The sequence below is a fragment of the Panthera leo genome, chromosome E2 (genome assembly GCF_018350215.1).
Source record: "Panthera leo isolate Ple1 chromosome E2, P.leo_Ple1_pat1.1, whole genome shotgun sequence".
NCBI classification, from domain to species: Eukaryota; Metazoa; Chordata; class Mammalia; order Carnivora; family Felidae; genus Panthera; species Panthera leo.
Window position 1 is genome coordinate 23,278,145 of NC_056693.1, and position 72,089 is coordinate 23,350,233.

General features: G+C 40.0%; 1 protein-coding gene across 1 annotated transcript; it reads left to right on the plus strand.

Moving 5' to 3' along the window:
* The first annotated feature begins 21,623 nt into the window (after window positions 1–21,623).
* On the plus strand, window positions 21,624–27,031 carry LOC122208460 (cytochrome b-c1 complex subunit Rieske, mitochondrial). The gene is made up of 2 exons (XM_042919574.1): window positions 21,624–21,900; window positions 26,218–27,031. The coding sequence occupies exons 1-2, from the start codon at window positions 21,687–21,689 to the stop codon at window positions 26,826–26,828; spliced, it is 825 nt and encodes a 274-aa protein (XP_042775508.1). The 5' UTR covers window positions 21,624–21,686; the 3' UTR covers window positions 26,829–27,031.
* Window positions 27,032–72,089: the final 45,058 nt, after the last annotated feature.

Consider the following 72,089-nt stretch of genomic DNA (forward strand, 5'->3'; position numbering starts at 1 on the left):
CTAGGAAGAGGTCTACCAAGTGTTCCCATCTCTTCCAGGCCAAGCCAGGGGGACACCTCTCACTGCAGGAGCTGATGGGGGAACCAGTGACTCCTTCCACAGAGGCATCTGCCCAGTGCTTGGCTGCCACCCATGTTTGCTCCATCCTGATTAGCGACATTGTCCTCAGGCTTGCCTTCTCTCATGCACCCACCTGATCTTTCTTGCCTTCCTTTCCTTCCCTGCCCCACCTACCCCAAGCACCTCAGGGTTCCTTCCTCCCCCAAGTATCAGGCTCTGTCTCCAGTCAGGGTAATCACTGCCTGTACTTCTCTATCTCTGGAGCACAAGAGCCCACATAAGCATTTGCTAACTTTGCTTCAACCAGCACATATTTCTTGGGCTCCATCTGTGTGTATAACATGCCATTATAGGTTGAATAGAAGGAATTCAGTCATTCTGCTGCAGCTGTGGACAGAGCAATACTTCAGTGGGGGAAACTCTAGTACAAGACTCAATCCCCACCCTAAGGAGTTTATTTAGTGGAGACAGAATATAGGGTGGTGCCTTGGAACCTAATGAGAGTATCAACAATACATCCTACAGCAGTTCAGAAGAGGGAGATTGGTGAGAATCATAGTGCTAAAATACTAATCAGCATACAATCTGCACTGCTGACTGCCTAGTGAGCCCTTGTCCTCCCTTCCTGTGATATACACTCTCTTATAATCTCCATTTTACCATGAGAAAGCTGGGACAAGGAGATACGGAATGAGAAGTGGAGGCTGGGCATTGACCCAGGTCTGCCTAAGCCTTCCAAGGCTTCCCCAGACATAGAGCTTGCACTGGACCTAGACCCAGAGGGGATGTGTGAGAGGACACTGGTGCTGCACGTGAGCACCCACAAAGGCCAAGCCAGGGGATTGGAGTAACTCAGGCCTTTGTGCAGAGCCACCAGGTCCATGGTTCTAGCCTTTCATCTTTCATTTTCCCCATCCCTTCCAGCTCTACATTAACAGGACAAATCATCAGTTATTTGGATTCAAATTTGACAAATCAAATTGCAAAGAATTAAATAAGTTGTAGATCAATACCATCCAAATGGTCAATTAATCATTCCATGTAATTAAAACTACCAATTCTTAATACCTTTCAGTTACATTTTATTGCACAATTTCTAATTCAGAGCTTGTAGGCAATTGTATTGATTGTAGGTATACTTGGTAATCAAATAATTTATTAATCAGCACACCTAGTTATGGGAGATCCGGTTTAATTACCATCACCTAGACACAGAAGGTGGGTTTAATTCTACTTGGGCTTTTCTTAAGACGTTGGAGGTTTACCATTTCATTTTGCTGTGTGTGTCACACAAAATCCCTTATTTTGTGAAAAAGAGTTATAAGAAAAATAGGCAAGGGTACTTACAATACAGGTAAATGGACAAACTCAAGTCGTTCTTCAAAATTATGTTTTAACTTTAATCTTTTTCATGTAGGTTTTACAACTTAATTTATTCCTGGTATGCTTGGGAAACTGGTCTCAAGATTTAGGGATGAAAGGGCTTTTGGACGTACAAATGGGTACTGCCTTCATGATTACCTTGAAATAAAAATTAAATACCAAGCACTTCACACTTCCTATGTCCATCAATTCTGAAATAAGTGCAAGTAAAATTTCTTATTTAACATGTGAATTTATTATTCCAGTGGCAATTCTGGATAACTGGTGGTTTGATTTAACTTCCTCAATGTTTTCTGAGCATCATTGTAAAAGGGAAATAATGACCTTGTAATTGTGTCGTGCAGATCCTGCAGGAGCTCTGGGTGGGCCTGAGCCTCCTTCCTGCTTCACATTCAAGGTCTCAGGAATGTCTTGGAGTCTCAGGGCCCAAGATGAAGGGGCTTCTCCTGGGCCTTCTTCTGCAAACATAGGACCCAGGCAGTAGTCTGAATCTCAGCTTCTCCTGAGTAATGGGCAAAGTTTCCACAGAGGTTTTGAGTTGAGTCCAAGCTGAGTGGGTCCAGAACTTCATGCTTGGAAACAAGATGATAGAAGGTACAGAACCCTGATACCCTGGGGCAGAGGGAGGAGACACTATGGAGGAGGGAGACACTCTACATTAATACCTTCTTTGTCCTCTACAGGCTGCCCAAGGTTTTTCAGCTTATCTGTTCACTTATGCCCCACTACTCTTCCCTCCAGAAAATGTGTTAATTCTCCCTGAAAAGAGTTTATCCTAAAACCATCTCTCCCAAGGTTCTTCCCACTCTGCAGGGAGTGGGAAGAAAGCCTTAATGTGACACATGACACACGACACGTGGAAGACACAGTGGACAATGTGCCAAATGCTCCCATGTGAGAACACATTTTCACATGGGAGTTCATGTGAAAACTTTCATATTGAGTTCTTGTGGAGTCATTGTGGAGTCATTGTGGAGCTCAAGGCGAGCTGGTGAGAAATGAGACAGCATCATCCCATGCTGCTGCATGCTGTGTGCATGGCTCTTCATGATGGGATGCTGTAGTAGGCAGAACTCTAAGATGACCCCAAGATTCACACCCCCTATATGCTCTGTTTACCTTGATGGTGGGCGGGCCTGACCTAATCAGGTGAGCCCTTGTCAAAGAGGGTCTAGAGGTTGGGAATGGAAGAGGTCAGAGAGATCCAAAGACAGAGATTCTCCTGCTAGTCTTGAAGGACAGTCGCCATGTTGTGGAGAGGGCTATGAGGCAGGGAACTGTTGTGGCTTCTAGGTAGGTGCTGACAGCCTCAGTCCAACCACAAGGAACTAGGTTCTGACAGTACAAGTGAGCTTGGAAAAGGACTCTGAGCCTCAGGTGAGATCACACAGCCCTGGCTGACCCCTTGAATACAGCCAGGAGAGACTGAGAAGAGGACCCAAATGAGCCATGCTGGACTACTGACCCACAGAAACTGAGATAACAAATGGACATTATTTTGAATGGCTATGTTTGTGATATTTGCTACACAATAGAAAACAGATAAAGGACCCAGAGGTGGAGACCTCCAGGAGCCTCTTCTCTCCCACATAGCTTCTGCCCACTGGAAACTATTCCCCTCTACCGCTGCCTTCAGGCCTCTGGGGATGTGAGGTTCCCTCTGCCTGCTCCCCTTCTCCTGGAAGCTGACCCTGAGACAATTTGAAAGCATGATGTTTATCTGGGAGGTGGAGAGAACACCATTAAAGAAGGGAGGAAGTAAGACAAGGAAGGGAAGACAGCCAGTAGCATTATCAAGCCAGTTACCACCATGGGCAACTGGGGCCGAATCCTACATGGAACCCCTGGGGGACAGTGTAGAACACAGTCAGAGTTACCCATTCAAAGGAAGCCAGTGAAGAAGCTGCCAGCCAGTGTTGGAGGGCTCCTGGGGATGGGATGGGCTGGGCAAGGGAGAGTTTTCAGGCAGAGAGATTCAGAGGCTGGCATCTGGAGGTCCAGGGAAGGGATACAGACAGGACCTTGCAACACCTGCTATACTTGATTTTCTACCTACCTCCTCCTCCTGCATCTTCATGGCTCCAGTCACATCTCCCCTTCCCAGGCAGCATCCTTTGGGCCCTCCTGTTTCATCATGCTCTGCCGTGGAGGCTTTGTTCCTTGGCCTTACTCCCTACATCTGGTGGTGTTTTCTCATTGTGTGTGATGCAACTGGGCACACAGCATGGCTGTTTCCCCCTGAAACCATGAGCCTTTCCAGGTCAGTGCCTGAGTCCCCAGCTTTAGCTACAGTCTTAGTATCTAATAGCTTCTCAACATTCATTCAGTGGATGGATACGTTAATCATATTTTTTTCTGAGGTACATAGGTTGAACTAGGTGATTTCAGATCCCTTCAGCCATCTCCCATCATCTCAGTCCTCTCTTCCCCTCATCCTGCTCCTTCTTCTCCATAGAACACATCGCCATCTGGTATATACATTTGTTGTCTAATCTCCCCGCACCTAGAATGTAAGGTCCTAAAGGCCACTTTTATTTATTTTGTTCACTGCTGTATTGCTAGCAGTGGTCACACATCATTGCCTGGCACATAGAAGTCACTGGGTAAAAATCTTTTAAATGAATGATACTCCAAGAGCCCCTAATTACAATAATATTAACTTATTGAGCAATTCCCAAACTTTATTGTATCTTGACAACAAAACTCTGAGATAACTATCCTCATCCACTCTCAGATGAGGAAGTAGACTCAGACAGATTCAGCTACGTCCCCAAGTGACTCAGGCAGGAAGTGGAGTTGGGATCAAGCCTTGTCAGCCTCACTCAGGAGCCTGGGTTCTTAGCAAGCATTCTATATACATGAGTTTAATTAACTCAATAAATTTTTCAGGGGGTACATAATACAATGAAGGTATAAAAAAGAAGGGAGTAGTTTTTGGTATTACTGCAGCAGCTTGCTTGGCAAAAGATGGATGTGTGGCTGATAGGAAACTGATATGGTTTTCAACAAAGCCTGCAAATTAATCATACTTAATGAATGTGACTAATGTGTTAAAGGAACGAGCGATTAAAATATTAGCACGTCTGAACTTCTCCTCCCTGGCTAATTTCTTCTCCTCCCTAGGGTTACCATCTTTCAAAGAGGTAGGGACACAGGATTACGGAAACAGATTTTATGGAACAGAAATGTATTTTAAATGGCTTAAATTGGGGACAGTCTGTGCAGTTCTCAAGTGGCTGTCAGTCTTCACATCTCGCTGCTCAAGTGAGGGACGTGGGCTGAGGGGAGAGGCTGAAACTGTCACAGCAACTGCAACTGGAAATGGGAAGCCAGGCATCTCCCGGGGTAATGGCGTGGAAACAGGAGACAGACGTGGGGGCCCTTCAGCAGGAGGCTGATTGCCTTTCCATTTAGGCACAAGGTGAGATGAAAGTGGCTGAGGAGGCATGTCTCCTGAGGCAGGCCACAGGCGGCTCACTGGCTCTGCACATTATCCAGGATCATAGGCAGAATGGCTGGGTTATACCTGTGTTCTGAGGACGATCTTTGGAGCACCCAAGCACAGTCTTCTTAGAACACACTCCCCTCCCAGGCTCCACACATACACACCCATTTCCCAGATGGAAACATCCAGACTATAGGAACAAGACATCTCAAAAGACTAGGGATGGAGAGAGTCCCTTGTGTTTTGACATCCTACTACTCTTGGCAACAGATCAGGTTTGTTCATGGAATTATATAAACCTGAGTTAATATTATTGTAATTAGGGGCTCTTGGAGTATCATTCATATAAACACACTCAGAGACCTCAGCAGATAGGAGGATAGGAGGCGATATAATTCAGTGAAGCAGATAGGGTAAGGAAGAACCCTGATCAGCAAGCAAGTCCTTACCTCACTGTTTTTCTATGTGAGGATCTGGGACTAATGTGGTGGTTAGATCTTCAGTTTGTGTGTGTGCATGTGTGTGTGTTAGTTTCTTATTGCCACTGTAACAAATTACCAAAAGTTTAGTAGTTTAAAGCAACACAAATTTATTATTTTACAATTCTGGGGGTCAGAAGTTTAAAATGGGTCCACAGTGCTGTTACTTCTGGAGGCTCTAGGGAACAACCTGTGCTAGCTTCCAGAGGCTGCCCCAACTCCCTGGTGCCAGGCACCATTCCTCCATCTTCAGTCAGTAGCATAACATCTTCTCTGTCTGATAAGGACGCTGTGATTACACTGGGCCCACCCAAACAATCCAGGATAATCTCCCCATCTTGAGATCCTTAATCATATCTGCAACATCCTTTTGCCAGGCAAGGTAACATATTCCCAGATCCCAGGGATTAGGACACATGCATCTTTACTGGGGGGCACTATTCTATTACACTGGGTAGGTAGAAATACTCAGAACTTGTAAATGCTAGCAAATAATTTTGGGGTTTATATTACTGAGTATGCCATATTGTCACCAGCTGGACCCCAAGACCTGGCCTTTACTGCCCACCTGCTTGTATTCACTAACCTTCGTCTTACATTTTCCCCTAGGCTCTTCTTTTTGGCTTTCCTCTTGACTCAGACAAATGAAACCTAAAATGAAACTCAGGCAAATGAAACTTAAAACTCCCCAGATGAAGGCGATTGCCCTGATAGGACCTCCCTCAGGCTCAGACCACTCGGACCCTTTCAGTTAAACCTGTCTGTACAGATGGGTGAAGTGACCCCTGGAATGACCTACAATTACCTTTGCCTTATTATAATAGTAAAATCTCTGCCCATGAAGGAGGCTCAGCCTCATTTACATAGCATACATTGTATGTGTAGGCATGTTTCCTCCCTGCGCATGTGTGACCTTACTCCCATCTCTACATAGGATAACAAGGCTTCCCTATCTAAATATTTATCCTAACCCTAAAGAAAAGGAATCAATCTACTCTCTCTGAGGGAGTCATGACTTTGGAAGCTATTCCCCACAATCTCCTTATTTCCTGCAAATAAAAGTTTTCTTTGTGGGGCAACTCCACCTGGTGCAGTTTCTGACTCACAAAGAGGGAACTCATGTTGGTTCCTTCATCTGGGAAGGACTGAGGAGGGGAGGAGAGTGTGGGTCTCCAGTCTTTGACCTCTGACCTCTGCTTTGAACAAGCCATTCATTTGTTAAAAGGAGGGCTTTGGGTCTCCTCTCCTCCTTCCAGCTTCTTTCTTGTACTTTGCTCTTCAGAGTGCCTGGGGGCCAGAAGGTTACCAAACATTTACACTTCTAGGTCCCTGGCTATTTCCCCCCTACCCCAAATTCGCTCCCACACCCTGATTTATAAAAAATAACACTTACTAGGCTCTTGATGTGTACCAAAGACTAAGTACTTTATTTGCTTTATTTCTTTTATTCCTCACAGCAATTTCATTTTTATCCCCATTTTACAGATGAGCAATCTGAAGCTCAGCATTGCCCGAAGTCACACAACTACAAGGTTCAGAGCTGGTATGCAAACCAGGTTGTTTGCCTCTAGAGTCCTTCAAGATGTAGATTCAAGGAAAGAGAAGCTGAAGCATGAAAGCTAACAGCCCCTTCAGTTAAAAACAAAACAAAACAAAAAACTAGCAAGTGGATGAACTATATAAGTCCAACTTCCGATATACCCGCCATTCCTGGATTCTACCTTCCATCTTATGTGAGAGGATCAATATTCAGCCCCAGAGTTACCCCCTTCCCTGCTACAACTCTGGACTGGAACCCAGTGTTGGAGAAGTGAATAAAGTGCGCCAAAGATGGCCAACAGGGCTAAAACAGAGTCTGGTCTCTAGCTTAGAGACCCCTCTTCCGGGTTCTTCTTCCTTTGTTTGCTGTGCGTGGGAAAACCCCCACAGATATGGAAGCTGACAACTATAAATTATCCTCCCCACTTGCATTTGGCACTCAGACCTTTGGAGAAACAGTCTCCTCTGAGCCCACCAGTGTTAAATAAATCTCCAATGCACCAAGATCTCTGAGTGCCGCTTGGTTTTTCCACCAGCGTTCCAGCCTGGTTCCATAACATACTTGGTTCCCTAACAGGGAAACCCAACCGCGCTAGCCCATTGTTGCCATGGGTTTCAGAGAATGGCCAGGCGGTCATGGGGCGAGAGATCGCAAGGGAGAAGGCGTGTCCTGCCTGAATTTCGGCAGTCTCCTTCTCAGTTGTCGCGGGCGGGCCCCACTCTGTTGTACCCTGCTGGACTCAAAGAGACCTAGTAGGTGAGGACCTGGACCCCACATTGGAACCGGTGAGGCTGGGGCCCCAAAGAAGTCAGGCCCAGCCAGAAGGGTGGAAGGGGGACCTGATCAATCCTCAGAGGCCTTAATAGGTCTCCCAGGTAGAAAATTTTGCAGGAGGTAATGTAATAGATTCTGGTGCGTGCGTGCATGCGTGTGTGTGAATGTGTGGCTCAGCAAGGCTTGCCAGTCGAGTTCAAGTTTGTGGCTCCACGGACAGGCACTCTTAAGGTCCCCAAAAGTCTACAGAGTCTGAATGGGCTCTCCTGTGTCGTGGTGAGAGTATAAGGTCTAAGGTGGTATTGGATCAGATTCTGATCGCAAGTCACAAAGCTGAGTCCACTACAGCCAAACCTCACCTAAAGTTTCCCTCAGGAATGCGACCAGAGGAGTATCTGATTGGTCATCTCATCCGAGGGGATACCCTTCCTTTGTCTGTCTTTGCGACACCGAATAGGACAAAGAAAGTAATAATGGGATCAACACAGAGTAAGCCTACGATTTTAGAAGTCATGCTCAAAAATTTTAAAAAGGGATTTTCAGGTGATTACGGGGTGAAAATAATACCCAGGAAGTTAAGGACCTTTTGTGAACTAGGATGGCCCATATTTAATGTAGGATGGCCCCCAGAAGGGACATTAGATGCTCAAATAGTGCAGTGGGTTTGGCTAATGGTCACTGGGAACCCAGGCCACCCTGATCAATTTCCATACATTGACTCCTGGCTTGAAATTGCCCGAAATCTCCTACCTTAGGTGCAATTCATCGTTAGCAAACAGAGCCAGGCAAAGGTTTTAACCACTCTATCCAGAGGCTCACCCAGGGAGCCAAAGAAGCGACCCACCACTCCTCTAATACTTAAAGGAGACACGGAGGAAGATATTGTCTTTCCACCTCCTTATGACTCACCAAGCTCCCTCCCCACTCCCCCTGAGCTTGAAACTCCTCCCCCATCTGTGTCTCCATTGCACCCCGCCCCAGTTGTGCTGCCACAGTTGCCGCTGCCACTGCAGCCACAGTCGCGCGTTGGCAGTTGCCACTGCAGTAGGCGCCCATCTCCCCATCCCTCTTGGACCTGGAGAACCCTCCCCCACAGGGGCCAGCGGCCAGACTGAACCCCAGACCCAGACCTAATGCCTCCAAATGACTGTAAGGGAGATGAGAGAGCCTGAAAGACAGAATGAGGACAGAACAGTCCAGCCCACCCATTCCATGATGTATTATCAACTTTTCTTTACAACCAACCTCCTCAAGTAGAAACACAACACTCCATCATACTCTGAGAAGCCACAAGCAATGGTCCACTTGATGGAGTCCCTCTTCCAGACCCACCAACTGACTTGGGAAGATTGTCAACAGTTACTCCATACTCTGTTTAATACAAAAGAAAGAAGAAGAATGAGAGAAACACGACAGTACCTAGAAGATCACGGACCTCTGGGGATTAATGATCCTGCTGTCTGGGCTCAAGCTGCCACGCCTGAAGAACACCCAACATGGGATTTCACCACAGAAGAAGGACAGGCCCACATCTGACGATCCCAGGAAGCCCTCCTCCGGGGAGTCTGAGCTGGAGCCAAAAAGCCCATGAACATGACTAAAATATCATCAGTCACACAGCACCCTGGGGAGTCTCCCAGAGATTACTATGAAAGATTATGTGAAGCATACCGTGTATACACGCCATTTGACCCCCAGGCACCAGAAAGTCAACAGATGGTAACATCTTTCCTACCCGAAAGAGAAGTGGAGAGAAGACTAAAAAAGGCCACCCTTCTCACAGCAGCACTAAAAGAAACAGAAGCTGCAAAGATGGGAAGACCCCAATCACCAAAAGGGGGAAGCCCAGAGCCCCCTTAGCAAGGGACCAATGTGCATACTGCAAAGAGAAGAGACACTGGAAGAATGAATGTCTGAATCAGAAGGGGCCCTCAAAACCCAGACGATATTGGGAGGAACCTTGAGGCGAGAATCTCGTTGGTCTGGCCGGGGTAGAATCGGACTGAGGGGGACCGGGCTCTTTCTCTCTTGGCCCCATAAGCACATGGTCGAAATGAAGTAGGGGGCTGAACAATAACTTTCATGGTTGACACTGGGGCTGAAAACTCTGTTGTTACTTCCCTGGTGGTGCCCTTCAGCCAAAAGACGGCAACCATACTTGGGGCTACTGGGACACAGGCAATGCAGCAGCCCTTCTGTCAAGCTCAACAATGTGAACTTGGGGGTCACAAGGTCCGGCATGAGTTCCTCTACTTACCTGACTGCCCAATTCCTCTCCTGGGCCAGGTTCTGCTCTCCAAACTTGGGGCCCAGATAACTTTTGAACCCACTGGACACACTAGTCTCTAATTAAACCCAAGGCAGAAGGAAACCCTGGTCTTGGTGATTACCCTGCCAAGGGAAGAAGAATGGAGACTATTCTGTACCCAGGCCTTACCCTGAAGCCCCTCAGAATTCAGGTTACATTCCCCTCTGTATGGACTGAAGATAACCCACCTGGACTAGCTTGGAGTCAGGCCCCCATCATTGTTGACCTGATCCCTGGAGCCCAATCTGAGACAAAGACAGTACCCCCTTCCACTAGAGGCTAGAATGGGTATACAAGAGCACCTGACCAAGTTCAGAGAAGCAGGTATTCTAATTGAGTGCCAATCAGCTTGGAATACCCCACTCTTGTCAGTCAAGAAGCCAGGAGAAGGATACTGACCAGTACAGAATTTGAGGGCCATTAAAAAAGTGACTGTTCCCTGACACCCAGCGGTTCCAAACCCTTATACTTTCCTCAGCCAAATACTGGGGTCAGCCAGATGGTTTATATGCCTCAACCTAAAGGATGCTTCTTTCTGCCTCTGCCTGGCTCCTCTAAGTCAACCACTGTTTGCCTTTGAATGGGCTGAGCCCGTTACAGGGCGCCAGATGCAGCTGACCTGGACACGACTTCCCCAAGGTTTCAAGAACTCACCCACTCTTTTTGGGGAATAACTAGCTGCAGACCTCGCCGACTTTCTGAGGGAAACCACAGGATGTGTCCTCCTCCAATATGTAGACAACCTCCTCCTTGCCAGCAACACCCAAGAAGACTGTATGAAAGGTACAAAGGCCCTCCTGCAGCTCCTATCCTACTTGGGGTACTGGGCCTCTTGGAAAAAGGCACAGATTTGTCAGCAGAAGGTCTGATACTTAGGCTTCCTCCTCACAAAAGGAAAAAGAGAACTAGGACCAGAAAGGAAGAAAGTTATCACCACACTGCCACAGCCCCAAACAAAATGAGGCTTGTGTGAATTTTTAGGGACCGCAGGGTTCTGTTGCATTTGGATTCCCACATTCTCAGCCATAGCGAGGCCCCTCTATGACCTGTTGGGAGGACTAGATTGGGAGCCCCGTGCATAGACTGAGGAGGCAAGGGCCACTTTCACAAAAATAAAGTTGGCTCTGGGATGAGCCCCAGCCCTGGGTTTGCCTGACATAGAAAGGCCCTTTAACTTCTTCGTACATGAAAAGGACAAAATAGCCCTTGGAGTGCTCACTCAGAGCATGAGGCCTTGGCAATGGCCAGTGGCCTACCTGTCAAAAGAGCTTGATCCTGTGGCTGCAGGATGGCCACCGTGCCTCAGAGTGCTGACAGCCACAGTCCTCCTCATCAAGGAGGCAGACAAACTCACACTGGGACAAAGACTTAATGTTAAGTTCCCACACATGGTCATGTCCCTCATGAGCACCCAAGGATATCGTTTCCTCTCCAATTCTCGGCTGACACAATACCAAGGCCTTCTCTATGAAAACCCAAGGGTCACTCTTGAAACAGTAAGAACACTAAACCCAGCCACCTTCCTTCCCAGAGAGGAGGGAGAACCCAACCATGACTGTTTCAAAGTAGTGGATGAAGTCTACACCAGCCACCTGGACCTCCAAGACCAGGCTATAACAAGCCCAGAGATCACCCTGTTCAGCGATGGGAGCAGCTATTTACAAGAGGGCAGCCGAAGAGCAGGATATGCGGTAACCACAACCACCAAAGTTCTGGAAGCCAAGGCCTTGCCGGAAGGATGGCTGGCACAATGAGCTGAACTGTATGCCTTAACCTGAGCCCTCATCCTTAGCAAAGCTAAATGAGTTAACATCTACACTGATTCCTGGCATGCCTTCACTACTGTGCATGTACACGGGGCCATCCATAAAGAAAGAGGCCTCCTTACTGCTGCAGGGAAAACTATCAAAAACAAGGAAGAAATACTAAAGCTTCTTGAGGCCGTATGGCTGCCAGACAAGGTAGCTATCCTACACTGTAAGGAACATCAGAAAGGAGACAACCCCATAACTCAAGGAAATTACCTGGCCAACAAAACAGCCAGACCAGCCGCCTGTGGTGACCCAGGTGAAGCTCCTACCTACACTATGAGTCTTGAGCCCCAGAGGGAAGCCTCCCCGCCCCAGTACACAAAGAAAGAAATAAGTTGGGCCTCAACAGAAGGGGGCATACTAAGCAAAGAGGGATGGTGGGTCACGCTAAATGGACACATCTTTCTCCTGTCATCTATGGGAAAACACCTAGTAAAGGAGTATCACCAACTCACACACCTAGGGAAAACTGTACTAGAGGCCCTCCTCAAAAAGAACTATTATATCAGCCACCTGCTGGCATTATGCAGAGCTGTCAGTGAACAACGTGTAACATGTGCCAAAAACAATGCTTGGTCTGCTCCATGGCTCCCGCCTGGGGGTCACCACTTTCAAAGACTTAGAGGTGGACTTCACCAACATACAACGAAATAAAGGGTTCAGGTACCTTCTTGTAATAATCTGCACATATTTGGGATGGGTCAAAGCATTCCTGACCAGAATGGAACGAAGTCGCTAGGTGGTCAAAGCCCTTCTACGGGAGACTGTGCCTCGGTTTGGTCTACCCTTAACCAGACACAGTGATAACGGACCTGCATTTGTGGCAGACATTATATAAACCCTGACAAAGTCCCTCAACATTACCTGGAAACTGCACACTGTTTAGTGACCCCAGAGCTCAGGGAATGTAGAGTGGATGAATCACACCCTCAAGGAAACCCTGGCTAAGTTCCACCAAGAGACTAATCTCCCATGGGCAGATTTACTACTGCTGGCCCTCCTGCATGCCCGACGCACGCCTGGGGCACTGGCATTCTCCCCTTTTGAGTTATTATATGGGTGACTCCTCGCGCCCACCCCCCCATGTTTAGGAAAACTCCCAGGAGACCTAAAAACCAGATTGGAGACAAAGGAATAAGAGAACAGCTCCAGACCTTGGGAGCAGTCCTAAATAAGTTACAGAGATACACCATAGAGAGGGCCCCAATTTCCTTAGGGACCCGCATTCACCCCTTTCATCCAGGAGACTCTGTGTGGATCAAAGATTGGAAGAGGGAACCTCTTAGACCAGGTGGACTGTTATTATAACAATTCCTACAGCCCTTAAAGTTTCAGGTATCATCCCATGGGTCCATCACTCCAGAGTTAAGAAGGCCAACTCAGAAGAACCCACAACCTGGTGAAGTCATCCAGATCCAGTCAACCTGCTTAAACTGACCCTCAAAAGGGAAACTGGCCCCTGAGACCTCCAGCCCTGCTCCAGACACACCCCAGAAACTGGCTGGCCTGCACACAGCAGAAGCTCGAGGAATCAACGCATGAACCTAGCCCAGGGGTTTGGATGCAACTCTGCCAGCCCTTGCCCCTTACTGGTGTCATAGCCCTGATCTTATTTCTTACTGTTGGGCTGATAGAGACTGCACCAACAAGCTGGACATGAGACAAAAGATGCATGCTGGGTCTCACATACCTCCTCTGGATGGGAGGATTATTAAGTATTGCCTGTATATTATGATAACCTCTCTCACCCTCACAACTGCCGCTTACCCACCTTGCCCCCAGGATTGTTATATGACAATAAGGGGGTCAAGGGCATTCAGTGCCTTCACCTCCCTCCACAAAGATTGCTACAAAGGAAAAACACCCACTCTCTGTCAGTCACCCGGTGCCCCAAGGACTAAGTATTGGACTGCCGAGATAACCCAAAATGTCAGGAGCCCATGTCACAACAAGGGCCTCCAGAGAGGGAAGCAAGCTTGCTACACTTACCTTCCTCAATGGGGGATCTTGGACGGGGGAAGGGTGCAAGACAGGGCCCTTCAAAAAGTTATAAAGGATATCCAGGATAGGGTAATACAAGCCATAAAGGCGACCACTCCCCCAGCAGCCTACCAAGGTTTGAACCTTTCAGCCCTCAATCAGATGCTTACCAATTTCCCACTCCAGCATTGGGCCAATACTACTCTACAAGTCCTCCATAAAATAAATAATCACACCCAAACCTGCTGGATGTGCTTGCCCCTCAGCTGGAGTGCTTACTTAGCCACTCCCATCCCTTTGACCTGGAAAGCTCCTGAAAATCTCAAAACCAATACCTCTGTCTTAATTGGACCCACTGGGATCTGTCTCACAAATGCCAACAATCTAATCTGTACAGTCCCTGAAGGTATGAACAGTACCTCTCTATGCAGAAGAAATATAACCTTAGAGAGGAATACGACCCTATGTTCAACCCCTGGGGTGTTCTATCTGTGTTCTAATTCGGCCTACCGATGCTTAGAGGCCAAGTGGACTCAGATATGTTATTCCATCTTCCTAACCCCAGAGATATCCGTATACACTGAAGATCAGCTTCTAACAGCTTTTAGCCCCAAGTCCCGGACTAAACAGGCAATCCTGCTACCTGTTCTGATAGGAGCAGGAATTGTGACAGGAATAGGAACTGGAATAGGGGGCTTAAGTTCGTCTGTAGGACCATACTATAGACTATCTCAAGAGCTAAATGAAGGCATGGAACGAGTGACAGATTCTCTGGAAACCTTACAAAGTCAAATAAACTCTCTGGCGACAGTGACCCTCCAAAATAGGTGAGCCCTCGACCTCCTCACTTCAGAAAAAGGAGGGACTTGCATCTTTCTGGGGGAGGAATGTTGCTACTTCGTAAACCAGTCAGGAACAGTTACAACTAAGGTTAAGGAAGTCAAGGAAAGAATTCAACATAGATGACAGGAAAGAATCAATGGAAAGGATGGGATCTCACGGATTGGGCATCCTGGCTTCCTGCCCTGGCAGGGCCCCTCCTCTCCATAATTTTACTTGTATCCATTGGCCCCTGTATACTGAATGCCATGGTACATTTTATTGAAAACACTGTTGCTCACCAAACTACTGCACGTATCTTAGTCTTCTGAGAGTACCAACTCGTAAAACTGAAAGGTGATGCCTACTAAAAGTTTTTTTTTAAGGCATCAAAGGGGTAATGTTGGAGAAGTGAATAAAGTACCCCAAAAATGGCCAATGGGGCTAAAACAGACTCTGGTCTCTAGCTTAGAGACCCCTCCTCCGGGTTCTTCATCCTTTGTTTGCTGTGCATGGGAAAACCCCCACAGATATGGAAGCTGATGACTATAAATTACCCTCCCCACTTGCATTCAGTGCTCAGACCTTTGGAGAATCAGTCTCCTCTGAGCCTGCCAATGTTAAATAAATCTCCAATGCACCAAGATCTCTGAGTGCCACTTGGTTTTTCCACCAGCGTCCCAGCCTGGTTCCGTAACCCCAGAACAAATGGGCTCCTTTACTTATCAATGAGGTGTCTTTGAGGGAGTGATGTTATCAAAATGACAACACAGGAGACTTCAGTATCTGTCTCCCCCACAAGATCAACAATTAGACAGTGATCTCAAACAAATACAGCTCTAGAAGAGCTCTGGGGTCCACTTAAGAAATTTTGACAATGTAGTAAACAAAAAGCCTGAGAAGTACTGCATAAAAAGAGAAGAAAGTAAGATTCATTTTACTTAAATTAACCCATCCCCCAAGCTAGCATTGCTCAGTGACAAGAGAAAATGTCCCAACTAGAAAGAGTTCTCCATGCCAGGAAAGGGAGAGCAGGGTAAACTACTGGCTTCCCCAGACTTTCAGGGGCACTTCATTGAGGTCCTGCTTCTGACTGGCAAAGTGGAGATGAACAGAGACAGCTAGGAACAGGGAAGAAAAAACAGGGGCTACCAGTGTCAGCCACGTAGCAGGAGCACCTGTGCTTCACAGAGACCTGTTTTGCAGACAACCACAGCAGATTTCTCCACTGAAGAAATAAATGGCCAGCATAGCTGCTGTGGAGACCCTGCAGACTTCACCAGACTTTGCCCCGCAAGTATTCACTGGCTACCTGAGTAGTCCCTCCCACCCCACTCCCCTCACCCCGACTGGAGCTCAGGAACTGCATCGGGGCCAGCCAGCTCAGGCCTCTGAGGCTGTGCAAGGGCAAGATGCCAGCTTAGACCCTCGTGGCTGACCGCCTACCACCATATGTGTGCTTGGGGCCATCCCCTCCAGCTGTACATTCACGTGATTGACCTGAGGCCCATCACCAGCCTCTCTATAGTGCTCATGCTTGGGGAAGACCAACAGCCACAGGAGAGTATGCCAACAGCCAGGACCCCACCAGCTGCCAGGGAGCTCAGAGTTGGCCCTGGCCCTTGCTGCCTGTCTTGACTCTCACCACTATGCATGTGTCTGAAACTGGCCCCTGCCACTATATCGGCACCTGCAGCTGGCCACCACATACCAGTGTGTGCACACCTCTGACTCTGGCACCACTACTGCCTGCCATGGTGCCTGGCCACTGAACTTGGAGGTGCCACCAAGGATCCCAACAGCCCTTGCAGTGACTGTGATCCTCCACAGTGTGCACCAAAGACCACAAAGTTGTTGATGCTTTTGGACCCCTGAGCCAAAGACACATCATACACCCCCCAAACCTAGTGCCACCACATGCCTCCAAACTTGCTTTCCTGCATCATTTGACCTAGGGTCACAACATGTGCCCCCACCCACAGATAAAAGTCTTCCTTTCCTGAAGTCAGTCCACAAAATCTGGAAGAGGTGACTGCTTCTTCAAATGTACAGACACCGATGCAAGGCAACACGGATAACCAAAATCAGGGAAACATGACTCCACCAAAGGAATATAGTAAACCTCCAGTAACTGGCTCCAAGGGCATGGAGATCCAGGAATTGTGCAATGAATAATTCAAAATAATTATTCTATAGGTGTCCAGAGAGCTGCCACAGAACATAGACATACAAGTTAATGATACAAGAAAACAATAAAAGAACAAAGTGAGAAGAAAAAAACAGATAGAAAACATGAAAAAGAACCAAACAGAAATTTTGAAGCTGAAGAATACAATGACTGAAGAGAAAAACTGAATAGAACGCTTCAATAACAGGCTTGACCAAGCAGAAGAAGGAATCAATGAGCTAGAAGACAGATGAATTGATATTATTCAATCAGAGGAGAAAAACTTTGAGAGACTAAAGGAACAAAGAAAGCCACAGGACTATGGAACGCCATTAAGAAAAATAATGCACGCATCATTGCACATGGAACATTCTCCAGCTTAGATCATATGAAAAGTCACAAAGCAAGTTTTAGTAAATTTAATAAGACTGAAACACAAGAGGCCAGAAATAAACCCTAACATATATGGCCAACTCATATTTAGCAAGGGAGTCATGAATACTAAAAGGGAGAAAAGATTCTATCTTCAATATATGGTGTTGGGAAAAGAGGATGACCACATGGAGAAGAACAAAATTCGACTCCTACTTACACCACTCACAAAAATTAACTCAAAATGGGTAAAAGGCTTAAGCATAGGAAGAGAAACTATAAAACTCCTAGAAGAATGCATAGGGGAAAAAGCTCCTTGACTTTGGTCTTAGCAATAATTTTTTGGATGTGACACCAAAAAGCACAAGCAAAAAAGAAAACTTAATAAGTGAGAATATGTCAGATTAAAAATCCTCTGCACAGCGAAGAAAACCATTAACAAATGAAAAAGCAACCATTAGAATGGGAGAGGATTGGGGTACCTGGGTGGCTCAGTTAGTTAAGCATCCATTGTTAGCTCAGGTCATGATCTCATGATCTGTGAGTTCAAGCCCCACGTCGGGCTTTGTGCTGACAGCTCAGAACCTGGAGCCTGCTTTGGATTCTGTGTCTCCCTCTTTTTCTGCCCCTCCCCCACTCACATTTTGTCTTTCTCTCTCTCAAAAATAAATAAATACTAAAGAAAAAAAATAATAGGGGCATCTGGGTGGCTCAGTCGGTTAAGCGTTTGACTTCAGCTCAGGTTATGATCTCGCGGTTTGTGAGTTCAAGCCCTGTGCCAGGCTCTGTGAAGACAGCTCAGAGCCTGGAGCCTGCTTCAGATTCTGTGTCTCCCCTCTCTCTGCCCCTCTCATGTTCATGCTCTGTCTCTCTCTGTCTCTCAATAATAAATAAACAAAAAATTTAAAAAAAAAAGAATAGGGGAAGATCTTTGCAAATCAGATATCTGATTAGAGATTGTCAAAATATGTAAAGAGTTCATACAACTCAAAATATATAAAGAGTTCATACAACTCAGTAGCAACAAAATAAACAATCTGATTAAAAAAATGGGTGGGGGGGGGGTGCCTGGGTGGCTCAGTCAGTTAAGTGATTCTTCATTTAGGCTCAGGTCATGATCTCATGGTTAGTGAGGCAGAGCCCCACATCGAGTCCTGCGCTGACAGCACCGAGCCTGCTTGGGATTCTTTCTCTCCCCTCTCCCACTTGCTTTCATTCTCTCTCTCTCTCTCTCAAAATAAATAAATAAACATTTAAAAAAAAAAATGGGCAGAGGATCTGAATATTTTTCCAAAGAAGACACACAAATGTCAACAGGCACATGAAAATGTGCTCAACATCACTAATAATCAGGAAAATGCAAATCAAAACCACAATGAGGTATCATGTCACACCTGTTAGAATGGTTATTATCAAAAAGATAAGGTATATAACAAATGCTGGTGAGGACGTAGAGAAAAGGGAATCCTTGTGCACTGTTGGTGGGAATGTAACTTGATATAGTCACTATGGAAAACAGTATGGAGGTGTCTCAATAATTTAAAAATAAAACTACCATATGATCCAACAATGCAACTTCTGGGTATATATCAAAAGGAAATGAAAACAGGATTTAAAGAGATATGGGCCCTCTCATGTTCATTATAGGAACATTCACTATAGTCAAGATATGGAAACAACCTAAATGTCTGTTAGTGGATAAATGGATAAAGAAGATACGGTACATACATTGAATTGAATATTATTCAGCCATGAGAAAGAAGGAAATCCTGCCATTTGGAACAACAACAACAACAACAATCCAGAAGGCATTATGATCAATGAAATAATTCAGATAGAGAAAGTCAAATGCTATATGATCTCACTTATATATTGAATGTAAAGACTTGGAATTCATAGAAACACAGAGTAGAGTGGTGGTTACCAAGGGCTGGGGTTGTGGGAGACAGGGAGATGTCAGTCAAAGGCTCTGAACTTCCAGTTCTAAGATGAATAAGTTCTGGGGATCTAGCACACAGCATGGTGATTGTAGTTAACAATGTATTATACATCTGAAAGTTGGCAAGAAACTAGATTGTGTTCCCACCACAAAAAAATAAATAATTCTATGGTGTGATTGGGGTGTTAGCTAACACTATGGTGGTAATCAAGTTGCAATATATAAGTATATCAAGTTAATACACTGTACACCTTAAATTTACATGTTATATGTCAATTATATCTCAATAAGGCGGAAGAAAATGATGTGACTTTGGGTAGGTCATCTTTTATTTTTCACAGTTTTAAAAAAAAATTTAACATTTATTTATTTTTTGAGAGACAGAAAATGAGTGCAGGAGGTGCAGAGAGAGAGGGAGTCACAGAATCCGAAGCAGGCTCCAGGTTCTGAGCTGTCAGCACAGAGCCTGACATGGGGCTCGGACTCACAAACCCTGAGATCATGACCTGAGCTGAAGTCGGACACTTAACCGACTGAGCCACCCAGGTGCCCCTCATTTGTCATCTTTGAATCTCAGTTTCTTCTGGCATAAAATGGAAGGAGTTATTTTTATTGTTATCATGGACATTTCATAGCACTTACTGTATGCCAGGCATGGTTCTCTGCACTTTACACATATTAGTCCAATTCATCCTTAAAATAACCCTTTGGGGATAAACACTATTATTATCTTCATTTTATAGAATGAAAACTGAGGCATACACAGAGGCTATATATAACTCATTTTAGGGCTTACAGCTTGTGAGTATTAGAACTAGGATTAAACCCAGAGTCTTGTAAAGACTCCTTCCCTCTTTTTTTTTCCATCCTCACCTACTCTTAACCAATTCAAAGGGCTGTTGTGATATTAAGTGCATTATTCCATGTAAAGAACTCAAACACACGGGGTGTAGTAGCTGCTCTGGAAGCATCCACTCTTACCATGAGGGTTGTTGCTGGGGTGAGCCCAGTGCCAGACCTATGGCTAGCCAAGTCAGAGTAACCCCTGAGGAGGCCAGTTCCAGTGCTGAGAGTACCACAGAGTCCCTAGGGCAATATGGATGGCCAAGACTTAGACCCTGAGAAGGGTCCAGGAGGAAGTGTTCAGTGTGCTGTGGACCTAGAGAGAGGAACACAAATGAGTCAGCACGAATTGAAGGAATATATCAGATAAAACAATACTAACAAGCCTGGTGTTTAGCATGTGGGGCCCCTTGTAGGTACTGTTACACATATTAGTACATTTACTCCTTCTAGGTGGCATCATTACCACCTCCATTTTACAGGTGAGGAAACTAAAGCATAGAGGAGTCAGGAAACTCGCCAAGGTCCCAGGGCCCATGCACAGCACAGAAAAACTTCATTTACTTAATATTTAAATTAACTCATTTTGACCTAAGTAAAAGTTTTTTTTCCCTAGAGTCATTGGAGAATCACTAAGGAGACAAAATAAATACCATGACAAGAAAATTATATTATTAAATCTTCCACCTGATGATTCAAGTAACCAAGGGCTTTGAAGTCAAGGCCTATTCTCTTAAAAGGAGGGTTAGCAAGTGTTAGAGAGGAATTAACAATATATTAGCACCAAACTGGGACTTTCTCATTGGTGTAATCAGAAGGATTGAAAGAAAATTAAAAAGGAAATAATTTTCTCACCATGTGATAGAAAGTGATTTGGGGACCCATCCCTGAATCCCCTAAAATCTCACTTAGGAAAACTGGTAGTGGTTTAGAGCGCTTAAAAGCCAGACTACCCCCTTTCACCCCTTGTTGGCTATCTAGTCCTGGGCACATAATCCCTCTAAACATTGGTTTCCTCATTGGAAAATAGCTGTTACCTCATAGGGATATTGACTATAAATGAAAAAATGAAGGTAAAGCACAAAATCTAATACATAGTAAATGCTTAATACACATAAGTCATTACCATTATCACTATGATTGTTAAGCTTTAACCAAAAATCCCCGGCCTTTTTAAAATTTATTTTTTACTTCGATGGTGCTAATAATCATCATTATAGTACACACATGGTGGCCACTATTTGCCTGGCTCTAGGTTTTATAAGTACATAAAACCTATTATATACAATATATATGTATACACCCTAACATATATCCTTATACATATGTATTACATTATATATGCACATATGTTAAGAATTACTAATTTCCCTAAACTATGATGACAACTTATTCTTATCCCTAGGTTCCTACAGATTAAGTTTTTACTCTGAGGGACCCAAAGTCGACTCGCGGGACGACTCCTGCGGGCCTCCTTTGCGCAGACACCAGGTTACACACCAAAAGATGTTGGGGAGGACAGATTGGGCGGCACCCACACCTTCCCGCCCGGCTCCGCCCCGCCCCCTTCCGCTCTTAGCGTACGCTCGTAGCCCCGCCTCTGACGCAGCGCCTTTCCTGGCTCTGTACCCCCACCTCTCAGGGGAGCCACCGTTGAGGCCGGCGCGCTGACGTCACGGATCGCGCGCCTCCTGTGCTTCCTCGCGCCTGCGCCGCGGCGAAAGGTCGTCCCTGTGACCGGCTCGGCGTTTGGAGCAGCTGTCGCCATGTTGTCGGTGGCCGCCCGTTCGGGCCCGTTCGCGCCCGTCCTATCGGCCACGTCCCGCGGGGTGGCGGGCGCGTTGCGGCCTCTGGTGCAGGCTTCAGTGCCCGCCACCTCGGAGCCGCCAGTGCTGGACGTGAAGCGGCCCTTCCTGTGCCGGGAGTCGCTGAGTGGCCAGGCCGCGAGCCGGCCTTTGGTCGCCTCCGTGGGCCTCAATGGTGAGCCGGGCTGAGGGGTACCCCCGTTCTCGCTCCCTCCGGCCCTCGACCCACGGCGCAGCTCAGGAGGGCGGGGAAATGGAGCGGAGCCCCTTTGGGGGATTAAGTTGCCTTGCTGGGTCGACCTTGGGCAAGCTTCTACACCTCCTGGGTGTCTGCCCTCACCTGTGCGCGGACGCGGCTAGGTTGGGCGATCTCGAGTGACCTCCAGCTCTCGCTTTGCGGGCCTCTGTTTCCGTTGGCGACCAGTCTGCCTAAACCACAGGCGAATCTTGTACGTCATAGGTTAAGTTCAAGAACTCTGAATGCCGACTGTTTCCAGCAAAGTCTGACAGATTTTGCTGCTTACAGGTCGTTTGGGCAAATTTCTGAATGTTTTTCCTCACCAGTGAAATGGATGAATGATTATACCAATTACGTAGGTAATGTCATGAGGTTTAGATGGAAAAATTCTACTTAAAGCCATTAGCACATTTGGGGGCATTTTATTATACATGTTGAAAAAATAAGAACTATTAATATTTGGGACGTTGTCCTGCTCACCGCCACCTAAACCGTCTAATGCCCTTGTCTTTCACGCATCCCTCCCAACAGCAACAGCAGCAAAACAATAACACAAGCCCCAAGGTCATTAATGATGTGGAGTATCGGCAATGTTTTGCTGGGCCAGAGGGTTTTTACACTGTAATCAGTTTGATGCTCAAGAAGAGCCACAAGCAGAGGTTGGTGATATTCCCATTTTGCAGGTAGAAAACAAACTACAAGAAGTGAAGTGACTTACACAAGGATGAACTTTGTGTATGTGATAGAACATGGATTTGAAAGATTGATTTAGCCATGAACCAGATCCTGCACTATCTTTTGTGCCATGTCTTTTTTTTTTTTTTTTTTTCATGCTCTGTATTGGAAATCCTCAAATGGCAACCTGTGTGCCATTGTACCTGTAGTGTTCCCAACCTGCACAGTCTTAAAAAAGGAAGATTTCTTGCATGTTTTAAAACGTTGGAATCTGGCAACACTGAACTTGTTTCACCATGAGAAAAGTGCTGTGCACTGGCTGCCCTCGTAGTTGGAGCAGTCACTCTTCCAGGTCATCACAGTTCTCACCAGACCTCCTCCATTGCGTTATCTGCCTGCCTGGCCCCACTGACAGTGACACTTGCCCTGCAAGCTAAGTTATTACCCCCACTCTCTTTAGTTTTCCTTCATTCACCCTGTTCTCTTTACTTTAAAATAATCCTCCCACTCAGTTTTCCACATTTCTGTCTTACCAAATCAATCTCAGTTCAGGGTCAGGTCAATAAAATTTTATATTTGCTGATTCCTTTATTTTTATGGTACATAACACTTCCTACTATTGCATTTCCTGGTGATTCCTCTGACCTTGAGCTTGAGGCATAGAGAAGAATCTTTATTTTTCTGTTTCCTACAACCTCAGATTTTGCATACAGGCAGTGCAGGATATTGGTGAATGAATAAAATGGCGATTTTTGTTGTTGTTGTTTGGGGGCACCAGTGGGTTTTGGAGACACTGTTCAGGGTGTGAGCAGAGTACACCAGCCCATCCCAAGCCTATTCTTTGGATCTGGAGGTAAGAAACAATAAAGGAGGACAAAATTTCAACAGCAAATGCAAAAAGCATCTTTGGAATTTGTCTAGTGACTAAAGGGTTTCTTCTAAAAATTAGAGGCTTACCTGACTTTCCCAAGAACAGGTAAATAATACAGAACCGTAAGGCAAACTTTTTCTATAATAATGCCTTCAGCTTGTAGTTTCAGTTCACGTTATAATCTGTCTAGATGGTTTGTAGAAAGATAGTTCTGACGGTGTGAAATGGGAGGGTTGGATCAGAAGATCCATGAGGTGAGAGGAAGATTTCCAAGGCACATCAGAGTTCATCTTAAGAAAGAAAAACCTGTTTTTTGTTATAGTCTCTTAAATTTTCTCTATTTCCAGAAGTATCTGGTTTTGCTTGAGTTTAGAACTAAATCTAGCTAGCATCTTTGTTGCTAAAGTCACACCTAATACAGTTAATGTAAATTATTTAGAAATGACTTTTGCAATATGGCAGTTAAATTTCCCAAAATATTCATGGTGGTACAATATACAATAGTACAGTATTGTACTATTGTACTAAAGTGTAACCTGCTAGGTAGAGTGGCAGTAGACAGCTGGATTTCTTTCACCACCAAATCTCTGGATGAGAATGTCAAAACCATTCTGTTTATTGTTCCTGTACATTTGCTTGTATACTGTTATATGGTTAAAGATTGTAGGCACTGTTTTTAATGTAGAAGTATGGACTTTGGTTCCTTCATCTTTTAGATATGATACACATTTTCCTTTGTAATTCCAGAGAATACCAAAGGAGGGTAATTCATATTTGATCCCAAACCCCAGTCTACACTGTTAGGTTAGCATTAGGTAGAAGTAGGGTAGTATATGATGTAATGTCACTTTGCCATAGTTGTAAATATTGGGTAGTCACTACCCTTGTCCTGGTCCCAGAAAAGTACATAGAGTGATTTTGATAGGTTTCACCATTGTTTGGGAATACAGCTGGCCCTTGAACAACATGGATTTGAACTGTGCAGGTCCACTTATAAGTGGATTTTTTTTTTTTTTTTATAAATATGGTACACTGCTGCAAATGTATTTTTTATGGTTTTCTTAATATTTTCTTTTCCCTAGCTTACTTTATTATAAGAATTATATATATGAGATGTATAACATACAAATTATGTGTTAATCCCATTGCATGTGGGATCAGTGCCCCTAATCTCCACGTTCAAGGCTGACTTACAGCTTCCATTGTTACTGACTTTGAGAACCATGTGAAAAGTGTGGTCATGTTCTTTATTGTAATACTCAAGGAAGTATATTAGGATGAGACAGCCTAGTAGGCTGCAACTTACATGAAATTGCATTTTATAAGTACATTTTTCTTTTTGAAACAACAGTTTTTAAGTGAGGAATTTTTAATGTCCCTTTTATAAAAAAAGAAACCTTGTGACAAATTTCCTAAAATGCGTATACAACTTGCAAAGAGATTTGCTTCCTGAAACATACTTAAAAGTGATGCCAGTAAGTTAATTTTTTGTCAGATATTTTAAAATAGTATGGACAAAAGGTCATAATCTGTTTAGTTTAAAAACTACTTACATCCAAAGTACTACATAAATAGTAATTAGTTAACATTCATTTGACACAAAGATCTGGCCAGCCTGCAGTAGTAGTGTCTCAGTTGAGAAATCCACAGCACTGAAAAAGAAAGATAGTGCCCTTACTCTTAAAGAAGTTACTACCCTTCACTGAAGAGGGGGATATATGAAAATTTGCTCTTTTATCCTGTACTAAGTTGAAATAATTGGCTCTTTTGGAGATTTCATTTAATAGTTGTGTATTTTGACAAGGATGTCCTTTTCTGCCCATTGGTGGCTTTACTTGAAGTTAAAGTAATACTGATTTATACTCCAGAGTCTAAAATAGAAAATCTCTTCATTTTCTGCAACTAAAGTTATACTAACAGTTCACAGAATGTTTATGGTAATAAGTATTTATGAATTTTTAGCAGTTCTACTGAACTTTCAGAGAGTAAGTAGATAGTAATGTGAAATTAGACATTTGGTTTAATAAGATGATCACAAATCACCTTTTTTTTTAATGTTTATTTTGTGCACGAGAGAGAGAGAGAGAGCAAGAGAGAGAGGGAGAGAGAACGTGGGTGGGGGAGGGGCAGAGAGAGAGGGAGAGTGAAAATCTCAAGCAGGCTCCTGAAATCAGGAGTCAGACGCTTAACTGACCGAGCTACCCAGGAGCCCCACAAATCAACTTATTGGGTGGACTTGATGAGTTTTACGGTCCCTTGTAATCCAGAGAATATGGGAAGTAGTTAACATAGTTGTATGTCTTGGCATGTTGAATTTTGGGGATTTTAAAATATTGCTGTTTACAGTACTATTTAACTTTTTAGATTTGATGCACTAAATCGTTAGAAATTCTGAATCAACTGTGTTCAATCAGGAAGAACTCAGTTTACGCATATTATCCTGTGATTTCATACCAGTATGATAGGTATCATACCTATCTGGTATGATTTCATACCAGTATGATAGGTATGATAGGTGATTGACTTCATTTCTTTTTCAATATTTTCTATGCACGCACTGCCAACCTGACCATTTCTGGCATTAGTGCTATATTTCACATTTTTATAACTTGATTTTTGCTTATGAATTCACAAAGGTTATTTCCTGATGTATACTTCTTTCAGAGTACTCATCTAATTGTTTTTTTAACTTTCTGTTTATCTTGCAGTCCCTGCTTCTGTTCGTTATTCCCACACAGACATCAGAGTGCCTGACTTCTCTGACTATCGACGCACCGAAGTGTTAGATGGTACAAAGTCTTCAAAAGAGAGCAGTGAGGCTAGAAAAGGTTTCTCCTATTTGATAACTGCAACAACTAGTATAGGTGTTGCATATGCTGCCAAGAATGTCGTCTCCCAGTTTGTTTCCAGCATGAGTGCTTCTGCTGATGTGTTGGCCATGTCGAAAATCGAAATCAAGCTATCCGATATTCCAGAAGGCAAGAACATGGCTTTCAAATGGAGAGGAAAACCGCTGTTTGTGCGTCATAGAACCAAGAAGGAAATTGAGCAGGAAGCTGCAGTTGAAGTGTCCCAGTTGAGGGACCCGCAGCATGATTTAGATCGAGTAAAGAAACCTGAATGGGTTATCCTGATAGGTGTTTGCACTCATCTTGGTTGTGTACCCATTGCAAATGCAGGAGATTTTGGTGGTTATTACTGCCCTTGCCATGGGTCACACTATGATGCTTCTGGCAGGATCAGGAAGGGGCCTGCACCTCTCAATCTTGAAGTTCCCTCATATGAGTTCACCGGTGATGACATGGTGATTGTTGGTTAGAGATCTGGAGTCAAGTCCAAGGTTCCTTTCAGTCGTCTTGTCACCTCAGAAGACCTATGAGCAAGCCTTCTATACTTAAGTGGGTTGATTTGAAATATTTAAGAATTGCTGATAATGTATTTGCAAACATTTATGTGAAGTAAATTGAATTTAATGTTGAATGCTTTCAAGCATTCACCTAATAAAGCCACTGTTAAACATTATTAAGTTCAAAGACTTAAAAGGTGCAGTGTCTTTGATAGTTAATTCTAATTAAAAATTACAGACTTATGTACCAGATATTTGTGAAATCTGTAATTGACGTTCTCCTTCATCTTCCTTCTTTATGTTAGGGTCAACAGATTCTGCAGAGCTAATGGTTAGACTGAGGTAAAAGTAGCTGGTCATTTCCAAGTCCTGGGAGATGTTTATGGCATTGGCAGAAACAGTAATATCCAGGTTTCCCTTTTGTTCTTTTACACATGAGTCCTGGCTGTGTGTGTCCTGCCGCACGTGCCCCCCAGCCCCCGGTCTGTATGATGATGTTGAATGTAATCTCTGGGAGAATCCTAAATGGGGTGTTAGCAGCTCTGAGGGTTTAGCCCCAGCTCTAGCTAGCTGTTTTCCTGCTAGGAAATTTTATTTTTCACTTACGGGAATAAGTTAGTAATTAGAATTCTTTAGTTTTAAGAGGCAGTGGTGGGATAGTATCTGAGAAAAGCTTTCCAAAATGGGAGTGCCACTGTTAACTCCTTCGTCTGGTGAGGATATTTGTGTTCCCATTGCTTCTGCATCCACCCTATCTACAGACAAAAGGGGAGTAGTGTATCTGAGACTACTGTAAAGGATCCTGCTGGTTTTGTTTCTGCAATGATAACATGTTGAGGTGTTTCCTTCAGTTGGATACGCAGTCCCCACTTTTCACCGTCCCCACCACCGATATGAAGGTGGTGGGCACAGGAAGACATCAGAATTGACACCCTCTTCTTTCTGCCTTCTGCCTTCAATTACACAGCTGAAATAAGACTGAGATCTGATATTCTCCCTGGGAACTAGGAGTAGGCTTTGACCCTTGTTGAGAATCACAGCTACTTTGATAAGTTTGCCATTTGGCGGTAAGTCAGTAATATACCACTGGGTCCATCTTTGATCACACGTGCATTTGTAAGAAAGCAAACTAGATTCAGTGGTTAGATCTTCCAAAGGGAAATGGTCATCCAGGACTTCAGTCTTTAAAACAGTAGCTAAGTGTATTAAAAAGAAAACTTTTTGTTTATGAGCAGATATTTGATTCATTTCTTTACCATACCTTTACCATTCTAGAAAGAAAATTAGCATGGGTGATAAATGGGGCTAATAAATAATAGTATTTTATGTTCTGGTATCTAGGTGTAAACGTGAGACAAAAAGTGCCAAATATTGCTAATTTACTAAAAGTAGTGAAATTATATCATTAAGTATAAACAATATGGGTGTGTAGTATTTGATGTTAATATTTGGAGCATCTTGCATGAAGTCCGTGCCCCTCCCCCCACTCCCAACCATGAGGCCATGAGAAATTAGTATGTATTTGTTGGATATTTTGCTTATCGTTGTAGTGAAGATTCCTTTTTTTCCTAATATATATAGGGAAGACCATCTTACACATGCTGCTTTTTCATGGTGCCAGTTGTCCACAACTTACTGTTTAAAGCTACACCCATATATTTATTATAAGCTGACAAAATTTGAAGTTGAATTGTTAAGTTCCTACTTCATGTTTAAAATGGCAGCAGGAGCTGTTCGTCACTTCCTCAAGATATGCTAATGTAGGAACTGGTATATATTTTACATTTGTAAAATTCTTACTTGGATGATAAGTAAAAATGCCAGGTTTTAATTTGAAGGTGAATTATTAAGCCTGGAATGGAAACCTCAAAGCATTATTAAATGAATCCTTAGACCCCAGTGAATCTGAGTGACTTTTGGGGGGTGGTGTTTGTCTTCATGTGTGAAAGTTAAAGGAATTTTGTTCCTTTGGACATAACTGAAGCTGCTGAGCTTTTAATATATCCATGTGTGGGTTGTGTGAGTTGGGGGCATAGTGTAGTAGAAGAAGTAGTGGACTAGAATTTAGGGTTTTAATTCTGGCTTAGCCATTTCCTAGCCATGGAACTATGGGCCTGTCACTTAACTTCTTTTGGACATTTTTTTCCCCCATCTGTAAATTTGGAATGGTTGAACTAGATTTCTAAGAGTTCTCTGACCTTTTAGGATACTCTGACTCCCCTCTACCCTCTGCCCTAGTAATGGGAATGGGTTTTCTTAAATAAGCATTTGTTGTGTTCTCAGTATTTGGTATTGCAACAAAGACACCCAAGCTGCTAAAAGCAGCATTTTAATCAGCTGAGCCAACCTTTTACAATAGTGGTTGGTCAACCTGGGACAGCACTACTATTCTAGGGGGTGTTTGTGGCCATTATGTGATTGTCACAGTGATGGAGCATGCTGCTGGTATTGGGGTGGAGGGATGCGGGAGTGGGAACACGAAATGTTCACTTGTGAGGGAAACGCAGGTCCACAAGCTAAAAGAATACTGTGCTGCCAAAAATATCAACAACACTTCACTGAAGAAAAATGCTCATACCCTATTATTACCCCCTCCCACCCTGAAGTGACACCTCAAAATATTTAATTTTTCCATATTTGAAATGCCAGAATAACTGCACTAGTGGCTCCCAGCCTGTGGAGGACAAAATAGAAAGTTTGCAGGTTCCTAAATGTTTTGCAGGTGTTCTGTGCTGGAATTGCTGGATTTGGTGGCTCCTTATGGCTTTTGTGATATTTTGACTAATAACGATAAACTTAAATTCCACTCTTCCATTTATTTTTTAAAGAAGGCTTGGTTCCACAAGTGATAGGACAAGTAAAATTACTTCACTATTTTGCTAAGTGGGTAGAGCAGACTTAATGTTAGCTTTTTGATTGTTCCAGTGAAACAAAATTCTGGATATTATGGGGAAATGACTTAAAAAAAGAAGAAATTTGACCAGTTGGCATCCTGACATCAGATCATTAACATGTACTTATTTTTACTGGGAATGAAGACTGGGACAGTGTTGAGATTAAATGCCTTTTTATTATGCTTTAAACAAAGTGGTTATAGAAAATAACCTTTCAAAGAACTTAACATTGTTTGTTAATGTCAATTTACTTTGGTCTTTCTGAGAATAACTTTGTAAAATCTAGCTGACTCAAAACTGAGTGTGTAGAGGCATCTGTCCTTATTTGATATATATGGTTTGGGATCAGAATGTGCTATTAGTACTCTAATTTTTCTGAATAATGTGAATATACTATATTTGTCATAAGTCATTCTTCATTCCCACACTGCTAAAACTGACATTTTCTATATTTTCATGTCATTTAAGTACATTTTATATATTAACACAAAGTAAATGTGCATATTTTTCAGAATGATATTCTTGGCCCAGTGTTCTAACACTTACCTTGTCATCTGTTTGCTAATGACTCCCCTACATCACTTCCCTGAGCCTCATACTCATGTTCAACCATTTAAACCGGGTTATTTGTGCATAGATATTCCATTAATACCTTAAGATTAAAATGTCCAAAAGGAAAGGAAGTCCTCTCTGTTTTCCCTAAGATACCTCCTTTATTGTTGGTGGCCTTCCTAGCTAGCCAGTAATCTAGCTGGCAGTAAAAACCTCTAGTCCCCTCTGCCTCCCTTTCCATTCCCCCCTGCCCCCAGCCTGAATCCCCAAACCCTGCTAATTGTACCTACTTAGTAAAATAGGTCCATTCCTGTCTCTGCAACTTGTAACATTCTAATAGGGGCAAACTTTGGGCACTCCTAGCCACTAGGTGAAGTGTACTTCTGTGTAGGATTTCATTTAATCCTCAAAAAATCCTGTTGGCTGCGTAATGTTGCTATTCCTAGTTTTACTGGTACTGAAACTGAGGCACATCGTCATACTGCCAATAAGTTAGTGGAACTGAAATTTTAGTTTCACCCAGGGAGTCTTAGTGCAGTCTATAGTCCTGATCACTATCCTATATATATACCTATATATCCTATATATATAGGATGTGTGTGTGTGTGTGTGTGTGTGTGTGTGTGTGTGTGTGTGCACGCGTGCTCATATGCTTTAACTGAGGCCTTGTATCTACCAAACAGGTCATCTTTCCTCCAGTCTTCTCACTTTAAAGCCCATCTTCCATATAGTCACCAAGTGGTATAGAGGTTAAGAGTATGGACTTTGCATGGAACCTCTACAAGATCCTCCTTATCTGCATCCCATCAGTAAAACCTTTGCACTGACAGTTTTCTGGGCTTGTTTTGTCCTAGTCTCTTCCCATGCTGTCTCTTCTGCCTCGTTCCCCTTTCCTTTGTCTTGTCTGGTTTGTCCTCTGCCTGCCCTTTGAGATTGTTTAGGTGTGGTATCCTGTACCTGAATTATATTCACTTTTGCAGCAAGTTTCCCCAAAATAACCAGGGCATACCCATTGAGATATCCATGTTTTTCTCTATGTTAAAGTTCACTCTCGGTCTGTCTCCCAACCCACCACTAAACAGAGGGCTGGGGACCATGGCAAGTACTCAGCCATGGAGTTGAATGCTGAATGGGGGGTGGGGGTGGGGTGGGGAGGTGAACTTCTGAGTGGTATTGTCTGAAAGAAAAGGTTTCCAGGGAATACTTTGTATTAACATTTTTAAAAAATAGAACAATCATGTAATATCTGTATCTTTCTAGGACTTTAGGTCAGAGGAGAAATGAACTATATTACAGGATGTTTTGGATTTAAGTTTACACTCCTCCCAGAAGAAAAAAATGGAAAAAATAAATAATTCACAGTCTTAAAAAAAATGGATTATTTTACTTTTTCCATTTGCTTCATAATGAGCATTCTCCCCAAATAAGATTTCAATGTCAAAAGGTTTGTCCTCTAGTATTTTATTTCCAACACTAAAATGCTATGGACATCATGTCATTACTGCTACCATTTTCTCTCTCTTTTACTCACTTTCTGACCTGGAATTTAGGATGGGAACATTTTGCTTAGCAGGGAAAATACTATCAAGTAGGTGAATTGACCAGTTCTCTGAGGTAGGAAGGGTGGAGGATTATTTTCTCTTTTTCAGTACTCAGCACTACTTATCAGAAGTTAAAAAGGTCCTACACATAATACTGACAGGAATGTGAGGTTAAGATGGTTTCTACTCCAGATGCTTAAAGGAAACCTAAATACACCACAAAAGAAAGACTAGCCAAGTGTTTGCTTATAAAAAGATTATTATAGATCAGAAATCTCTGGTCAGCGGTACAAGATTAAAATTAATTTTGTGAAGGACTTCAGCAGTATCTTTGTAATAACTCCTCCATAATGATCAACATAAGACTGGTCTATCAGTGAACCAAAAATCCCAAATTCAATAAACTACACTTTATACTTTTGCAGCTATTATCCTAAACTTGGGTCAATTTGAGTGCAAAAGCTTACAGTCATCTAGCTTTTGAAATCCTTATCTGATTAGAATATTTGCAAAGGTAAGAAATGAAAGTGCATAAGTAATAGGTTTTTCATCCAGTTTTTAAGAGGGCAAACAAAACCTTGACTCCTTAATTGAAAGGGAAAAAAAGCTAATGCATTTCACATAATTGTCTGCTTTAAGATAAGTATCTGAAATTTGCTGTTTTCTTTTATCTGTTCATGGCTAAAATTTCAATTCATGCCTCTTCCTTATCTGAGGGAATACTTGCTTTCTTAGCTTTGCCTAAAATACACACTCTTCTGTGGGACCTGTTCAGCCCACTGGAGAAACAGCATTCTGAGGGCCCCAGCTGATCTCAGTATGTGAAAATCAGGTTAGGACTGTATTCCCCCTTAGTGAAGATTATCTATTAGACCCTTTTAAACACAAATCTCAAATGAGATTAAGGGTATGAAAGGCATTATAGACCTTAAAGCAAAATACAAATGCTCAAAATGTTATTTAGTGAACTATACCAGGGAGACCATACATGACATTTAGAATATGATTAGGTATGCAGAAAGGCAATTTTGGTGGAGGTATGTCCCTATTCAGACTGTGATTTATCAACTGAAAATAGGTATTAATCCTGCATTCTTATGATGCTTTGGTCCCTGGAAGTTCAGGTTCACATGTACACATGGTTTCAATGTTAATAGCAAAGCTGAACTCATCCACAGTAATGGCTCATGTTGTAGGGCCTCCTCCCCTGCCAGGTTTTAACTAAGGGATTATTAATTGAATCCAAAAGCTAGTTCTCTGAAAAGAACAAGAAAATAGACACAGCTTTTGTAAGCTTGATAAAAAGAAAACAAAAGCAAAAATACATAGAGAAGTAGACGTCATCAAGTGATGGAAGATATTAATAGTAATGAAGTAACAAGAATGCAACTCTAGGGGCACCTGGGTGGTCAGTAGGTTAAGTGTCTGACTTCGGCTCAGGTCACGATCTCACGGTTCGTGGGTTTGAGCCCCGCATTGGGCTCTGCTGACAGCTCGGGAGCCTTCAGCCTGCTTTGGATTCTGTGTCTCCTTCTCTCTGTCCCCCCTGCTTGTGCTCTATCCCAGTCTCTCAAAAATAAATAAACATTAAAAAAATGTTTTTTAAACGGAATGCAACTCTATGCAACAAAAGTTGTAAAGCTCAGGGGATACAGATGATTTATTAACAAAATATAAAATACCAAAATTCACCCAAGAAGTAGAAACCTTGAGTATACCATAATTACCATAGATCAAGTTAAGTATTAAGTTACCATAACTGGTTGGCTTCATATCTGAGTTCTGTATGACATTTTAAAGAAAAGATAGTTTCATCACTGTTTCAACCATTCTGGATCCGAGCTTCTCTAATCTTACCATGCATACAAGTCACCTGGGGATCTTGTTTGTGATGCATATCCTAATTAGGATATGGGGTAGGGCCTGAGATTTTGCATTTCTAACAAATTCTAGGAAGTGAGCTTGACATCCAGTTGATATCCATGCTGCTAGTCCATGAAGCATACTTTGGGTTAGCAAAATTCTATACCATGGTGTTGTGGGGTAAGGTGGGATATGGAAGCTCTACAATTCATTTTATGAATTCAACATAAAATTAATATTAAAACTAGACATTATACAAAAAATACATCAATCTCATTTACTGAGTAAACACATTTTAAAAATTTTTTAATGTTTTATTTTTGAGAGAGAGAGACAAAGCAGGAGTGGGGGGGAGGGCAGAGACAGAGGGAGACAGAGAATCTGAAGCAGGCTCCAGGCTCTGAGCTGTTAGCACAGAGCCCGACATGGGCTCAAACCCACAAATCGTGACCTGAGCCAAAGTCGGATGCTTAACTGACTAAACCACCCAGGCGCCCCATAAATAAAACATTTTAAATAAAATGCCAGTAAAAGAAATCTAGCCTCTCTGTTTCTCCCTGTTGGACAGAGATTGCTGCACAATCCCCGAGATAGGATGGTGAAGGTTGGAGTGAATGGATTTGGCTATATTGTATGCCTGGTTACCAAGGCTGTTTTCAAATCTGGCAAAATGTATACTGTTGCCAATAATGACCCCTTTGTTAATCTCAACTTCATCCAGTATAATTCCACCCATGACTAGCTCAATAGCACAGTCAAGACTGAGAATGGAAAGTTTATTATCAAGGAAAAGCCCATGTTCATCTTCCAGGTATAAGATCCAGTGCTGAATATGTTGTAGAGTCTCCTGGTGCCTTCATTATCTTGAGAAGGCTGGGGCTCACATGAAGAGAAGAGCCAAAAAGTAATCATTTCTGCCCCATCTGTTGATGCCCCCAAGTATTGTGTTGAGCTGAACCATAATTATGACAACTCAAGATTGTCAGCAGTACCTCCTGAACCACCAACTGCTTGCCCCCCGACCAAGGTCATTCATGACATCTTCAGCATTGTGGAGGGACTCATGAGCACAGTCCATGCCATCACTGCCACCCAGAAGACTGCAGATGGCACTTCTGGAAGCTGTGGCATGATGGCTGAGTGGCTACCCGGAATATCATTACTATTTCTCCTGGTGTTGCCAAGGCTGTGGACAAGGTCATCCCTGAGCTGAATGGGAAGCTTACTGGCATGGCCTTTATGTCCCCACCTCCAATGTATTGGATGTGGGTCTGACCTACTATCTAGAAAAAGCCGTCAAATGTGACATCAAGAAAGTGGTGAAGCAGGCATCGGAGGGACCCCTAAGGGCATCCTGGGCTAGGCTGAAGACCAGGTTGCCTTCTGCGACTTTAACAGTGACACCCCTTCTTCTACCTTTGATGTTAGGGCTGACAATGACGGCTTTTCCTGTTATGACAATTAATTTGACTATAGCAACAGGACTTTATGAAAAATAAGTAAATTACAGGACTTTATGGGGAAAAAAAGTCTAAATCAATATTTAAGCAAATTGAACATGCTCTTGAGTGAGATAGCTTAGTTTCATTAAAAAGTAAATTCTCCAAATTAACATGCATTTAGGATCTCCGTAGTGGTTTTTGTTTGTGTGCTTATTTTGTTTTATTTAGGATAAAATGGGAATACAATTTATACAGAATAAAAAATATCCAAAAAGAGCCAGGAAAAGTATGAAAAAGAATGAAGATTTGCTTGAGATACAAGAACCTGTTATAACATCATTGTAGTTAAACTCATATGATATTGGCATGGGAATAGACATGTTAGTGGAACAAAATAGACTGTAAAAAGAACTAGATCTCAGGGCATATGAGAATTTAATATTAGAAAAGCAGGATTCAATTCAGTTGTAAAAAGAATGAATTGTTTAAGAAATGGTGCTGATAAAACTTACTATCCCTCTGGAAGAAGAGTGGACCCCAGCTCTCGTTATGCATAAAGACAAATTCTAGGGAGATTAAAGATGCATGTAAGACAAAATATTTTAAGAAAAATCTCAGAAACTGCATGTAATATGAAGATGGAAAACACCTTCTTAATCATGACAAGGCACTTAAAATCTATATCAGAAAATATAGGGCTGTTTGTACACAAAAATGAAATCTTTTAAAATTTTTTTTAACGTTTATTGATTTTTGAGACAGAGAGAGACAGAGCATGAACAGGGGAGGGGCAGAGAGAGGGAGACACAGAATCTGAAACAGGCTCCGGGCTCCGAGCTGTCAGCACAGGGCCCGACGCGGGGCTCGAACTCACGGACTGCAAGATCATGACCTGAGCGAAGTCGGACGCTTAACCGACAGCCACCCAGGCGCCCCAACAAAAATGAAATCTTGAGCAAAAAAGATATTAGCCAAATCAAATCACAATAGATTTGTAAGAAACTAACAATAAATAATGAAAATAAAAGACTTAGTCAATATCTATAACATAGAGATTTTATAAATTGACAAAACTCCAGGAAAAAAGTAGGAAAAAGAAATGTACAAGTGAATACAGAAAAAGTAAATCTGAGAGACTAATAAATGAGAAGGTATTAAATATCTTAGTTGTTAGAGTAAGCACAATGGTAACGAGATATCACTTTACATCCATCAGGTGGGCAAAACTTTAAGGAGAAATAATATTTTCCTGTCAAATAAGTGTGAGAAAGGGGTACTCACATATTGCTGGCAGAAATAGGAAACAGTTTTAATATATTTCTCCAGATTGTTTTCCCAAGCCAAAAATACACATACCCATTAGTGCAGCCATTAATCTTCTGAGACACTCCCCATAGAAATAAAAACTACAGAAAAATGAAGATATAAGAATATTTGTATCAGTGAATATATAGTGGGCCCAAGCTAGAAACAGAATGACAATGACACAAAATATATAAACATTTTTAATGTTTTATGAGTGTAAGAAAAGTGTGGAAGAATACCAAGTGCTGTTAACATGGATTATCTGGGATTGAGGTAGGTGTGGGGAAGGAGGATTCAGGGGGAGGATAGGGGTTCATAGAAACAAGTTAATAAGAAAAAAGCAAGAAAATGTGACTAGCCCTGCCTAGCATGAATGATAGCCCATTTTGCACAATTATATATGTACACACGTACACATACATACATATATACATACATGTATGAATATATGCGTATATGCATCTACCTGTGTATATGCAGAAACAGATTGGGGAAAATGAGTTATACAAATATCTATAGACGTATAGAGATGTTCATGACATATTGCTAAGTGGAAAAAAAAAAGAAAATTACAAAGTAAAATGTATAATATGATTCTCTTTGGCAAAAGAAAAACCATCCTCTATATTGTTGCTTTGATATGTTTGCATGAGCAAAGAGGAAGGCATGGTCCTCTAACAGGACCCCTTCTATCCTGTTAGAAGGGGTCACAAGTGTAGAGTTGAGGGGAGGGTGATGATTAGGCTTTTTCTTTGAAAAATTTTTTAATGTTTATTTATTTTTTAGCGAGAAAGAGAAAGAGAGCCACAGTGTGAGTGGGGGAGGGGCAGAAAGTGAGGGAGACGCAGAATCTGAAGCAGGCTCCAGTCTCTGAGCTGTCAGCACAGAGCCTGACATGGGGCTCAATCTCATGAAGGATGAGATCATGACCTGAGTGAGGTCAGACGCTTAACTGACTAAGCCACCCAGGTGCCCCAGGTTTTTTCTTTACACAGTTTTTAGTATTATTTTACCTGCTAAAACAAACCTGTTTTGCTTTATAATTTGAAAAACTTGAAATTGTCCATTTTCCTGACTGGGAACATCAGTTGGTCCCTCCTATTAATTAATATTAGACATTGACTAGTGTTTGTCAGTGGTCAATTTTTTGCATATCAGCCATTAGATATACACTTATACATAAAAGTCCTATGAAGGTACAGTTGTGTATATATGGGTAGAGTAATTTTTTAATTTAGTAATTGTTTTGTAGGAAGATTAAAAACAATAGATTACCACTTATTTACTTGCATCACTTATAAATCCTAAATCACAGTTTGCTTTGGTTGATTCAAACATGAAGGGAAAAAGGATGGAGGTTAATTGCAGAAAATTCGTTTGCATCTTGACATATAATTATATATTAATATCTATACCAGAGCTGTCTAATAGAATTTTCTGCATTGAGGGGCACCTGGGTGACTCGGTTAAGACTCTGACTTTGGCTTGGGTTATGATTTCACGGTTCATGAGTTCGAGTCCTGCATCGGGCTTTGTGCTGACAGCTCAGAACCTGGAGCCCACTTTGGATTCTGTGCCTCCATTTCTCTCTGTCCCTCCCATGCTCTCTCTCTCACACAAATAAATAAACATTAAAAAAATTAAAAATATAATTTTCTGCAATGAAAGAAATGTTCTATAATCTGTATTGTCTAATATTGTAACCACTAGCCACATGTGGTTATTGAGCACGTGAAATGTGACTAGTGAGTGAATCTGAAGAATTGAATTTCAAATTTCACTTAATTTTAATTTAGTAAATGGCCACATGTGTACAATGCAGATCTGGAACCACTTTCCTCACTAAAACCAAACAAACATATCCCAAAGCTGTTGACTGGAATAGCAAATTTGCTTCTTTTGTCTAATAACTAATGTGTAGGATAGTGTTCTCTGTGTATAATGCTATAACAGCTTTTTAAAAACATTGTTACGATGATATTTACATTTTAATAAACTATTTCAAACACAGAAATATGACAAAATGATAAACACTCATAAACCCACCATTGTATTTAACAAATGCTAACATTTCATTAAATTTTGCTTCAGATTTTTTAAATAAAATATTACATATCTAATTGAAGCCCTTTCCCTCCATCCTACACAACATTCCACACCATATATATATACATATACATATATATACATATATACATATACATATCTATATATATACAGATATATAGGTATCTGAAAATCTATATATAGACATGTGTCCTTCCTGTCCATTGGTCTCAGATATTTACCTCATACTTTCAAAGGTGGACAAGAAACAAGTGCCTTTATCACTGTATAACATTCTGTCTAGGCTATATGTTTATCTGTTTATGTGTCTCTACATGTTTGCCATAAACAATCCAAGAAAGATTAGAGAGATTTCAGAGCCATAGACAGAAGTTTAAGCAACTTGGATGAGAGTTACCTACCTCAGAAAGTGAGAGTAGATGATGTAAAATAAGAATCATACAATTCTACAGCAAAAAAAAAAAAAAAAAAAAGATTCAATTTTAAAATGGTCAAAGGACCTACACAGATATTTCTGCAAAGAAGACATACAAATGGCCAATAGGTATATGAAAAGCTACTCGACATCACTAATTACCAGAGAGAGGGGGATCAAAACCATAATGAGCTATCATTTCACACCTGTTATGTTGTCTATTATCAAAAAGACAAGAGATAACAGGTGCTGGCAAGGTTGTGGAAAATAGGAAATCTTCATACCTGTTGATAGAAATGTAAATTGGTACAGCTGTTATGGAAAATAGTATGGCTGTTCCTCAAAGAACTAATAACTGAACTACCATATGATCCATCAATCCCACTCCTTGTTGTGTATCTGAAGGAACTGAAATCAGTGTCTTAAAGAGATATCTGCACTTCCATGTTTATTGCAGCATTATTCACAATAGCTAAGATATGGAAACAAACTAAGTGCTCATCAACAGGTGAATGAATAAATAAAATGTGTATGCATATATATATATATATATATATATATATATGCATGTGTGTGTGAATGTGTATGTGTGTGTGTATAAAATGGAATATTATTCAGCCAGAAAAAGTGATATCCTGCCATCTGTGACAACGTGGATGAACCTGGAAGGCATTATGTGAAGTGAAATAAACCGGACAGAAAAAGACAACAAATACTGTATGGCATTGCTTATAAGTGGAATATTAAAAAAATTAAAAGCCAATTTCATAGAGAAACAGAGCAGAATGGTAGTTGTCTGATACTGGAGTAAGGAGGAAATGGGGTTATGTAGGCCAAAGGGTATAAATTTTTTCAGTTATAAGAAGAACAATTTCTGAGAATCTAATGCACAGCCCAGTGACTATAGTTAATAATAGATTTTGTATACTTAAAAGTTACTGGGAACAGAGCTTAATCATTCTCACCACACAAAAGAACTATGTTAACTATGTGAGGTGACGGATGTGTTAATTATCTTGATTTTGGTAATAATTTGGCAATGTATATGTATATCAAATCATCATGTTGTGTGCTTTAAATATATACAATTACATTTTTCAATTACTCCTCAATAAAATTATTTAAAAAAGAATTATTAAGGAAGAATTAAGTTTGGTGGATTTTTATGAGAAAGGACATTTGCCAATAGGTAGGGGGGTCCAAGGGAAAGAGTCCATTTTCCTAGTCAACAATTGAGGGTCATCATAATGAGGTTTCTCTATATTTTTCATAAAGGGACTTGCCTAGAGAAGTGGTTCTCAAATTTGTTTGCTCATTAGAATCATCTGGGAGCTTCAAAAACCATTGATTCCCAGTCCACTTCCAGAGATTGTGACTTGATTAGTCAGAATTTTTAAATGATCTCTAGGTGATTGCAATATGCAGTCATGATTGAAAGCAATAGCCCCAGACCAATTTTTCAAACTTGGTAGCCACTAGAATCACCTACTCAGCTTTAAAACTGCCTGGACTCACCCCTAGGCATTAGTTGTTTTAAAACTGATTTAAATGGTATGGAAGCCACCAAGAAAAACAGAGGAAAGTCAAATAAATACAACCAGAAATGAAAGAGGAAACATTCCAACTGATACCACAGAAATACAAAGGATCATAAGAGACTACTATGAACTTTACTATTATATGCCAACAAATTTGACAACCTAGAAGAAGTGGATAAATTCCTAGAAACATAAGACCTACCAAGTCTGACTTATAATGAAATATAAAATCTGAACAGAAAAAAAAAAATACTAGTAAGGAGATTGAATTAGTCGTTAAAAACCTCCGAACAAGCAAAAGTCCATCACCAGATGGCTTCACTAGTGAATTCTACCAAACATTCAAAAAAATTAGTATCAATCCTTGTCAAACTCTTAAAAAAAAAAAAATAGGAAGGGACTCTTCCAAACTCATTTTATGAGGCCAGCATTACTCTGATACCAAAACCAGACAAGGATGCCACAAGAAAAGAAAATATCCCCGATAAACCTAGATGCAAAAATTGTCAACAAAATATTGCAAACCAAATTCAAGAATACATTGAAAGGATCATACACCATTATCAAGTGGGATTTATTTCAGGGATGCAAAAATGTTTCAACATCCACAAATCAGTCAATGTGATATACCACATTAACAAAATGAAAGATAAAAATAATGATTATCTCAATAGATGCAGAAAAAACATTTGACAAAATTCAATATCCACTTATGGTAAAAACTGTCAACAAAATGGGCATAGAGGAAATGTGCCTTGACATAATAAAGACCATATGTGACAAGCCCACAGCTAACATCACACTCAACAGTTAAAAGCTGAAAGCCTTTCCTCAAAGATTTAGCACACAACAAGGATGTCCACTCTTGCCGTCTCTATTCAACATTGAAAGTATTTGGAAGTCCTAGCTAGAGCAGCTGGTAAAGAAAAATAAATAAGAGGCATCCAAATTGGAAATAAAGAAGTAAAACTGTCACTATTTGCAGATGACATGGTATTATTTAGAGAAAATCCTAAAGATTCTTAGAACTAATAAATTCAGTAAAGTTGCAGGACACAAAATTAATACATGAAAGTCTGTTGTGTTTCTATAATAACAAACTATCAGAAAGAGAAATTTAAAAAATTCCATTTACAATGCACCAAAAAGAAGAAAATACCCAGAAATAAATATAACCAGGGAGGTGAAAAACCTATATATTTAAAACTATGAGACATTAATGACAGAAATTAAAAAGACACCAATAAATGGAAAGATATTCCATGCTCATGGATTAGAAGAATCAATATTGTTAAAATGTCCATACTACCCAAAGCAATCTACAGATTCAATTAAATCCTTATCAGATTTCCAATGGCATTTTATACAGAACTAGAACAAATAATTCTAAAATATGTATGGAACCACAAAAGACCTCCCATATCAAATCAATCTTGAGAAAGAGCAAAGTTGGAGGTATCACCCTCCCTGATTTCAAATTATATTACAAAGCTATAGAAATTAAAATACTATGGTACTGGCATAAAAATAGACACATAGATCAATGGAACCAAATAGAGATTACAGAAATGAACCCATACATATACAGTCAATTAATTTATGACAAAGGAGCCAAGAATATACAATGAGGAAAGGACAGTCTCTTTAATAAATCATGTTGGGAAAACAGGATAGCCAGCCACATGTTAAAAAATGAAACTTGACCACTATCTTACATCACACACAGAAATGAACTCAAAATGTATTAAAGACTTGAGCATAAGACCTGAACCATAAAATTCCTAAAAGAAAACATAGGCAGTAAGCAACTAGGTATTAGTCTTGGAGATGATTTTTTGAATCTGAAACCAAAGTAAAAGCAACGAAAGCAAAAATGAGTAAGTAGGACACTAAAATACTTCTGCACAGCAAAGAAGACCATCAACAAAATGAAAAGGCAACCTACTGAATGGAAGAAAATATTTACAAATCATATATCTGATAAGGGGCTAATACCTAAAATATATAAAGAACTCATACAGCTCAATAGCCAAACAAATAATCCAATTAAAAATGGGCAGAAGTTCTAAATAGACATTTTCCCAAAGAAGACATACAGGTGGCCAACAGATACATGAAAGAGGCTCAACATCATTAATCATAAGAGAAATGCAAATCAAAACCACAATGAGATACCGTCTCATTGCTGTTAGAATGGCTATTACCAAAACCACAAGAAATAACAAGTGTTGGCAAGGATGTGGAACCCTTGTGCATTGTTGTGGGAACGTAACTGATGCAACAACATTGGAAAACATGGAATTTCCTCAAAAACTTAAAAATAGAACTGCCGTAAGATCCAGAAATTCCACTACTGGGTTATTTGAAGAAAATGAAAATACTAACTGAGAAGATTTATGCACCCTTATGTTTGTTGCAGCATTATTTACAATATCTAAGTTATGACAGAAGCTTCCATCATAAATGGATACAGAAATTGTACACAACCATACACAAGAATGAAATCCTGCCATGTGACAAGATGGATGGACCTCAAGGGCATTGTGCTATGTGAAATAAGTCTGACAGAGAAAGACAAACGCTGTATGATTTCTCTTATATTTAGAATCTAAAACAAAAACAAAAATAACAATAGAAGGAGCTCATAGATATAGAGAAGAGATTGGTGGTGCCAGAGGTGGGGGTGGGGGGATGGGGGAAATGCGTGAAGAGATCGGAAAGTCAAAAAGGTAAAAAGGAAAAAAATGCAGTTCATGTAAAACAGACACAGAAATTTTTAATCATTTTCAAAATATTGACTATATATATGTTTATATATATATATGCTAAAAACACTTTGTTTTGATTCATTAAAAAACAATAAATGATAAAGAAGCAATTTGGGATTGGGATATTTTAAAGCTCCCAACCAATTCTAATGTGAGGTTAAATTTGTGAATCTCTGGCCTAAGGGCCTATGTTTAGAGGAAAGAATTAGCTCAAGAACCTCAAATGAATTTAGAGCTTTATTTCTGACTTTAATGTGCTGGATTCTGTCTATAGTGGCTATATAATTGAGGAATAGGTGCACAAACACAAAATAGAACAATCTCTAGGACACCTTTTGCTTCTAGTCAGTGCCAGTATATCCAATCCAAAACACTTAGATACACAATTCCATCCATTTGTCACTAGGGACTCTCTCTTGCATAAGAATTTTAGGATCCGGCCTTTTGAAGCACAGAAGTCATTTTGGATTATGAGAAAGAAAAGGATTTCAGGTTGTTTGATGGATGCAGGAACGATTATAGTGTAAGGGAATGAGGGGGCAGAGGACCAAAGGCAACTGCCATTTTTCCAGCCACTGCATTGCGTTCCAGGAGTGGTTGATACTCGATGCGAAGGCCAGTATAAATCATATTATTTAAGGAAAGGGTGTATTTGTCATTTGCCCTCAACATTTACTTCATCTGAATGAAATGGTTGTTCCTAGAAAAGATAGCTCACTGCTGAGTTGAGTGAGTGAATAGGTTGCAACATCAGTAAGAAATAGAATGTGGCTTTCCCAGCACGCTGAGATGAGGGAGCTGAACAGCTCTGACCCAGGAGTTGATGCTTTCTAGGGGAGGAAGGGGAAGCAATAAGAGGGCTGATTAATAAGAAAATGAAAAATCCCAACAATAAATGCTGTAGATACATATTGTGGGTACTGTACCTCTGAGCAGTTTCCTTTCATTTTTTGAACCAAAGGAGAAGGAACTGAGAGATTAATCTTTGATTGACTTGAGGGGGGAACAGGGGAAGATCTTTTAAGATCTAATATGTTCTTTGGTTGACAATTACACTTTTTATGGGAAGAAGGTAGTTCTAACATAAAGTGTAAAACATTCTTATATATTACCTGAAAAGTTAAAAACAACATTTTATGCAAATACTATTTTCTCTAAGCATTTTTCATACAGATGAATCTATGTGCTTTTTTTAATACAAATCATATCCCCTGTACAAAGTAATTTACCAGAAGAATATTCTTGATATACTAAAGCTGTGTACAAGACAGTCTGCACAATCTATCACAGGAAAAACTCAGCTGATCACCCTTGTGGTACCTTTAAGGCATATAATTTCGAAGGATTTAACTTGAGGTGACCAGCAGAAAATACCCAAGTCTGGTTTCAGAAAACCACAGGGAAGATTCTGATTCTAAAGACTCCAAAATTTGCCTTTAGCCAGGCCTCATGTGAAATAGAGATATAATACGGCTAACTGCCATTTTGCACTTTGTTCCCTCACCCCCTTATATTTAGTCCAGACACTCTTCTTTCCTATTACTTCTTTTTTAGAGAGCTGTCATATAGCTTATGGAAAAGACCCTCAGCAGACAGTAATTCAACTTGATGGAGGCTTACAAGGAGTTATTGGCATAAATTATCTCTGCACAATTACCCACCAGTTCATGTCACAAGTGTGTTCCATTGCTCTCTCTCTCTCTCTCTCTTTTTACAAACTACTTAGCATAATTATGTTATTTTAATGACTAGTCTAGCAAAAGTAATTATGAAATTACCCAACAGTCTATCAATTGGCATTGAAAAGTTCTTTTTCAGTCCTAGAACTCTCAATTTTGGTGACACTTCTCAGAATTACAAATACTTCTGCTAAAGTTTTCTATGCTATTTCTGACCACCTCAAAGCAAAGGAACCAACCAGATGACATAGTCTTCGTCAGATACTAGTTTTCACCTGTCCATTCATAGACCTGTCTAAGTTGCTGTGGTGGAATGTTCTGAGAACCCAACAGAAAAACCAAAAGCTGGGTTAACTCTGCTGGAGGTGACTTCAGAGTCTTCTTCTCCAGTAGACAAGTGCTGCAGTTTCACGGAGTCTTTCTTGGCAATGATTGCAAACTGGGTGCCACAAAATACGAACATTTCTCAATCAACAGGACTAAGGCCTGGAAGCTGTGTGGTGACTTGTCCAGGATCTCACAGTTAATTAGCAGGTGGAATGGGACTCTGTTCTTTCCACTGCTCCTCCCATCTTGGGACAACCAAGAAGACACTATATTTGATGGAGGACTCTTATAGGAATACTGTCACTTAGTGCCCTTAACAAGTCACAGGGGTACAGCATTCAACAATTTTCTCAAGGCCTCTGTCTTCCTCTGACCTAGATGATGCCCTGAGTTCTGACCTCATTTCGAGGTCTTCCTGATTTCCTTTGAACTGCCCATAATAAGAAAGGCTTGATGTTAGTGTTCTTGACCCCACTCTAGAATTAGCTCAAGATTTGTGGACCACTAGGCAGGAAGAGCCAGAGTTTCTCCCATGTTCCAAATGCCTCACCTCCTAGCTACTCATTAAAAGTTTCTACCATCCCAGGTAGAGCATTTACTGAGAACCTACACAGGTACACCCCAATGTACCTGAAGTTTCTATGAGAACATTCAAGCCAATGAATGAAAATTTGGGGGCTGGCTGGCTGCTTATTTGCCCTTGTTTTGTGAATGGCTGCACTTCTGCCTTCCTTTGTAATAACTTTTTGTATAATAAAATTGGTGCACAACTTTGGAGGAACAAGAAGTAAAACACAACCTCTAGAGCCTTGTCAGTCATGTCATTTGGAATTGTTGGCAGTATTTTCTTACTATTCTTAATGGGGTGAGCCATTAAACTCATGTCCTGAGAGAGGCACTAACTGGGCCAGAAGCCACAAGAAGCCAGAAGTAATCAGAGTAATAATTATATTATTATAACAAATAATACTAGCATTTTTCCAACATTGTGTTGCCAGAAAAGATTCTAAGAGCTTAAATATCCATACATCTGAGGCAGGTGGCAACTTCCCCCAGTGAGGAAGGGGATATAGAGAGGTTAAGTTCTTGCTCAAGCTCAAACGGCAAAACAACCTGACCTTAGTATATGTTCTTAATTAATTAAAATCTTTTTATTATTTTTCTTTTTCCTTAATGGGAAGAAGCACAGAGCAGCTGGGCTCAAGCTGCTCCACTTCTTCACAGTCCCTGGTGCATCTTTGGTTCATTAACAGGCCTGCAGGAGCTTCTATAGGCCTTGGGATATGATAGAGATCAGCGACTAAACAAAGCATATTCTTCCAGCAATCCCTATCAAAATAACATCAGCATTCTTCACAAGGCTAGAACAAACAATCCTAAAATTTTTATGGAACCAGAAAAGACCCCCCATAGCCAAAGCAATCTTCAAAAAGAAAACCAAAGCTGGAGGCATCACAATCTGGACTTCAAGATGTATTACAAAGCTGTAATCATCAAGATAGTATGGTACTAGCACAGAAACAGACACTTAGATCAATGGAACAGAATAGAGAACCCAGAAATGGACAAACATATGGCCAACTAATCTTTGACAAAGCAGGAAAGAATATTCAATGCAAAAAGACAGTCTCTTCAGCAAATGGTGTTGGGAAAACTGGACAGTGACATGCAGAAGAATGAACCTGGACCACTTTCTTACACCATACACAAAAATAAACTCAAAATGGATGAAAGACCTAAATGTAAGACAGGAAGCCATCAAAATCCTCGAGGAGAAAAGAGGCAATGACATCTTTGACCTTGAGCGCAGCTACTTCTTACTAGACATGTCTCCAGAGGCAAGGGAAAGAAAAGCAAAAATGAACTACTGGGACCTCATTAAGATAAAAAGCTATGCACAGTGAAGGGAACAATCACAAAGCTTAAAGGCAACCAACAAAATGGGAGAAGATATTTGCAAATGACATATCGGATAAAGGGTTTGAATTCAAAATCTATAAAGAACTTATCAAACTCAACACCCAAAAAACAAATAATGGGCAAAAGACATGAATAGACACTTTTCCAAAGAAGACATTCAGATGGCTAAAAGACATATGAAAAGATGCTCACTCATCATCAGGAAAAGACAAATCAAAACCACACTTAGATACCACCTCACACCTGTCAGAAATGGCTAGAATTAACAATTCAGGCAACAGCAGGTGTTGGGAGGATGCAGAGAAAGAGGAACACTTTTGCACTGCTGGTGGGAATGCAAACTGGTGTAGCCACTCTGGAAAACAGTATGGAGGATCCTCAAAAAATTAAAAATAAAACTACCCTATGACCCAGCAATTGCACTGCTTGGTATTTATCCAAAGGATATAGGAATGCTGATTCGAAGGGGCACATGTACTCCAATGTTTATAGCACCATTACCAACAATAGCCAAAGTATGGAAAGAGCCCAATATCCATCAACTGATGAATGGATAAAGAAGATATGGTACACACACACACACACACACACACACACACACACACACACACAGGATACTACTCAGTGATCAAAAAGAGCGACATCTTGCCATTTGCAACAACATGGATGGAACTAGAGTGTATTATGCTAAGTGAAATAAATCAGAGAAAGACAAATATCATATGATTTCACTCATATATGGAATTTAAGATACAAAACAGATGAACATAAAGGAAGGGAAGCAAAAATAATATAAAAACAGAGATACAAACCATAAGAGACTCTTAAAGAGAAGAAACTGAGGGTTGCTGGGGGCAGGGGGGGTGTTGGGTGGGCTAAATAGGCAATGGGCATTAAGGAAGACACTTGGGATAAGCACTGGGTGTTATATGTAAGTGGTGAATCACTAAATTCTGTTCCTGAAATCATTATTACACTATATGTTAACAACAACAACAACAACCCAACAAAAAACAAAACAAAGCGTATTCTTCCAAAATCTTCTGCTCCATTCTTGAACTTGGTGTTCCAGGTAATTGCCTACCACAAACTGTGAGTTTGATGCATCTGTAGGATGCCACTTGTAGGACGCTGAGACCATCAGCACCATAAGGCAAAACTAGATTTCTCTGTTCATTAGCCTTCATTAAAGGAGGCACCACCCATTTGTTGATTTGGTTTAAATGAAGAATGATTGTATGCCAGGTGCATAAATAATGAGATTTAGCCTGGAGAAGAGCATATTGATTTAGAGAAACATGAGACCTGACTTTGATTTAGAGGGCCCTTGAGGAAAAGAGGTGTGCATGTGTTATCTGTGTCCAACGGTTTTCTTGGGAGAAGGCAGAGGAGACATGAGAAGGGGCTCATGGGATGGTAAGGCTACAGGGGTACAGAGTTGGCTGCTTATAGGCAGCAAGACCGCCACATTGGATGTGAGCATCATATAAGGGATTCGAGAAAGAGTGGTTTTGCCTTAAGAGCTGTCCTGATTCATGGACTCAGGTGTTCATTAGAACACAGCTATATTTCAAGATTTGGAAAAAAACACTTAAATGCTTATAATTGGGCATTATATGAGCTAGGATGTTTTCTCTACCAAGAGATAGAAAACTGTACCAAATTGACTTAAGGAAAAAGGGAACATTTTGGTCTATGAGATATCAAAGTTCAGGGATAGTTAGACATGGCTGGACCCAGGGATTCAGGTGAACTCATCATGACCCTGCTTCTTCTGCCCAGGTTTTTGGCTCCAGTTCCTTGGTACTGGCTCATTTTTAGGCAGCTTGTCCCTTTAGGGTGTGGAAATGGCTGAACCTCATCCTTCCAAATTCAAATATGGAGGTGCCAGCATTTCCAACAAAAGAGCTACTGGGGATATTAAAAATCCTTCTAACAATAAGAACCCCCATCCCTACTCCATGCCGGTAGGGAAGAGGGAACAAGCATCATTTTTTCTTTTTCTTTTTTTAAATTACAATATAATCAACATAGTGTTATATTATTTTAAGGTGTACAGTATAATGGTTTAAAATTTTTACACGTTATTCAGTGATCATCAAGATAAGTGTACTTTTAATCCCCTTTTATCAGTTTCTATTCCCCCAACAACCTCCCCTCTGGCAACCACCAATTTGTTCTCTGTATTTAAGAGTCTGCTTTTTTTTTGTTTCTCTCTTTTTTTATTTGTTCATTTGTTTTGTTTCTTAAATTCCACATATGAATGAAATCATACAGTATTTGTCTTTCTCTGACTGACTTATTTCACTTAGCATTATATCCTCCAGGTATTCATTCATGCTGTCGCAAGTGGCAAGATTTCATTCTTTTTTATAGCTGAGCAATATTCCAGTGTGTGTGTGTGTGTGTGTGTGTGCCACATCTTCCTTGTCCATTCATCTATTGATGGACACTTAGGTTGCTTCCATTTCTTGGGTATTGTAAATAATGCTACAATAAACATAGAAGTGAATATATCTTTTCAAATACGTGTTTTTGCTTTCTTTGCTTTCTTTGGATAAATAGTAATGGAATTACTGGGCACATTGTAATACTACTTTAAAAATTTTCAGGAAACTTCATACTGTTTTCTGCAGTGGCTACACCAGTTTGAAATTCCCAGCAATAGTGCACAAGGATTCTTTTTTTCCCCACATCCTCACCAAAACTTGTTGTTTCTTGTGTTTTGATTTTAGTCATTCTGACAGGTGTAAGGTGATAGATATATCAATGTAGTTTTGATTTGCATTTCCCTGATAATGAGTGATGTTGAGCCTCTTTTCATGTGTCTCTTAACCATCTGTATATTTTCTTTGGAAAAATGTCTATTCAGGTCCTCTGCCTATTTTTTAATTAGATTATTCATTTTTTGTGTGTGTTGAGTTGTATAAGTTCATTATATATCTTAGATATTAAGTCCTCATCAAATATATATTTTACAAATATCTTCTCCCATTTAGTAGGTGGCATTTTTGTTTTGTTGATAGTTTCATTCACTGTGCAAAGATTTTTACTTTGGTGTAGTCCCAATGGTTCAATTTTTGCTTTTGTTCCCTTGCCTCAGGAGACATATCTAGAAAACTATTACTATGACTGATGTCAAAGAACTTACAGCCTACGTTTTATTTTAGGAGTTTTATGGTTTGAGGTCTTACATTTAGATCTTTAATCCATTTTGAATTTATTTTTGTGGATGGTGTAAGAAGGTGGTCCAGTTTCATTCTTTTGCATGTGGCTGTCCAGTTTCCCCAACACCATTTGTTGAAGTGATGGTCTTTTCCTCATTGTACATCCTTGCCTCCTTTGTCATAAATTAACTGACCATATATAAGTGTATGTTTATTCCTGGCTTTCTATTCTGTTCCACTGATATATATTTCTGTTTTTGTGTCAGTACCATACTGTTTTGATTAAACCTGATATTTTCTTGAGTAGGTGTGAACTTACATGCATTTAGATAGTCCATGCAAGACTACACATCTGTGCAGAATTTCACAGTTTATACAGTAAAGTAGAAAAAAGAAAAAAGAATGCTTCTTTTATCTTCTTGAGAGACAAATGGATGTACTTTGTGATAGCCTTCTGTACATTGTATGAGAGACTCTTGAGTCAATTTTGGGGGTATGTGTTTATACTTCATAGAGTCAGAAGGCCTGTGACTTTGTACTATAAAGTCTAGACACTAGGTTTATTTACCTTATGATTACAAGATCTGGCCTACCTATTATGTTTTTAAGAAGATACTCTAAAGGCCGGGGTGCCTGGGTGGCTCAGTCGGTTAAGTGTCCGACTTCAGCTCAGGTCATGAACTCACAGTTTGTGGGTTCGAGCCCCGCAGCGGGCTCTGTGCTGACAGCTCAGAGCCCAGAGCCTGCTTCAGGTTCTGTGTCTCCCTCTCTCTCTGCCCCTCCCCTGCTCATGCTCTGTCTCTCTCTGTCTCAAAAATAAATAAAACATTTAAAAAAATAAAAAAAGAAGATATTCTAAAGGGTAACTAAAGGTAGGGAGGAGCAGCTGCTGCCCTTTATTAAACAAAATATCATTGTATTTACCTGCATCACACCACATTGATTCCAGTTTGATTCCAGTTGGGTGGTATGCTCATTGCTCACTGCTGAACCAATATCTGTGGCCAGAAATAGGACATACTGATTGGCTTAGGCCTGGGTTATTGAGGGGAGGTTTCTAAGAGGGAAAGAGGAGTACAATAGGAGGAGGATTCATGAAGGCTGTGCAGAGCCTTCTAGATTCTCAGGGGCCTGGGGATAGGGCGGCAGTATTTCTCTGGTCAAACCTAACAGGTGACTTAGTTTGGCTGTCAGGAGTTGGTGTATCACTGTGCTGCCAATTCTCAAATCCTTTTTATAACCATAAGACTTCAGCTCAAAGAAGAATGAACAACTGCAGGTTTTTTGAGAATAATTGCTATGGATTTCAAAAAACCTACAGTGAGAGAACACAAAATACAGGCTTAGAGCCAAGTTTGAACTGGGGGCAGTCATCTTGAATGTTAAGGCCCTGCTTGTAAAGCAAATGTTTTAGGATGAAATCTGTGGGAAGGTTTGGAATCCATGGGGTACCCCAGCTGTCCTGCAAAGGAAAACTACCCAAACCTAAAGTGGTTTAGCCAACTATCAAAGGGAGTGCCTAGATCATGGTGCACTATATTTGCCACACCCACAGCCCAGTGTATTATATTATGTGTGAGTAACCACATTTTCTTCCAGTGACCTGGGGAGGGGGCAAGACCTTCAGTCTAGGTGGGAATTGTTGTAAAGTTTTGCCAGATAAATATCTATCTTCTAAAAATATTATCTCTTTGGAATCTATATGTGGTGGCCAGTTATTAATTGGACATCAGAATAAAAATGTTAAACAGAGAAAAGCAGGATAGAGAAGGAAATATATGAGTTTTGTTGACCACAAAGTACTAGAACAGGAATTGGTAAACTCCAGCTCCAGCCTTATTGTGCAGATAAGAAAAGTGGGCCTTGGAGATTAACTTCCCAGGGACACTCAGACAGTTGTGGCCAAACTATAATTTTAACCCTACTATACTATTCCAAAGGCAATGATACTTTGCTCATGGTGGGAAAAAATACAGAATTTCCTGTAGTTATTGATAGGTGAGATTCCAAAATGCTATTGGAGGTCCCTGCTCCCACGTCCAAAAAGACATTTCCCAAGTGATTTCCAAGGCCATCTTTTGGTGACAGGTGGAATGGAGGTGCTCTTGTTTAATATCAGACCTTTATTCATGTCCATGCAGGATCATAGATCAAATGCAGGTGGCTGGAAAAGCCTTTACACAAATTGGCTGAGATAGTTAATTCTAGTCTGAGATATCATATAAATAGAAATAGTAGTATAAGAAGCCTATCACCCTTTGGACTGCAAGGTTTAGTTCTGACCATCAAAATAGATAGGCAAACCCTGACTGTGAACCTCTAGTAAGGCCCAGAGAGCTGAATTTTCTAAAATTTTCTTCTTCTTGTAGTGAGTATGTGCTCTACTGGGGTGGGAGAGATGGAGGTGAGTTAGATGAGTGGTGAGTGAAGTGAGGTGAGTGCCTAGCCTCTCATTTCACAAACACAGACATGAAGGCAGAGAAAAACCAGAATTCACTGTGCTTCCTCCCTCTGGAGATTGCAGCATTGACAGAAACAAGCCTGGTGGCTGCCTGGTATCACAGACTCACCACTCTGGCTCTGTGTGCTGGCTAACATTATAGGGGCTTCTCCTCTTACCTTGTCTGGTCATCCCATACCTAGTTGTCTGACACCAAGGTGACCAGGGATCTAATGGAGATGCTATGATTCATGGTCAGATAGAGTCTGTTGGCACTCACCTCCATAGACTGGAAGGAGCCCTTTTGCTTGCTGCCAATCACTCTTTGCCAACATTTGTTTTTTAAAGATAGCAACCTGCCTTGGCAGATAATCTGCTTTGGCTTATGATTAGCATTTCTGCCATCAACCTGAACCCTCCTCCTGTGTGCTCCATAAATCACTAGCCTTTTTTTGCTGTGAATTCCTTGTCATCTCCACATTGCTGGGCTGAGGTCATTAAAGGTTGTTTCTGCCAGTACTATTTATCTTCAAGCTTTGTTTTCTCTTCTGCCTTTCCAGGCCTCTTCTCTCTCAGGCAAGTCTCCTTTCAATTATCTCAATAGGTCATCCCCTCAGTGACTATGATCCATTTCATTAATTTTGTTCTAGCTGATGTGACAGACTATGGTGCCTTCATCTGGCTATCCCAGCCTCAAGGATGATTGAAGATGCTGGGCCATTTCCCTCCCACCCAAGGACATGAGGAACAAAAATGACATGGCAGAGATGTTGGTAGATCTGGCTAGGCTTCAAGGAAGCTGTGTGGCTCTGTAGAGCTTACAGATGGCTTGGCAGCCTTGTTAGACTGGGAGCTTCCAGCTAGTGACCAATCTCTAGCCTTTCCCCAATTCTCCCCCAACTCCTCCCTTTTCTAAAGCTGGGCACCTTGCAAATGCTCACTAGATGTAGGTTGAGTAAATGGATAAGAGAATAGATGAATGAATGTGATTAACTATTAAGGAAGTCAATGCAACAAAGCAGCAATTAAACTCAAACCCCTTTGATGTAAGGCCCTTTCTGGTCTGTCCCCTGCTGGCCTGTTTAGTTTCATCTCCCATACTGTACCCTTAAGACTTTATACTTCAGTAATATAAAATGACCGACACTCTAGCTCCACAACAGTGGTTCACACTTCCAAGCTTTTGTGCAAGTGGTTACATATGTCTGAATTCTTTTCACTTCTTGCTTCAACTCAGATGATGTTTTTCCACTCCCCATTTGTATACCCATTAGTAAGAACTGTTCTCCAAAGTCACTCTATGGTCAGCTTTCCCCCTCTGATCCTCTTCTGTAACTGATGCACAGGGATCCTCAATTGTAATGATCTATAATTCTGTTCCTTATAGTGTGTTTGGTGAAGTGCCATCCAAAGAGATGGTCCCCAAACGACATTCTGTGTTAATAAGTCAGGAAAATACTGCAAACTGGACATCTCTCATAGAGATTCACAGTGCCCATTAGCTTTTTCCCTCAGTTTTATTGAGATATAATTAACGATTACAAATTATACATATATTGAGAATTACAATGTGATGTTTGGTATATGTATATACCCTGAAATGATTACCACACTCAAGCTAATTAATATATCTATCACTTTACTTAGTTGCCTTTTTTTTGTGTGTGGTGAGAACACACAAAATTGACAAAATTGGCAAATTTCAAGTATACAGTATAATATTATTAGCTACAGTCACCATGCTGTACATTAGATCTCCAGAGTACATTCATCCTGCATGACTGAAACTGTGCACCTTTGGACCAACATCTCCTCATTTCCCCCACTCCCCAATCCTTATCAACCACCATTCTACTCTCTGCTTTTATAAGTTCAATTTTTGCAGATTCCACATTTAAATGAGATCATGCAATATTTGTTTTTCTCTGTCAGGCTTATTTCACTCAGCATAATATGCTCCAGGACATCCACTGTAGGATATCCTTTATTGTAGTTTCCATATTTGACTATTTGAATAATGCTGCAGTTCTTAACAGGGGTATACAGATATCTCTTTGAGACTGTGATTTATTTCTTTTGGATATATATCAAAAAGCAGGATTGCTGGATCATATGAGAGTTTCATTTTTAATTTTTTAATTTAACATTTTCCATAATGGCTGAACCAATTTACATTCCCACAAACAGTGCACAAGGCTTCCCTTTTCTCCACATTCTTGCCAACACTTATCTTTTGAGTTTTTATAATGGCTATGTGTGAGGTAATATCTCAATGTCTTTTTGATTTGCATTTCCATGATGATTAGTGATTTAAGCACCTTTTCATCTACTTGTTGGCCATTTGTGTGTCTTTTTTTGAGAAATATCTATTCATAGCCTTTGCCCATTTTTTAATTGGGTTGTTGAATTTTTTTTGCTATTGGGTGCATTATACATTTCAGATATTAACACCTTGTATATGTATGATTTGCAAATGTTTTCTCCCATTCTGTAGGCTGTCTCTTCACTCTATTAATTGTTTTCTTTGCTGTGCAGAATCATTGTAGTTTGTACTTTCACTTGTTTAGTTTTACTTTTTTTGCCTGTGCTCTTGGGATTATATCAAAAAATCATCACCCAGACAAATGTCGGTGACTTGCCCCCTAAGTTTTCTCCTAGTAGTTTTATGGCCTCAGCTCTTATGTTTACATCTATAATCCATTTTGAATTCATTTCCATATGTGGTGTGAGTTAAGAGTCCAGCTTAACTCTTCTCATGTGGATATAAATTCTCCCCAGCACCATTTATTGAAGAGACTATCCTTTCCCAATTGTGTGTTCTTGGTACACAAGATCAGTCAACCCAACATGGATAGCTTTATGTCTGGGCTCTCTATTCTGTTTCAATAGTCTGTACATCTGTTTTTATGCCAGCAACATATTCTTTCGATTATGGTAGATCTGTAATATATTTTAAATCAGAAAGTGTGATGTCTCTTTCTTTGCTCTTCTTCCTCAATATTACATTTTGTAGTTCCATATGGATTTTAGAATTTTTTTTTGTAAGAAATGTCATTGGAAATTTGATAGAGGCTGCACTGAATCTATATATGGCTTTGGTAGTATGGGCATTTTAACAATTCTTCCAATCCATGAATATGGAATATCTTTCTGTTTATTTTTGTTTGCTTCAATTTATTTTATGATTGTGTTACAGTTTTCAGTGTACAGATCTTTCACTTCCTTGGTTAAATTTGTTCCTTAGTATTTTATTGTTTTTGATACTGGTGTTATAAATGGGATTGTTTTTTTCTTTTCCAGATTATTCATTTTTAATATATAGAAGTGCAACTTATTTTTGTATATTGATTTTATATCCTGCAACTTTACAGAATTCAGTGGTTATTTCTTGAAAGAGAATCTCTTTTGCATTGTTGGTGGGAATGCAAGCTGGTGCAGCCACTCTGGAAAACAGAATGGAGGTTCCTCAAAAAACTAAAAATAGAACTACCCTACAACCCAGCAATTGCACTACTAGGCATTTATCCAAGGGATACAGGTGTGCTGTTTCGAAGGGACACAGGCACCCCCATGTTTATAGCAGCACTATCAACAATAACCAAAGTATGGAAAGAGCCCAAACGTCCATCAATGGGTGAATGGATAAAGAAAATGTGGTATATATGTATACAATGGAGTATTACTTAGAAATTAAAAAGAATGAAATCTTGCCATTTGCAACTACGGATGGAACTGGAGGGTATTATGCTAAGTGAAATCAGCCAGTCAGAGAAAGACAAAAATCATATGACTTCACTCATATGAGGACTTTAAGAGGCAAAACAGATGAACATAAGGGAAGGGAAGCAAAAATAATATAAAAACAGGGAGGGGGACAAAACAAAAGACACTCATAAATATGAAGAACAAACTGAGGTTTGCTGGAGGGGTTGTGGGAGGGGGGATGGGCTAAATGGGTAAGGGGCATTAAGGAATCTACTGAAATCATCGCTTCACTATATACTAATTTGGTTGTAAATTTTAAAAAATAAAAAAATAAAATTAAATAAAAAAAAGAATTCATTAATTAGTTCTAACAATTCTTTGGAGGTCTATAGGATAAGATCATATCATCTGCAAACAGAGGCATTTTTACTTTTTCATTTCCAGTTTGGATGCCGTTTGTTTTCTTTTTCTCTCCTTATTGCTTTGGGTGGAATTTCCAATACCGTGTTGAATAGAAATTGTGAGAGTGGACATACTTGTCTTTTTCTTGATCTTAGAGGAAAAACTTTCAGTTTTTTACCATTGAGTATGATGTTTCCTGCAGGTTAATCATAAATGGTATTTATTATGTTTATGTACATTCCATCTGCACTTAACATGTTGAGAGTTTTTATCGTGAAGGTGTTAAATTATGTCAGATACTTTTTCTGCAACTGTTAAGATGATTATATGATATTTATCCTTTATTCTGTTAATGTGGTATATCAATGTGACTTATTGCATCCTTGCATCCCAGAGATAAATCCCACTTGATTATAGTGTATGATCCTTTAATGTGTTACTGAATTTAGTTTGCTAACATTTTTTTGAGAATTTTTTCATCTTTTTTCATCAGGAATGTTAGAAAATCCTGTAATTATAGTGTTGCTATTTGGTTTTAGTATCAGGGTAATGCTAATCTTGTAGAATTAGTTTGGGAGTGTTTCCTCCTCTTCAAATTTTTGAAAGAGTTTGAAAAGGATTGATATTCTTCTTTAAATATTTGGCTAAATTTTCCAGTAAAACTATCTGGTCCTGGACATTTTTTTTTTATGGGTAGGGTTTTGATTACTCTTTATTAGTCTGTTAACATTTTCTCTTTCTTCTTGATTCAGTCTTGGTAGGTTGTACATTTCTTCTAGCTTATCCAATTTGTATATAATTATTCCTATTAGTCTCTTATTATCCTTTTTTTAAATATAAAATTTATTTTCAAATTGGTTTCCATACAAACCCAGTGCTCATCCCAACAGGTGCCCTCCTCAATGCCCATCACCCACTTCCCCCTCCCTCCCACCCCCCTATCAACCCTTAGTTTATTCTCAGTTTTTAAGAATCTCTTATGGTTTGGCTCCCTCCCTCTCTAACTTTTTATTTTATCTTTTGTATTTCTGTGATATCAGTTGAACTATTTCCTCTTTTCATACATAATTTTATTTATTTCACTCTTCTCTCTCTTATCTTGGTTAGTCTAGTTAAAGATTTGTCAATTTTGTTTATCATTTCTTGAATTTTTTTTTTTACCATTTATTCCGTTTTGAGAGAGAGAGACAGAGAGACAGAGAGAGAGAGAGAGAGAGAGAGAGAATGAGCGGCGTAGGGGCAGAGAGAGAGGGAGACACAGAATCTGAAGCAGGCTCCAGGCTCTGAGCTATAAGCACAGAGCCCTATGCAGGGCTTGAACTCACAAACCATGAGATCATGACCTGAGCTGAAGTCGGATGCTTAACTGACTGAGCCACCCATGCACCCCAATTTTGTTTATCTTTTTAAAAAAAACTAGTCTTAGTTTAATTAATTTTTATTATCTTTTAGTATGTATTTAATTTATTTCTGCCATCTTTATTATTTTCTTCCTTCTGACAGCTCTGGGCTTTGTTCTTATTCTAGTTTGTTGAGATATAAAGTTAGGTTATTAATTTGATTTTTTTTTTCTTAAAGTAGGCATCTATCACTTCAAAGTTCCCTGTTAGAACGGCTTTTGCTGCATCCCATAGACTCGGGTATGTTTTGTTTCCGTTTTTATTTGTCTCAAGCTATTTTCTATTTCTCTTTTGATTTATTCTTTGACCCATTGGTTGTTCAAGGTAGTGTTTAAGCTTCACATATTTGTGAATTTTTTCCAATATTCATCTTGTTATTGATTTCTGTTTCATACCATTGTGATCAGAAGAGATGCCTGATATCATTTCAGTTTTCCCAAATTTGTGAAGACTTGTTTTGTATTTTAAAATATGATTGCTGCTGGATAATATTGCATGAGCACTTGAGAAAAATGTGTACTCTGCTTCTGTTGGACGGAATGTTCTGTATGTCTTTTAGTTCTTTTTGGCCCATCTGGCCTATAGTGATATTCAACTACTCTCTTCTCTTATTGATTTTCTGTCTGGATGATCTATTTATTGTTGAAAGTGGAGTATTGAAGTCCCCTACTATAATGTTATTGCTGTCTATTTCTCCCTTTAGTTCTGTTAATATTTTCTTTATATATTTAGGTGCTCCAATATTGGATGAATATATATTTATAAGTGTTATGTCTGGTCAATGAATTGACAGCTTTATCAATGTGACCTTTTTTATCTCATGTGACAGTTTCTGATTTAAAATCTTAGGGATCCTATGCAGTTGGGTAAGCTAGGCACTCACTATGCTCTCACCTTCCCTTGTGAGAGAAATTGTGGGCTTAGGGGATCACTTTTGGCATTGAGTTCAATGCTCAATGGAAGGAAGGGTAACATGAGAAAGTGAAATGGTTCTTCTTGTCCTCTTCAATGCATCCATTCTTGGATTTTTTTGCTTCAGCATGATGCTGGGACCTCTCTACTGGGCTTCCAGGCTCCCACAGAGGCACTTTTGCTCATGAGTTGTCAAAATCAATTTTTCTTTGGGGGATAAATGCAGAAAACTATTATTCCACCATATTGCTGATTTCCCTCTACCACTGTTATTAAAAATCCTTCAGTAAGTCCAAGAATAAATAAATCTATTCAATTTTAGCTCAAATTTTCTAAAAATTTTTCTAAAATTTAAATACAGAGCCCTCTTTCATTAGTAGTTACTGACATCCCACCTATTTATGTTTGCTTGAAGTTCCCTTGGCAACACTACTTTATTACATTCCATTTTCATCTCAGGGTCGAAGTTCAGGGAGAGCAAGGACTTTTTATCCTATCCCTGACACCTCACAAGTGCACAAAAAAAAATATGTTTAATTGAATTGGTTTGAGCTGACAAGGTGAGCAGTGCACCTCCAAGAATTTGTAAGAAGTCTCCCCATGATTCTCCAGTCTGGTTTTCAGCAGGCTTGCTTTTTAAAGCTATGTTCTCTACTGACTGACACCAATAAATCTCACTCATGACCCCTGATAATGCTTCCTTTACTATCACTTGTGGGAAGTGACACCAAATGAAGGTGAGCAGCAATGAGAGGGAAGACATGTGTTCCTTTTGGGAAATTCATGCTTGGCTGGAGAGAGGAGATAGAAGTGTTTCTCAGAGGATGTCATCTGAGTGCCTCAGATGGGAGGCAACTCATGATCACAAAGGGATACTGGAGCTGCCATAGGTGGGGTGAATGATATAGCAGGGTCAGGTGGAAGAAGAAAAGGATGAAATGCACTCATTTATTTAGGAAGCATCATCCCATCTGCTATGTTAGAGCATGGTGTGTAGTATGATGGTATAACAGACAACACAAGAGGAAGGTTGCAGTGAAGTTTCTCTAGTACTGCTGATACCTGTGGCAGCCTAACCAGAGGGGATGATGCTAGAGCTCAGTTCTTCAGATAGACATGGGGGGAAAGGCTTTCTTGGGAAAAGTTATAGTGTGTGCACATTATGATGGTATGAAACAACTGTCCATACAAAGGGAGCTAAGGGGTTCTGAGGGTGTCTTAGGGCAGTGGGTGGAGAGTAGCATGAGGAGCAGGTAGGAAAAGGTCATGGAGGGCCTCATAAGTCATGGCATGAAATCTACCTTGAGTGCAATGAGAAGCTGCTGAAGGGCTTTAGAGAGAAAGTTGAAATCACTTTACAACTGTGGAAGGCCAACTTAGCAGAAGCAGAGGATGGAGTAAGGAGGAAGTGAACACGAAACAAGAAAATCATTTACGAGGCTCTGGTGTTCAGATATATAGGCGCTGAACAGTAGCAGAGGGGATGGAGAGAGATGAAGGAGTCTGTACATACATGGAAAGAAAGAAATATTTTATTTTAAATTTATCAATATCGCTAGGACTTGGTGCTTGTGGTGATGTGGGAAATGTCAAGAGAGTTGCAGGTAGCTTCTGATTTCTGCCATGGGCTTCTGGGTTTGTCTATATGAAAACATAAGAGTTAGAAGTTATCGTGATTTTGTATTAGGACAATCGACTCAATTGGCTGGTGTTTGTAACAAGTGAGAGTGATAGATTTCTACCTTTTGCTTTGCAGTCTTCTCTTCCTTCATGCTTGTTTCAGTAATTTCTTTTGGGGAATAAAGTCTCCACCAAACTGTTTGCATTTCACAAGTTTATTCAGATTCCACAAATCTTGTTTCACAGCATGGAGGAAAATGCCTTCATGTTTTTATTCACAAATGGCTACAAACAAAGCAAAAGATTAATTGGGTTTCTATTCTTATTCATCATAATTTAGTTGGGACCTACCTGCTCTTGTGTGAACTATAGGGCTGGGATTTTCTTTCACAACTGATGCAGTTCTGGGGCTCTGAGACATCCAGCTGAGAGCTTGGCACACCCTCAGTGCCCAGAAACACTTATTGACCTGACACTCCTGCTCTTCCTACCCCAACATTTCTGAAATCTTATTTTTTCTTCACAGATGCCAGACTGTATGAGTCCATATTTTACCATCAAGGACCATTCACATGCCCCTTATCCATGGAGGCTTCCATGGCTTCTGGGAGGAACATTCTCCATCCTCAAATCCTATCATTCTCTACTGGCACCTCTGATGAGGCGGTTATCAGCAACTGGGACTCAGAGTCAAGCATTGGTGTCCACATTCCAGTTCCAACATATACTACCTAGGAGACATCCAGAGCCTCAGTTTCCTCATTTGCAGAAATGAGAATAATAGTCACTCCTCTCTCTGGAGGTTGTTGTATGTGTTAAATGAGTTAATGCATATTAAGCATTTCACATAGTAAGTGCTCATTTCATGTTAGCTATCATTATTATAATTTTATTTTTACTAATGTAATTATGCCTCATATTAGATTTATCTGTGGTCATATTTCCTCTATAAGACTGTGAGGACAACATTGTGACTATTTCAGGACTTTGACCTGTAGAGTGCTAATCACAATGCTTGCCACATAGTGAGTACTCAGTAAATGATGAATGTTCAATGAATATCCCTGAACAGTTATTACTAGAAATTTTTGAGAAATTTAGTTTTTCTCATTCTCTGTGATTTTTCCTATTTCTAGTCCTTTAGCCCGATTGAGTCACCTCTGAGACAAGGGTGTGCTACAGACAGTGTCCAAGTGAGATCCTCACCCTGTGTGCTATTTTTTTTTTTTTGGCTCTTGTCCATGTCATAATGTCCTTGAAGAGTTGTGGTATCTCATAGCACCTGGGCATTTTCAAATAGTTTTAACTTTTATTCTCTCAGGAAGAGAGACATACAAGCACATTTTTGTATCCTTATTAGTTGAAGACATGGACTAGGAAACACTAGGCAGATGGCAATTTTCAAGACTTAGAGTGACAGTAGAAAGCTTGATTCATGGGTAGGTGAATACCTTGAAAGACACAGACAGATTATATCATCTGTATGGGTTCTTTTTTTAATAAATTAAGGAAGAAAATATAATTTTATACTTATCCACATGTTTAACATTTCCAATGCTTTAAATTCTTTTCTATAGATTTGAATTTCCATCTGGTATCATTACTCTTAAGCATTTCTTGTCTATGGCAATACATTTCCCCTGCTTTCTGTTAGCTGTAAATAGCTTTATTTTACCTTCATTTTGGAAGGATATTTCACTAGATACAGAATTCAATGTTGACACTTTTTTTTTTGTCTTTCACTACTATAAACCTATTGTTCCAGACGTCCTCTGATCTCTGTTATTCCTGGTGAGAAGTTAGCTGTTACTCTAATATTGTTTCCTTGCACATAATATTTTCTTGCCTCTTTCTGGATTTAAAGATTTTCTCTTTACCTTTGTTTTTGATAGTTAGGTTATAATGTGCCTAAATATAGTAGACAAATTGTCCACAGCTTACTGAGACTCTATTTTTCAAGGAAATCTTTCTGTCTGGTTTCAGTTTGGATAATTTCTACTGGTTTGTCTTCAAGTTTGTTGATTTTTTTCTTCTCAATTGTTCAACTGGATATTAAGCCCATACAATACACTTTTCATTTTGCATATTGTGTTTTTTCACTTCTAATACTGCCAATATTTAGTATTTTCATATCTCTCCTAAAATATACCACTTCTATACTTTTTAAAAAATATTTATTTTGGGGTGCCTGGATGCCTCAGTTGGTTAATCATCCGACTTTGGCTCAGGTCATGATCTTGCAGTCCATGGGTTCGAGCCCCGCATCAGGCTCTGTGCTGGCAACTCAGAGCCTGGAGTCTGCTTTGGATTCTGTGTCTCCCTCTCTCTGCCTGCCCTCCTCCCCACCAACCCCCCCACTCACACTCTGTCTCTCTCTTTCAAAAATAAACATTAAATTTTCTTTAATTAAAAAAATATTTATTTTGAGAGAAAGCGCATGTGTGCGTGTGCATTGGTGGAGGAGGGGCAGAGAGAGAGAGAGAGAGAGAGAGAGAGAGAGAATCCCAAGCAGACTCCATGCGTCAGCACAGAGCTCAACATGGGATTCAATCTCATTAACTGTGAGATCATGACCTGACTGGACATCAAGAATTGGATGCTTAACCAACTGAGCCACCCAGCCCCTTCACTTTTAATATCAACATTTTCCTGTAAATTTAAATATATTTATAGTAGCTATTTAAAGATATTTGCTAAATTCAACATCTAATTCATCTACAGATCTGCCCCCGTTAATTATTCTTTTCTTTTGGGAAAAAAAATGGGTCACATTTCCCTGCTTTTTTGCATGTCTAGTAATTTTTTATTGTATATTTAACTTTTTAGATGATAAATTATATAGGCTTTTGATTCTGTTATCCTATTCTGAAAACTGTTAGGTTGTAATGGGAAGTTAAGTTACTGGGGAATAATTTTGTTCTTGTACAGACTTAGTTTTAAGCATTTGAGCTCTTTGTTAGAGCATTTCAGATTTTTCTTTATTCCCAGAATATAGTCTTTAGTCCTAATAGTTTTTATTCTTAAAAAGGTGTGGTCTTGGTATTTCAGTGGATAACTCCAGGTACTGAACAAGCTCCTCTAACTTGGTGGGATTTGAAATTCAAACTAGTCTCCCCAGCACCAGGAGCTGCCAAACTTGCTATATGCTTAGCCGTCCAGCACTTGCTATATGCTTAGTTCCTAAGAACACTCCCACACACATGAAGTTTAGGAGTCATCCATGATTTTGAAGGCACTGTACACAGATACGAGGGATCCACCTCATTCTGAGAATCCATCCCGCCTCAATTTTCATTTGTGTCTGGCAGCTCACAACTGCAACCTCTGACCCTCCAGCCCAGTATGACAGCCACTTTTTACCTGAGTGCTGTACCTTGTGCTCTGAAAACTTGTTAGGACTCTTGAGAAGAGGAGGTAATGTAAATTTCACCTAGTTTGCCTTCTTCTTTTTGAGGGCCATATCTCTTCCAGTTTATTACTGCTTTTTGTTGCTCCCTAGTGCCTTAAAACAGTTGTTTTTCTTGCATTTTGTCCAAAGTTTATGATTGTTATTGGCAGGAAGGTTAGTAATCTGATCATTGTACCATTACTAGAGTTAGAACTGACTTGTCCAAGCATATTCTTGTTTTACAGAGCCTTTTATATTTTAAAATCCTTAAGACAGAAAAAGATGTTCTCCCGTGATCATCTAAGGAGCTCTGTAAATATTTTTATTCCTTCTTTAATTTGCCCAAGAAATATATTCTGAACTCTAGACTGTATAAGGATCTGCCAAGGATGCTGTATACTTCTCTTTAAAAAGATTTTATGTTTAAGTAATCTCTATATCTAAGGTGGGGCTTGAACCCACAATCCCAAAATCAAGAGTCCCACACTCTACCTACTGAGCCACACAGGCGCTCCTCCATATACCCTTTCAACTACACTTACCAAGTTAAAATTTAGCAGCAACTTGTCAGAATTTGGAATTGGTTTTATGACCTCTGATGTTCCTCCCAAACCTCAAAATCCACAATATTTTGAATTAGGTATGGGACCTACCTAAAAGTGTCTCCATTATATAATATTAAATTATACTTATTGTTTCAGTTATAGTGGATGTCATTTAAAATTTTTTATCTCCCCAGAATCCATTTGTTTTTTCTTTTCTTTAAATTTTATTTTTTAAATTTACATACAAATTAGTTACTATCTAGTGCAACAATGATTTGAGGAGTAGATTCCTTAATGCCCCTTACCCATTTAGCCCATCCCCCCTCCCACAACCCCTTCAGCAACGCTGTTTGTTCTCCATATTTATGGGTGTCTTTTGTTTTGTCCCCCTACCTGTTTTTATATTATTTTTGCTTCCCTTCCCTTATGTTCATCTGTTTTGTCTCTTAAAGTCCTCATATGAGTGAAGTCATATGATTTTTGTCTTTCTCTAATTTCGCTTAGCATAATACCCTCCAGCTCCATCCACATAGTTGCAAATGGCAAGATTTCATTCTTTTTGATTGCCAAGTAATACTCCATTGTATATATGTACCACATCTTCTTTATCCATTCAACCATCAGTGGACATTTGGGCTCTTTCCATACTTTGGCTATTGTTGATAGTTCTGCTATAAACATGGGGGTGCATGTGTCCCTTCAAAACAGCACACCTGTATCCCATGGATAAATGCCTAGTAGTACAATTGCTGGGTGGTAGGGTACTTCTATTTTTAGTTTTTTGAGGAACCTCCATACTGTTTTCCAGAGTGGCTTCACCAGCTTGCATTCCCACCAGCAATGCAAAAGAGATCTTTCTCCACATCCTTGCCAACATCTGTCATTGTCTGAGTTGTTAATGTTAGCCATTCTGACAGGTGTAAGGTGGTATCTCATTGTGGTTTTGATTTGTATTTCCCTGATGATGAGCGATGTTGAGCATTTTTTCATGTGTCAGTTGGCCATCTGGATGTCTTCTTTGGAGAATTGTCTATTCATGTCTTTTGCCCATTTCTTCACTGGATTATTTGGTCTTTTGGGTGTTAAGTTTGATAAGTTCTTTGTAGATTTTGGATACTAACCCTTTATCTGATATGTCATTTGCAAATATCTTCTCCCATTCTGTCAGTTGCCTTTTAGTTTTGCTGATTGTTTCCTTGGCTGTGCAGAAGCTTTTTATTTTGATGAGATCCCAGTAGTTCATTTTTGCTTTTGTTTCCCTTGCCTCCAGAGACGTGTTGAGTAAGAAATTGCTGTGGGCAAGATCAAAGAGGCTTTTGCCTGCTTTCTCCTCGAGGATTTTGATGGCTTCCTGTCTTACATTGAGGTCTTTCATCCACTTTGAGTTTATTTTTGTGTATGGTGTAAGAAAGTGGTCCAGGTTCATTCTTCTGCATGTCGCTGTCCAGTTTTCCCAGCACTACTTGCTGAAGAGACTGTCTTTATTCCATTGGATATTCTTTCCTGCTTTGTCAAAGATTAGTTAGCCATGTGTTTGTGGGTCCATTTCTGGGTTCTCTATTCTATTCCATTGATCTGAGTGTCTGTTCTTGTGCCAGTGCCATACTGTCTTGATGATTACAGCTTTGTAGTATAGCTTGAAGTCTGGGATTGTGATGTCTCCTGCTTTAGTTTTCTTTTTCAAGATTGCTTTGGCTATTCAGGGTCCTTTCTGGTTCCATACAAATTTTAGGATTATTTGTGAATAATTATTATTATTTCTGGTTCCATACAAATTTAGGATTATTTCTAGCTCTGTGAAGAATGCTGGTTTATTTTGATAGGGATTGAACTGAATATATAGATTGCTTTGGGTAGTATTGACATTTTAACAATATTTGTTCTCCTATCCAGGTGCATAGAATATTTTTCTATTTTTTGTGTATTCTTCAATTTCTTTCATAAGCTTTCTATAGTTTTCAGTGTATAGATTTTTCACCTCTTTGGTTAGATTTTTTTCCTAGGTATTTTATGGGTTTTGGTGCAATTGTAAATGGGATTGATTCCTTGTTTTCTCTTTCTGTTGCTTCATTGTTGGTGTATAGGAATGCAACCAATTTCTGTGCGTTGATTTTATATCCTGCTATTTGCTGAATTCATGAATCAGTTCTAGCAGTTTTTTAGTGTATTCCTTTGGGTTTTCCGTATAGAGTATCATGTCATCTGCGAAGAGTGAAAGTTTGACCTCTTCCTGGCCAATTTGGATGTCTTTTATTTCTTTGTGTTGTCTGATTGCAGAGGGTAAGACTTCCAATACTATGTTGAATAACAGTGATGAGAGTGGACATCCCTGTCTTGTTCCTGACCTTAGGGGGAAAGCTCTCAGTTTTTCCCCATTGAGGATGATATTAGCGTTGGGTCGCTCATATATGGCTTTTATGATCTCGAGGTATGATCCTTCTGTCCCTACTTTCTTGAGGATTTTTATCAAGAAATGATGCTGTATCTTGTCAAATACTTTCTCTGCATCTTTTGAGAAGATCATAAGGTTCTTGTCCTTTCTTTTATTGATGTGATGAATCACATTGATTGTTTTAAAGATATTGAATCAGCCCTGCATCTCAGGTATAAATCCCACTTGGTTGTGTTGAATAATTTTTTTAATGTATTGTTGGATCTAGTTGGCTAATATCTTGTTGGGGAATTTTGCATCCATGTTCATCAGGGAAATTGGTCTATAATTGCCCTTGTTAGTGGGGTCTCTGTCTGGTTTTGAAATCAAGGTAATGCTGGCTTCAGAGAAAGAGTTTGGAAGTTTTCCTTCCATTTCTATTTTTTTGGAACAGCTTCAAGAGAATAGGTGTTAACTCTTCCTTAAATGTTTGTTAGAATTCCCCTGGAAAGCCATGTGGCCCTGGACTCCTGTTTTTGGGAGATTTTTGATTACTAATTCGATTTCTTTACTAGTTATGGGTCTGTTCAAATTTTCTACTTCTTCCTGTTTCAGTTTTGGTAGTGTATATGTTTCTAGGAATTTATGCATTTCTTCCAGATTGCCCATTTTATTGGCATATAATTGCTCATAATATTCTCATATCATATTATTTTTATTTCTGCTGTGTTTTTTGTGATCTCTCCTCTTTCATTCTTGATTTTGTTTATTTGGGTCATTTGCTTTTTCTTTTTGATCAAACTGGCTAGTGGTTTATCAATTTTATTAATTCTTTCAAAGAACCAACATCTGGTTTCATTGATCTGTTCTACTTTTTTTGGGTTTCGATAGTATTAATCTCTGCTTTAATCTTTATTATTTCCTGTCTTCTGCTGGTTTTAGTTTTATTTGCTGTTCTTTTTCCAGATCTATAAGGTGTAAGGTTAGGTTGTGTATATGAGATCTTTCTTCCTGCTTTAGGACGACCTGGATTGCTTAGGTCCTCTTATGACCACTTTTCCTGCATCCCAGAGGTTTTGGGTTGTGGTGTTATCATTTTCATTGGCTTCCATGAACTTTTAAATTTCTTCTTCAACTTCTTTGTTAGCCCATTCACTCAGAATCCATTTTTGCTTCCTCTAATAAGTACCTAGAAGAGGGAACTATTTCTCTCCCCACTCTCATAGGCTATGTGGTTCAGGTAGGGTTATATCCCGTTCAGAAGAAGAACATGAGACTCTGGTTGAGCCAATCAGACTACTACCAAATCTTAGTAGTCATAAGTGATTGGTTTAGGGGCTGCCATGTAAATCAAACCCAGTCAATCAACATAATTACATCTCTTGGCTAAAGTAATTATTTCATTATATCAAGATGCAGATAATGGCCCAAGAGTGAATATGTGAAGAAGCTACTGGAAAATAAACTCCTGGGTATTTATCAAACTTGAAAACATAAAGATGTAGATGGGGGACTATTGGCATTATATTCACATTAGAGGAAACTGAAATTAGAACAGTATAGAAGACAGCAGAGACAAAATTTGAAGAGAATGAGTGCAAATCATTTGAGGGCTTGGATACAGTTGTGCACTCTAAGCCTATACTTTTCAAGTATGTGAATTAGAGAAATTCTCTTTTTTTCCCTTAAGACAGTTTGAGTTGGGTTATCTTTCACTTAGAACAGAAATAGTCCTGACCTATCAGCCAAAGGCCTAAATGCGGAGTGCCAATTATGGCACCCAACGATGGAAAGGTAGGCCTGGCCATTCCAACTTGTTTTTGAGTGAACACATTTAAACAAGGCATGTCAATCACCAGATTCACAGCTGATGGCCTTTCTTTGGCACCCTGCAATCATTCTCCTGCAATTTTCCAGAATAAGTGGATGCAGGCACTAGATCAACACTGATGATATGTTTATATGCTACACATTCTTAACCCATCCTGCAATCAGGCTACATCTCTCTTCCCAAGTGGATGGAAATTCTTCATATATTAGCATTCTATGTATTCCCTCTCTGAGCAGGGCTTCAGCTATTATGCAACCTCAGTCCCTGTCTACTGGACGAGAGGTAACCTTTGAGCAATTTGTGGGAACAGTTATACAATCCAATTTCTGACTGTTCTTGGCAAAACTGAACTTTAAAGGTGCTTACCTGATCAGAAAATTCCACATGTTGGTTTAGAAAAATGTGCCTGCTTCTATTTTTTTTAAGGTTTCAGCCAAAATTAATCTGCAGTGTCTCCCAGACATTTAAAAAATAGAGTCTCTGACACCTCAACTACTTGATCTGTCAAATATTTTTTCCTCTTCTAATTGTTATAATGTTCAAGACCTTTTGTGCAAATTTCAAACATAAAAGAGAATTACAAAATAGTCATTGTCTTTCTCTTTTTCTCTGTGTGTGTGCTACAGTGAGGCTTTTTCCTGGGCACCCACAAAATCAGAGAGTCTTAGGAATATGAAGATGATTTTTGACAAGCAGCAAACTGTCACTTTGGACCAGAAAAACATCCTTTTTCGTTTGTAATGCCTGATTTTTCCACAGCAGCATAAGCACAGCATGACCATTATTCCCAATTCATAATTTATTTTGGACCAGATTAGATTGTCAGTCATGTGTCATTCTGTGTCCCATAGAGTTACTACTGCAGTGTTATGGACCAGGTGTGTCCTGGATGAGTATCTGCTCTGATTCCTTCAGTTAATTTCACAAATTCATTTTGTTGTTGTTGTTGCATTTTCCCAGGTACATTTACAGAGTTCTTTACTTCTGTCTACCAGGAAGTATTAGCTCAGCTATGTTAGAAGAAGGGAAATAAATGAATCACTTATTGAATCTTCCTTTGTGAAAAGAAGGGTATCCCATTTACTGAGACCAGATCTGGGCACAGGGATAAAATTGTAGTAATCAGTATATGGAAAGTTGCCAAAATGGAAGACCCTTGGGGACAGGGCTAAGACAGACATTTCTAGTGTTCACCAATATTTGGTAATCCTTTCTTTCATGAACACTTGGGAGCCTACGCTCCCCCATCCTTTGCATTTAGTCAGTGCCATTTAGATCCTGGCCAATAGGATATGAGGGGAAGTAACTTATGTCCTATCTGGGCTGAGGTAGTTTAAATGCTCTGTATGATTCAGTATTCTCTCTCCTGTCAAATATGCTATAGGAGGCTTCATGGTAAGATGCAGAGACACAATATTGAAAGAGAGCTGCCCAGGCCTGCAGTGTACTCTGAACAAGAAATAAACATTGGTTGTGTTAAGCCATTAAGAGTTAGGTGTTGTATGTTGCCACAATATAGCCTAATGTGTCCTGAATGATGTAGAAATTTTGAATTTAAAAAGTTGAGATAGGAGCACCTGGGTGGCTAATTTGGTGAAGTGTCCAACTCTTGATCTCTGCTCAGGTCATGATCTCATGGTTTCATGAGTTTCAGCCCCGCATTGGCCTCTACACTGACAGTGGGAAGCCTGCCTGTGATTCTCTCTTTCCTCTCTCTCTGCCCCTCCCCTACTTGCGCTCCTCTCTCTCTCTATCTCTCTCAAAATAAATAAACATTTTAAAAGTTAAGATGTAATTTATAAACAGCAAAATATAGATCTTTAAGTGTACAGTTTGAACTGTTTTTACAAATACCTGTACTCATGTACAAATACCTGTACTCATATAGCCAATACCCGTTTTCAGGCACAGACATTACCGTCACCCCAGACAGTTATTTTTTTTGTTTGCCCCTTTCCACTAAATCTCTTTCCTCCAGAGAAATCATTGATTTGCTTTCTTTTTACTCTAGTTTTGTCATTTCTAGAACTTCACATAAATAGAATTGTATACCATATAAATTTTGTGTGTGTCTGATTTCTTTCACTCATTGTAATATTTTTGAGATTTATCCATATTGATAGCATGCACTAGTAGGGCTTTTTATTTTTTCTTCTCTTGCTGAGTAATGGTCTATTATATGATTTGCCATAGCTTATTCATTCTTCTTGTAATTCCAGTGTGGGGTAATTGTGAATAAAGTTCCTATGAAAACTTGTTTACAAGGCTTATTGTAGACATATATTTTCATTTTTCTTGGATAAACACCTTGGTGTGGGATTTTTGGGTCATAAGATGTATGTTTAACTTTCTTAAAAGGTTAAACTCTCAAAACCATTTCCAAAATATTTATACTATGTATACCTGCAACATGTGAGAGTTCTAGTTGTCTCTACATCCTCTCCAACTTGCAGAGTTGTTACTCTTTTTCACTGTAGCCATTCCTGGGGTGTGTAATGGTATCTTGTTTCTTTAAATTAAAATAGTTTTAATTTTCATCACTCTGATGACTAATAGTATTGAGCATTTTTTTCATGTGGTTATTAGCAATTTGTATATTTTAATTTGTGATACATCTGCTTATATTTTTTGCTTGTTTAAAAAGAACTGGGTTATGTGTTCTTTTGTAAATGAGTTGTAGAAGATATACATATATATGTGTATATATATAATAAATATATTCCGATTGATATATTGTGAATATTTTCTCCCAGGCTATAGCTTGTCTTTATTTTCTTAATGGTATTTTTTGATGAGAGGATAATTTTTTATTTTAATAAAATCCAGTTATCAATGTTTTTCTTTTATGGTTAGTACTTTTTGTATGCTAAGAATCTATACTGTGTCTAAAGTTATGGAGATATCCTCCGCCTTAGAAGAAGCATTATAGTTTTTGTCTTGAGTCTAAGATTTATTTTGAATTAATATTTGTGTGTAGTATAGGATAACACTCATGACTCTTTTTTCTTTTTTATTCCTGTGGATATATAGTTATTCTAAAAAACTTGTTGAAGAAATTTTCTTTTCCCAATGGGTTGTTTTAGCATCCTTGTCAAAAATCATTTACTTTTATACATATGGACATATTTTGGACTTTCAATTA

Excerpts from the sequence above, each read along its gene's own strand:
- LOC122208460 (XM_042919574.1), top strand. The coding sequence starts at position 21,687 with ATGTTGTCGGTGGCCGCCCGTTCGGGCCCGTTCGCGCCCGTCCTATCG. Across the intron at positions 21,901-26,217 it reads CGCCTCCGTGGGCCTCAATG|TCCCTGCTTCTGTTCGTTAT; the intron begins GTGAGCCGGGCT and ends TTTATCTTGCAG.